Below are 72,089 nucleotides of genomic sequence, written 5' to 3'. Positions count from 1 at the left end.
CCTAGGGTCACATATTTAGATCGAGGATTGAAGTATTCAAAGGTAAGATTTTTGGAACAAAATCAGCCAAACACTTGTAGCCTATTAGCCGAAAATTCTTAGAACCTTAAGGGCGATTCTAGTTGGTCAAGTGATATATGCGTTTTATATAGAGTTTTTTACCCCCGTCCCTTAGTACTTTTATGTATCAAACGTGCTCTTAGGAGCCGTTTCTAGTACTAATGTGTGTTATTGAGTGTGCCTTGAGTTTCAGGTTTGATTATGAGAAATTGGTCGTTTTAGACCCGTTTCATTGTTGATCAAGGCCACTATATGAGTCCGAGAAGTTCGGGACCTCCATCGTCGACTTTCGGGAGCCTTAGATGCTTATGGTTGAGCCCCGGGAGTTAGACTTGATGATACGGGCGAAATACATTGAAGATTGCAAATCGCCCTGGAAGCTGAGGGCGAAATGCAACCATCGGGCGGAATTATAAGCAAGCCAAGTTCATCAACGCGCGCCCGATCGGGCGCAGCTCGCCCGATGCGGATCGGGCGGTCAATCTGGAGGCTTTGTGGAGATTTCGCAATCCGCCCGATCGGGCGGATTTTGGCCCGATCGGGCCGACTATCGAGTGATTCGCCCGATCGGGCGAAGCGTCGCCCGATCGGGCGACGCCAACCTCCAGCAGTTTTTCGCGTTTTTAATTCCGTTTTTAGGCCTTATTTTGGCAAAACTATATAAGCAAACTTGTTTTATTTTTGACGGACATCTTATTTTTCCAGCACAAAACCCTTAGTTTATTTTTCTAAGTTTTATTTTTCTCTCTACATCAATTCAAACACTTAGTTCGATTTATATAAAAACGCAAGCTTTCAATTTCCATTGTTCTTCAAGTCGGTATTGTTTCTTACTTTAATTTATTCTATTGCATTGATCATGTTTTCCATTATGTTAATCGCTTTGTTATTAGTTATCATGAGTGAGTAGTTTAATTTCTAGGGTTTAGGAGATCCATGAATGCATGATTGGGATTATATGTGGACTTGATTATTTGATTGATTGATTATAATTTCTATAGCTTATTATTATTGCTCGTCAATTCTGTTCGGCCGGACTATTTTGATTTGAGTTTGATTAACCTTAGATTATGCGCCGAGAGGTATAAATCTGATGTTTTTGGTCTGTGGCTATTAGATAGGAATTATTTCTAGTACGTAGCGAGAGCCCGCTAGTTGTTATATCCTAAGGAATTCATAAGATTCGAGAGATGCATGTTTTCCTAGTTATGATTGTTAATTAATTGTTATTGTCCGTTGTCCAATCCCGGTCTGCATTTATGGTGAACCGCTGCCCTAGATTCCCTTAATATTGTTATATTCCAGTTTGATTATTTGCCTTAGCTTAATATACAAACCAATCCAATTCTTTGTTACCAGTAGTCTAGATTAGTTAATTAATAGTAGAAAGAACATTGTTTCCCTGTGGATACGATCCCTGCTTCCCTTACTATATTTTTAGTTGGTGAACGTTAGGTTTATCTTTGATAGGAGTGCGATTTAGCCTGTCAAATTTTGGCGCCGTTGCCGGGGAAACGGTTTTATTTTCTGTTATTAATTGTTTTTCTGGATTATTGTTTGTCACTTCTCAAGGGACTCCCGTTCCTTGAGACCGGATCTCACGACTGTTTTCTAGTTCTTGCTTGTTTATGCCCAGGACTGTCCATACCAGCGATCTAACTTCGTTCGATCCTGAACCTGAACGGACCTTTCGTAGACGGCGTAGATTCGTTGAACAGTTGAGAGACTATTCTGACTCTGAATCCGACTATCTGATTAGCAATCTATTCCATACAGATTCAGAGATGGGTGACCAAGCACCACCACCCCCACTTGTGCCAAGGCTTACAGACTATTCTAAACCAAGTCTGTCTATGCTTCCCAAGGCAATCATGCCTTCCATTGCGGTCGAGAATTTCAAGATTGAACCCCGGCTGATAAACATGATCGAGAGACACCAATTCGGTGGGGAAAAGGGTGAAGACCCCAATCTCCACATTCAGTCTTTCATTCAGTATTGTGCCACCATTAAGCAGAAGAATTTAACACCGGAGCAGACTATGGAGATACTCTTTCCATTTTCATTGAGTGGGAAGGCCAAGCTATGGATTAACAGTCTCAACCGCGCAGCTATGAAAATCACCGATTGGAATTCTTTGGCCCTTGCTTTCTATGTTAAATATTTCCCACCTGAGAAGACAGCTCGTCTGAGGGGTCAGATATTAGGTATCTCTCAACAAGTAGATGAGAGTTTGTTCGAAGTTTGGGAGAGATTCAAGGACTTGCAAAGGGAGTGCCCACACCATGGTTTAGATGACTGGTTCCTGGTTCAGCAGTTCTACAATGGTCTGGGTAATGAATCTAGGTGTCTTTTGGATTCAGCTGCCAGTGGAAGATTCATGCAACTGGAGGTGCCTAGAGCTTTGGAGGTGATTGAGGAGATGGCCATCCATAGTGCCCAATATGGGAATCCTAGAGGTTTTGCCGACCGAGGTGTTAAGCATGAGATGAATTCTATTGAACAGCTTACTGCTCAGCTAACTGCCCTACATCACAAGCTCGACAATATACAGATCGCATCTTCCCAATCCACCCAACATGCTAGTGTCGCTGCAATAAGTGCCCAATCTGCTAATGTCTGTAATAGTTGTGGGATGCAGGGCCATTATGCACAGGTATGCCGAAGCTCCATCGAACAATGCAATGCATTCCAGTCCTACAAGCAGAACAATCCGTATTCCAACTCATACAATGAGGGGTATAAAAACAACCCCCTATTATCATATAGGAGTACTAATGTTCAGAACCCCCACCAGATTCAACACCCTCCACCACCACAACAACCCTACCAACCGCGGAGCAACTACAACTCGCAACCTAGTGGATCACCTGGCTTACCACCACAACCTCAACCCACACAACCTGATCCCATGCTTGTAGAGATGAGGAATATGATGTTGGAATTGCAGAGATCTCTAAGCGAAAAGGATGCCAAAATCGATGCCCTCACTGCTCATAACAAGATCATGGATAAACAGTTGGCACAAATGGCTACCGCTCTTGCAGAGAGACCCAAAGGTCAACTCCCTTCACAGCCTGTGACCAGAGAGTCTGTAAATGCTGTCACTCTGCGGAGTGGATATGAGTATGATGGGCCACCTATGACTATAGAGGAAGGGGTTGAAGTATCTGTTAGTGGTGCTGTGCCAAGAGAAAGTGAGAAGGTGGTCAAGGATAAGGAAGCTGACACAGGGGTTGAGAAGAAAGTTGAGATACAAGTTCCACCTATCAAACTTCCCTTCCCTCATCGTCAGCTAAAGAACAAGCTAGACAAGCAGTTTGGTAAGTTCTTAGAAGTGGTAAAGAATCTGCAGGTAACAGTCCCTTTCACTGAATTAATTACTCAAGTACCTGCATATGCTAAATACATGAAAGACATCTTGACTAGGAAGAGAGCATTTAGTGAGGTGGAGACTGTTGCATTTACTGAGGAGTGCAGTGCCTTACTACAAAATAAGTCTCCACCCAAGTTGAAGGACCCCGGGAGTTTCTCTATCCCGTGTAATATTGGCAACCTTTTTATTGACAAAGCCTTATGTGATTTAGGTGCCAGTGTTAGTGTCATGCCCCTGTCTGTATGTACTAAGTTGAACATGGGTGATTTAAAAGTTACCAACATAACTCTGCAAATGGCCGATAGATCTGTAAAATACCCCCTAGGTGTCTTAGAAGATGTGCCTGTTAGAGTAGGTAAATTCTTTATTCCTGTTGATTTTGTTGTATTAGACATGGAAGAGGATAGGCAAATTCCTATTATTTTAGGTCGGCCTTTCCTACACACTGCGGGGGCAATCATAGATGTGAAGAATGGCAAGTTGACGCTAAATGTGGGAGATGATAAGGTTACTTTCAATTTAACCCATGTTGCTAAGAACCCTATGGTAGAGGAGTCATGTTTTGGAGTCAATATTTCTAATGATTATTTTAATACCGAATTGACTCATACTAACTCTAATAACTCCTCGGAAAAAGCACATGTTTCAAATTGTCTTGCAGGTGGAGGTGATCGGAGTATACACTCTTCGGCATGGGTTCGAAAGAAGGGACGGATTGATGATGCCACGACCCAAGGGGCCGAAAATTCTGTAAACGGTGGACATCGTGTTCACGATCGGGGTCGTGATCTGTCACTTCCCGCACCACACAGCTCATCCAAGGTAATCGATGTGACACCAGGTGGCACCATCTTTGGTGCCCCCATTCGATGAGCTGTCATGGCTCTCATCCCTTTCATGTCTATTGTCTGCGCATAAACGGAGATTGTGTAATGGGGACATTACATCAATCTCATAGGGGATGAGTATTTCATTATCCATTTATTGCCTTAGTAGTATAAGCTTGATTGTTGATTCTAATTTTTGTGTGTTTAGTTAGTATTTTCCATTACCTACGTATGTTTAAGTATTTCTATTACCTACGTGTGTTTAAGTATTGTTTTTGGTGTTAGTGAGGCGAGAAGAGGGCATTACGCTGTTTGGGTGTTTCTTAATGTGCAGGCCTAAAGCCCCAAGTTCGAGAAAGTGAAATTAAGCTCAAGGCCAAGCACATTGCAAATCGCCCGATGCGGATCGGGCGAGCTGCGCCCGATCGGGCGCGCACGGATGATTTTCATAAAGCTTATTTCTGCCCGATCGGGCGCAGAATGCCCGATCGGGCGGACTGGCGAGTGGAATGCTCGATCGGTGGATTTTATATTGCCCGATCGGGCTGACTAGCGAGTGGAATGCCCGATCGGGCGAAATTATTTTGCCCGATCGGGCGGTTGAGGAAAATTCGTGGAAAAGTCAAGGAGGAATTCTGGGCAGAAAAAGTCAAGAAAAGAGGCAATCGCAAATCGCCCGATCTGGATCGGGCGAGCTGCGCCCGATCGGGCGCGTACGGATCAGAAGAAAAGGATCGCAAATCGCCCGATCGGGCGGAATGTCGCCCGATCGGGCGAGATGCGATTCCAGCGACAAGTACACGGTTTCTTCTTTCTTTCTTCACTTCTTCTTCATCTTCAACCTAACTCTCTCTCTCTCCCTCCATTAAACCCCAACCTCAAAAAAACTTCCAACCACCATATCTCCCTCAATTCTCCACCAAATTCAACAAAATTTTCATCAAAATCATCTCCTCATCATCCTCTACAACCTACACCTAATCGATTTAAGTTTTCACTCATCCCCACAAAATCCCCAAATTCACCCAAAAAAGCCAAAAAACTCAAAAATTCAGATTTTTCATCAATGGCAAATAGACCACAAAGAAAATGCACGAGGGTACCAAGAAATCAACATGAGGCTTCCACAAGCCGAGCTCGGGAACCGACACCACCACCTCCACCACCGCAATTCGAGCCCGACACGGATTTTCCGGATGTCATCTTTATTACGGAGGAGCAACGAGCACGATTCATGCACCTCAAATTGAGGGAGGTAATCCCTACTCGCTTTATATGTCAAAAATCATTGCATGAAATGGGAATTGAGCGTGATGTAAAACGTGTTTTTGTTGGTGTTGGTATGAGTAGCATGTATGGTATGCTCCGTCTCACATTTAGGCGGTTGACTCTAGAGTTTTTGAGTAGTTTTAATATTCGTAGGGATGGTTATCGAACCGTGTCATCGGTTCAATTTCGTGTCATGAACCGAACCTACACCATGAGCTTATCTGATTTTGGTAGAATTTTTGGATTGTCTACCACATATAGTAGGAAACCCAAGGAGACTCACAATAACTGTACCATGTGGGGAAAGCTTACGGGCAATGATAATCCCGGGAGTATGCAACATTTGCATGCTTCCAAGATTCAACACCCGGTACCCATTGTCTTTTACAGGTTCCTAGGATTTACTATCTTTGGTAGGGATGAGACCCAGAACATTAGAAGTACGGAGCTAGAGATCCTAGGTGGCTACGTTTCCGAAGGAGAGGAGAGCTACAAAATGAACCTTGCACATCACATGGCCTCTCAATTTTACTCCATAGCCACCTCCACACATACTACCAAGATTACCATTGGTGGGTTGATCACCCACATAGCCATGGCCACGGCCAATTTTACTGAGGCTAACCAGATCCCAGTTCTGGGTAGCAACTTGCTTGATTTGGCTTATTTTGCTGGACTCCGTAGGCTGCAGGGGGAGCACGGGTTATTTAGGCCGGGAGCCATGTACTGGATGTTCGAGGGAAACAGGCTTTTCACCTTGCCTGACCCTCAGGGCCGCACTAGTTTCAGACCCGGTCAGGCTCATTATCTATTTGTTGGATTTGAGCGAGAGCCTCAGCCTGACCCCCAGCCTCAGCCTGACCCTCAGCCAGAGCCCCATCAGTACCAGCCAGAGCCTCGCACCTACTTCAGGAGGGGGCGTCGAGACACGGGGAGGCCCCAGAGTGGCCCGGTAGTTCATGAGGATCAGGGGTCCATTGATGAGAGGTTGAGCAGACTTGAGCTCGGGTTCCGGGAGTTCGCAGCTGATCACCAGAGGACCATGTTCCCATTTTATGATCAGTATGCCAGGCAGGGCTATATTGCCCCAGATTACGAGCACCCTACCTGGTTTACCTATCCCGCGGAGGGATATGGAGCTCCGGGTTCTATGGGCACCTTCACACCCACCCAGTACGGAGGGTGGGGAGCGGGTCCTAGGGGGCATGCTGGCCGAGATGATGGTGATGATGCTGGTAATGATGGCCAAGGCCATCAGTGATGCCGAGATGATGTTGATGATGAGGTTCGATACCCTTGAGCCAATGAGGACATTGTCTGATTTGGTTTGGGGGGGGTTTCACACTACTTGTACATTGTAGGTATGTCTTTCTTTTATTTTCGCATTTCTCTATTTTAGTGTGTTTATTTTGGTATGTTTAATGCTTTCTAAATTAGTTTATTGCTTTGAAAAAGAAAAAAAAAAAAAATACAAAAATACAAAAATACGTTCCGATGAATACAATATCATGCTTCCCTGTGCCCCTTTGAATTGAAAATTGTTTTGATTCTTGGTATTTGATGACGAGCAATGTGGATGCGTTAGCCATGATTTGATATTCGATTGCTTTGATGCCTTAACATGAGTCAACTCTGACCAACTATTTGTGGACTTGGTGCTTGACTAGTTGATTTGGTTAGGATGTGTGATAGCTTCCTGGTGTGTCATTGATTTTGAGTATTGATTTGCAACTATTAGTAGTGTTTTATGACTCATATACATGCACATTGTGGAGGACGAAGGCATTTTTCTATTTAGGTAGCCTTCAGATGAAATTAGATACATTTGTCCCCTCCTTTTCTACCCATGTTGTTGCTTGTGCCCCTTTATTCGGTGACTAGCCATATTACAAGCCCATGAAAGCCCCATTGGTTACTAGTCCCAAGCCTAGCTTGGGGGAGCTAATAGTAAGTGAGGTGAGGGAGTTGTAGTGTGCTTAGTTTTGAGCACAAAGTGAGTGTTGAAAAGGAAATAAGGGAGTTCTTCTTATCTTGTTGTTTGAAAAAGAGAAAAAAAAAATAATGAAGAGAGAAAGAGATGAGAAGAATAGAAAATATGAAGGTTTCCAAAAAAAAAAAAAAAAAAAAAAAAAAAAGAAAAAAATTCATTACTCTCAGAAAAATTCAAAACATTGTTACACTCAAGTATTGTAATTTCTTATCTTTATGAGTGATTGATTTTAATTGTGAAAGAAAGGCAAGAAAGTATAGTGTGGTTTGTTTGTTGTTTCATCATGTGTTGAGTGGGAAGTTGTGGTTGTGGTCTTCATTTGTGGTTGACCATGGTTTTGCTAGGATTTATGCTCCCCAAAGCCAAGGCTTTAAGCTCACGTTTTACCCAAATTTACCGCACCTCTACCTAAGCCTATCATTACAAGCTTTGAAGACCTTCCGACCTTTGTGCATAGAGTCATATTAATGTGAAAGTAGTTGTTTATCAATGCAAGTTATGACATGACACATTCCGAGTCGACTACTAGGTTGAGTGCATGTTTTTCTAGACACACGAGTGTTGTGAGTTTGGGAGGGCATTGTACACATATATGTTGGGAGGGGAGCGAACGGGTACATTTTTTTATCCGCCACATAAATGAGTGACGAGTGTGTGAGCACTAGTCTTGAATTCCATTGTACACTTGTGGTTCGCTTTGCGTGACGATTGTTGAGGTGGATTGGCGGTTGAATGAATTTGATTGGTTGACATTGATGCATGCTTGTTGGATTTTGCCTTGAATCGTATCCATTGTTTTTAGATGTATTTGGGGTGAAGTTGATTTATGTATTCATCGATGATTTCTTTGCTTAGGGGCAAGCAAAGATCTAGCTTGGGGGAGTTTGATATATGCGTTTTATATAGAGTTTTTTACCCCCGTCCCTTAGTACTTTTATGTATCAAACGTGCTCTTAGGAGCCGTTTCTAGTACTAATGTGTGTTATTGAGTGTGCCTTGAGTTTCAGGTTTGATTATGAGAAATTGGTCGTTTTAGACCCGTTTCATTGTTGATCAAGGCCACTATATGAGTCCGAGAAGTTCGGGACCTCCATCGTCGACTTTCGGGAGCCTTAGATGCTTATGGTTGAGCCCCGGGAGTTAGACTTGATGATACGGGCGAAATACATTGAAGATTGCAAATCGCCCTGGAAGCTGAGGGCGAAATGCAACCATCGGGCGGAATTATAAGCAAGCCAAGTTCATCAACGCGCGCCCGATCGGGCGCAGCTCGCCCGATGCGGATCGGGCGGTCAATCTGGAGGCTTTGTGGAGATTTCGCAATCCGCCCGATCGGGCGGATTTTGGCCCGATCGGGCCGACTATCGAGTGATTCGCCCGATCGGGCGAAGCGTCGCCCGATCGGGCGACGCCAACCTCCAGCAGTTTTTCGCGTTTTTAATTCCGTTTTTAGGCCTTATTTTGGCAAAACTATATAAGCAAACTTGTTTTATTTTTGACGGACATCTTATTTTTCCAGCACAAAACCCTTAGTTTATTTTTCTAAGTTTTATTTTTCTCTCTACATCAATTCAAACACTTAGTTCGATTTATATAAAAACGCAAGCTTTCAATTTCCATTGTTCTTCAAGTCGGTATTGTTTCTTACTTTAATTTATTCTATTGCATTGATCATGTTTTCCATTATGTTAATCGCTTTGTTATTAGTTATCATGAGTGAGTAGTTTAATTTCTAGGGTTTAGGAGATCCATGAATGCATGATTGGGATTATATGTGGACTTGATTATTTGATTGATTGATTATAATTTCTATAGCTTATTATTATTGCTCGTCAATTCTGTTCGGCCGGACTATTTTGATTTGAGTTTGATTAACCTTAGATTATGCGCCGAGAGGTATAAATCTGATGTTTTTGGTCTGTGGCTATTAGATAGGAATTATTTCTAGTACGTAGCGAGAGCCCGCTAGTTGTTATATCCTAAGGAATTCATAAGATTCGAGAGATGCATGTTTTCCTAGTTATGATTGTTAATTAATTGTTATTGTCCGTTGTCCAATCCCGGTCTGCATTTATGGTGAACCGCTGCCCTAGATTCCCTTAATATTGTTATATTCCAGTTTGATTATTTGCCTTAGCTTAATATACAAACCAATCCAATTCTTTGTTACCAGTAGTCTAGATTAGTTAATTAATAGTAGAAAGAACATTGTTTCCCTGTGGATACGATCCCTGCTTCCCTTACTATATTTTTAGTTGGTGAACGTTAGGTTTATCTTTGATAGGAGTGCGATTTAGCCTGTCATCAAGCTTAAGGCAGATCCGGACGTGCTGTGGACTATCTACGGAGGGACGACACTTGGATTCCTAAAGACTTGTTCTTGTTCGGTTCGGGCGCAGCTAGGGAGGGCACGCTACAAAGTGTATGCATCTGAATTATGCTAAATGATTATGTGTAAATAATATGTTTCCTGGCATTAAGGTTTTCCGCATGATTTATGTTTTGTCATATGTATCATAACCTAACAATCCAGGCTTAGTTTGAGTGTTTATACGGGCAGAGTTCTGCTTAACAAGAGTTAACACGACGGAACTACGAAGTATACGGAACGATTATAGGGACGGATTGGGACTTAGGCTTACACTTAGAATTATATAATAGGAAGATTATATATGCAATTCACACACTCCATTATTTAATTATTGACATATTAATTACATGAAATTAAAAATCATCCTCACATCATAAGACTATTAAAAATATTTCTAAAAGTTCAGCTCCAAGAGCTTTACATAAATAACCATGAAACAAAAAAATTACTCTAGGAAATTCCCAAAGAGTAGTCATTTCATATTGATAAAACATAGAGAAAAAAACCGACATAAATTGATATGCAAATTTTCTCCAAAAAAGTGGAGCTCACGTGTAAAAATAAATACAACGAGAAAATTCAACTATATTCTATCTACTCATGAGCAATTTATTCATAGTGAAGTTAGAGATTCCCATGGAAACTTCGCTTTTTATTTGACTGCCACTTATGGTTTGCACACTATTGAAACAAGGAAGGCCTTATGGTCTGGTTTGCGCACTGTTGCTCATAGTATTGGTCAGATGCCTTGGCTTTTGGCCGGAGATTTGAACTCCATTCTCTCTGATATGGACAGAATAAATGGATCCTCTGTTACCTTAGCGGAGATTCAAGACTTTAATGACTTTCTTTCTTCTCGTAATCTAGTGTTAATTAAAAGTATTGCGCACTATTACTCTTGGCATAAGGGTTCTGGTGTGGGGAAGGTGTCTAGTAGAATTGATTGGGGCCTTGGCAACATAGACTGGATTCAAAAATATGGTGAGGTGGTTGTGGATTACCTCAACCCTTGCCTTTCAGACCATTCTCCCTTGCTCATCAACTGCATTCCCGAGTATTCTGGGAGAGGGAGCCCTTTCAGATTCTTCAACTTCTTAGCTGATCATAGCTAGTTCCAGCAAACTGTCCAGACTTCTTGGCAGGGCTGTAATAGTCAAGGATCATGTATGGATCAGTTATAAAATGAAAGCCGTTAAAGTCAAACTTAAGGCTTTGCATAGAGAGGAATTTAGTGGGATAACTGACAAGATCACCAAGGCTAGAGATGATCTGGAAACTGTTCAGACTCTTCTGCAAACTGATGCGAGTCAACTCCCTTATGTTTGTTTACATGCTTAAGCAAAGCTTATGGAAGAGAAGAAGGAGTGCAGTCAATAAAAGAATAAAAGAAGAAGACACCTGCTTCTATTAGCTGACATAAAAGACTAAGATTCTTCGTTCGGTATAGTATTGAGATTCTGATTTGGTCCCTCTTACTCGGCTGGTTTAAGTCCCTATTTATAGGAAAAAGGTGTCGTGAAAGATTGAGATGTTCGCAGTTTGAGAACTGCTAAAATGCATTTTCTCGCGCGTAACATATGGCATGAAAAATTATTCGCGCACACGGTTGTGCGCCTAATTTCCTTCAGAGTTTGTATTTGGATTTGACTGAAATAAGGGCGTGAGATCATTCTTGCGTGCGGATATTGGCGCGAATATTTAGTTGCGTTGGGCCCTGTGCGCAAGAAAATTCTTACGCATGTTTATTTTCCACGCGTTTTATCCAGTTTAATCCTGTTTTATTTCCAGATTAAAACTCTTCTTTTCACTTTTTAATCTTATTCCAAGTTATTTCTAATAAAAATCTTATTTTGAGTTATTTTCAACTAAAAATCTTTTTAGGAGTTTAGTTGGAATGAAACTAAAAGTTTCTTTATGTTTTTCAATCTCTTAGGGGTTCATTTGGAGTGCAACTCTTCCCTTTGACGCAAATCTATCTTGGAAGGTTTACTATTTTTAGCAGATACTTAGGATGGAAGCTACTATAAATAGCAGTTATTATAAATAGAAATATGAGTTTGGGGAAAGAGTCGGTTAGTCTTAGAACGTACGTTGCTTGGTTAGGAATACGTTTGACAAGTGGATGTTTTGTTTCATAACTGAACTTATCGCTTCTAGCCTTGGGGTCAAACGTAGGCGTCTACAACAGTTAATTGGTGTCATAAGTGAAAAAGCATTTTAGGTTGGCATTCTATACTCGGGTTTGAGTGTTGAGTGTATTCCAATGCTTTAAATACTTTTATTTCAAGTTGAATTTATTTAGTTATTGAATTATTTAAATGGTTTTAAATCATTATGGATTACCAATTGAAGTTTGAATTTTCAAACTTAGTTTTTATAGTTAAGCTCCGCTACAAAGTCCTGATACAAGTCTTAACCACTTGCATGGTGGCGGTAATACTTTAGTAATCCCTTTTATTTAATCAAGAAAATAGTTTTATAAAAGAAAGGAATTACTAGGGTGTTACACTCCCCTTCAGTCTTAACTTCACTGAGCGTTTTCTTATGAGATTCTTCTTGATGTAGGGAAACACAAGTTGCGTCAACACTTGGAAAATGGGAGTTTGCATGAGAATGTTGCTTATTTGGGGACCATATTCTTCATCATGTCCATGTAGAAATTTGAACAAGTATTGTTCTTCAAGTTGCACATTCAATGCACTCACAAAGGCATTGATTTAAAGAGTCATGGCCGTGATAGGTGGATGGAAATCCAGACTCTCAATTTCACTCTAGAAACACTTAATGTTACTGATAAAGCTACTTTATTGTTGTATCTCGTACACATCTCTATCCGGTTTGTACTTTATGGCTCCATTGGTCTGTGTAAATCTTGTTTCCAAGTATTTCCAAATATGTGAAGCAAAGTTGAGAAACGTCACAAACTTTCTGATCCATCCAGCCATGTTATTACCATGTTGTTGCAAGTTTTCCTATTGCTCAACCTTAAATTCATATGCCTTATCCTTCTTCAACAATCCAATAAAAAAACTCAACCTTCTCTTAGAACCCAAAACAATCTCCATTGACCTCCTCCATTCCCTGTAGTTATATGCTCCTTTTAGCTTGTCAACAACAATTGAGTATTGTCCATCAGAAGGGTATATACAAAGGACTTTGCATTTTAGTCAAATTTTCTTTTGACATACAAGGAAAACAAGAAAATGCTTGATTTTTAGAGGTTTTAACAACAGAGATAGAAATCTAAGAACTCAAAATTTTTTGAGAGGTAGTGATAAACTGAAAATATTGAAACTTGCACTAACACTTTCAATCAAAACTTGCAGATCCTGCAACCTAGCTCTAATACCATGTAGATTTAGAAAGTCTCTATATTGTAAGAACACTTTGAATAAGAAAGTGAAGATTGTTGTGCAAGGAGGCTAATATTTTGTGTATCTTTTCTCAATCACAATGTACAAGGTACTGCTTATATATGCAGCTTTAGCAAGCAATCCCTAGGATGATGTTGCCCCATACAGTTGACATAATACATCCAGACTACTAACCAAAAAAAACCGTGTCTCATGATTCCATGTACAATTTACATGACAGTTATATAATACACCTACTACCAATTACAGGAATACTATATATTCTAATCACACATCATATTTCGTCAATAGTTAAATCGATCAAGTCCCTAAAAAGACAAGAAAAGCTCAATAATTTAAGTTCGAGCTAAATGAGTAACAAATTCAAACTTCGCCAGGATCCAAGTGATCTAATAAGAATCTAAGACTTTTTAAACCAACATGCCATGTGACAAGTCCCAAAGAAGGCAAAAAAGACTCCATCATTTATGATCGGGCTAAATGAGTCATCAACTCAAACATCGCCCAAATCCAAGTGATTGGCGCAATGAGGCTCACCATAATTAGCTCGACATAAACTACACACAACAAATTTAGATTTCACATCAAAATCAAATAAAATTACCATTGTCTTGTATCACTACCGACATGGTAGATTGATAATCTGATACGTACTCCATTGGACAAATCCATACAAGGCAAAAACAATTACATCTAAAATTCCCCTAAAAAAAATAAACAAACAAATCCTTCGTAAAACCACCGTCCCAAACCCAAAATCTTCGTCTTCGTCTTCTTCTTCTTCTTCTTCTTCACTCTCACTCTCATTCTACACTCACAAACACTTCCTCTTTGATAAATAATCAAAACCCATATTGTCAATATCGGAATCGGATCCTCCATTGAAAAGGGTATAGTGAGATCTCGGAAGAAGGGCAACAATGGCGGTTGCTGGGAGAGGAGGAAGAGGTGGGTCTGGGTCGGGTTTGTTGGGTATTCGGAGTATAATGTCATACCCGATCTTCATCTCCGTCATCTTCTCTCTCCTCCTCCTCGCTGCTCTTAAACTCTTATTCACTTCTCCTTCTTATCCCTCTTCTTCAGATCCTGTATGTTCTCTTTACTCTTGTATTTTTAACTTTGTATTATTAATTACTGTATTAATGTTATAATTTATGATGATACTGTTATTGAATTGTTTGTATTACCTAATTTAATTTGTTGTTGTTTTCCATTTTTAGAATCAGATCTTTGTTGTTTATAATAACTTTTGGGTTTTTTTTTTATTAATTTAGGCAGTAGTGAGTGATTCTATAGGAATGATATTGATTTTAATTGAGTTTACTTTCTTGCATTTAGTGTGTATGATGGGTTTTTGTTATGAAAGCAATTGTGGGCATTTGCTAAAATTGAACTGACTATTAAAAAGTTAAGACTAAGCCTGTTTTGTAGTCTATAAACTGGTGGGATTTTGCTGTAGAAAGTGTGTTGGGGAAAATTAGGCGAAATTAGTGGGATGGATTTGTTGAAGGAAATGTTAGGGTTTGTTTAATTGTTTCCCCTCCATCAGTTTAGAAGGGATAAACGGAGGGAGTCGATTTGGTGTGAAAACGGTATATAGTTGTGTAGGATAAACATGCAATCTGGCTTGAACTTGTCGTTTGTATGCTTTACCATCGCGGTATGATAAAGTGGCGGGTTTTGGGTAGATTATTATGGAATTTAGACTGAGGTTTTTGCTTATGAATTAGTTGCTGAAACAGGACTTGCCAACAACGGGAAATGCATATATTCAAAGGTCATTTCTAGCTTTGAAGTCAGATCCACTGAAAACCAGGCTTGACTTGATTCATAAGCAAGCCAATGATCATGTAATGCTTGTTAATGCCTATGCTGCCTATGCACGAAAACTGAAACTTGATAATTCACGGCAGCTTAAGCTGTATGATGAGTTGGCCCAGAATTTTACTGACATGTTGTCTAAACCTGCCTACCGTGCTGCTTTGTTTGAGACTGAGGGCAATGTGGATGAGGATGTCTTGAGGCAATTTGAGAAGGAAGTGAAGGATAAAGTGAAGGTTGCTAGGCTGATGATTGCTGAAGCTAAAGAGTCTTATGACAATCAGTTGAAGATTCAGAAGTTAAAGGACACCATATTTGCAGTTCATGAGCAGTTTGTTAAAGCGAAAAAGAATGGTGCAGTTGCAAGCTTTATTGCTGCGAAATCTGTGCCTAAAAGTTTGCATTGTCTAGCTATGAGGCTTGTTGGAGAGAGAATAGCCCATCCTGAGAAGTATAAAGATGAAGAGCCGAAACCTGAGTTTGAGGATCCAACCCTGTATCATTATGCGATATTCTCAGAGAATGTCATTGCTGTATCAGTTGTTGTGAACTCAGTGGTGAAGAATGCAAAAGAGCCATGGAAGCATGTTTTCCATGTGGTAACAGATAGGAAGATTGTTGCAGCAATGAAGGTTTGGTTCAAGATGAGACCTGCCACAGGTGGAGCCCATGTTGAAGTAAAAGCTGTGGAAGATTTCCAGTTTTTGGATCCATCATACGTGCCAGTGCTTAGACAACTTGAATCAGCAAAGTCACAAACTCGTGATTCTGAGAATCAGGCAGAGAATGCTACTAAAGATCTCAACAACTTGAAATTTATAAATCCCAAGTACTCGTCGATGCTGAGTCATCTCCGGTTTTACTTGCCAGAGATGTATCCCGACCTGCACCGTGTTGTGCTCCTGGATGATGACGTTGTGGTTCAGAAGGATTTGACTGATTTATGGAACATCGACCTAGGCGGTAAGGTGAATGGAGCTGTTGAGACATGCTTTGGGTCCTTCCATAGGTACTCACAATACTTGAACTTCTCTCATCCTCTAATTAAGGAAAACTTCAACCCCAAAGCATGTGCATGGGCTTATGGGATGAACATATTTGATCTGGATGCTTGGAGGCGTGAGAAATGCACAGAGCAGTACCATCACTGGCAGAACTTGGTATGATTATGCCTCCCTCCCCTAACTTCCTCTATTTTTATTTTAGTGCTTCGTCTATTTATTATTCAGTGCTAACGTTCAAGCGTATTGAGCTGGATCCTCTTTTGACTTTATTCCTCTATGATGTTTTTCTAGAATGAAGACCATACCTTGTGGCAGTTAGGAACACTACCAGCTGGCCTGGCCACATTTTACTCAAAAACAAAGACGCTGGACAAATCCTGGCACGTACTTGGGCTTGGTTATAATCCAAGTGTTAGCATGGATGAGATTACTAATGCAGCTGTCATTCATTTTAGTGGGAGCATGAAGCCTTGGCTCGATATTGCAATGAATCAATATAAGGAGCTGTGGACCAAGTATGTGGATAATGACATGGAGTTTGTTCAGATGTGCAATTTTGGCCTGTAGATGTTTACAATTCTCCTATTTCAGAAACAAGGTAACTGGAAAGTGTTATATAGTCAAAGATTCATCCGAGTTAGTCGTACATGTCAGTTCTGTTTGCAAGAAAAGTTTAGTTTTGCTAACTCCAAATTTTTCCTCCCATATTGGTCATATATTTGATTTTCTTGAACCTTTTTCATCTTCCATCAGCCACGAAGGTGCTCCTGTTGGATGCAGTGAAACGCCCAGCTTGGGTAGTTCATATACAGAATGTATTTTTTAAACACACTTTGAATGACTGGATTTAGCAGTATGTAGTCAACATTTTTTATAAGTGATCAAGATTACTCACTCACTGTTACTTCTTCTTGACTGTATTTATTGTTGATTAGATATATTGAACTATTGAAGCCTTGAGGGGGGTTTACTATGTGAAGTTTTGGTGACATTCTTCTGTGGTGAAGAAACCAGTTCACTGATCTGAGTAGCTGATAAGTTCCACCCTTCTATCCATTGGCAGAGCTAGGAAATCCGAGTCGTTGACTTGTTTGTGGTTTCTAGATTATTTTCCTCTTTCATGTCAATCCCGATGGAGCCAAAGATTCATTTATTCTTTTGGCTGTGGGGTGTAATGGACTAAATCAAAATAGTTCTTAATACCTCTTCGCTTCCCCTCCATGGAAAATGGTCGTCCGGTTGTCGCTTTTGGGTCAATTGGAAACAACCTTTCTGCAATTGCAGGGGTAAGGTTGCGTACGTCCGACCCCCCCCCCCCCCCACCTTGCTTCTTGCGGGAGCCTCTTTGAGGCAATAATGAATGTCAATGCGGTCAAACTTAGGCTGTCTTCCTGTTTCACTTTTTTGTTAATAGAAAACTTCAAGTGCCCTCATTCCAGTTTCTGAAGCTTATACACTTCCCCTTGGAAGATTTTTGGTATTAGAAAACATAGAAACGCAGCTAGCCAAATGGAGGATGAGAGTATTATCAGCCTGTTGAGTGTTGATAGTCGGTATTTTCAGTATAGTCTGTAGTCCACTCTTATACTTGGTCGATTTATGAATCGATGTCTTCTCTTGGCGTTGTACGAGTTGACCTTTATCCAGTGTTTCTTTTGTTTGTTTGGATGAGAGGATTTAAGAGAAACGAAAGGGAGAAAAAGTGATAGGCTATTTTCCTTAATGTGAGGGAAAACACAAACCCACTTATCATTTCCCTCCATTTGCCTCCACCACTGCTATCTTGTTAGAGATAGTGACATTACTAGTCCCTCTGAACTACCCTTTGTTTCATTAATCGCTCGAGGTTCTGCATGTCTGATGATAAGCTTTCGTGTCCTGAAACTAAACATCAGGAAGGAAGGAGGAATGCATCTGATTCGCATTCCCTGCATTTGTTCTCCTTTTGCTGAAACCTCCTTTATCAAATTAGATGAGCTTTTAGCAGTTGTCCATCTTACAAAGTGATTTGCATGTGGATTGACATGTTTAACTTTACTCAAGAATATGAGAATATACTTAAAGAGGCATTGGAATCAAAATCTCTGGCTCTGATGATCTGTTTGATCTATAAGCAGTAGCTTCAAGAATGCAATACTAAAAGTATTCTCGAAATGAGGGGCTTCAACTGCTATCATTTTAAATAATATACATCTGATTCTGATATCAATATATCAATATATCAATATATCAATATATCATAGTCTACTGAGTAGTGACTAGTGACTAGTGACTAGTGACTTGCTTTTTTCAAGTTCATTCTCCTAATGTTGTTAGTGGTTTGTACTACTTGTATTTAGATTTACGGATTTTTCATGAAATACCCCTGAATTTTTGCAAAATTCACCAAATGCCCCTCGACTTTCAGAAATTCACCAAATGCCCTCCACTTTTTAACAAATACACAAGATACCCTTAATGAGCATTTTCTGTCAATTCTGTTAGATTACCGTCAACTTTACCCCTAATTAACTCTATTATTCCTAACTTATCTAATTATCCTAATTAAATTAAAAATAGAAAATAAAAAATCCCTTGTGTTTTTCTCTCTCTACCGTTCATTCTCTTTCCCAAATGAAAACCATGGCAGCCATGGCAGTCACCACCATGGTCATCCCCTTTCTCTCTCCTCATCCCCTTCACTACCCCTATTCCTATTCCTCTCCCCTTCACCAACCTATGAAAATAAACAGACCCAATTCGCAGAGCCTTATATACGGGATTTGATCTGGTGCATCACAACTCCATCAAACAAGGTCTTCATCCCTCTGATTGTATCATCACCATCGTTAATCGTGAATTTCCATATGTTGTTGTTTTCATGGTTGTTGCTTATAAGTTTGCGGTGGTGAATATGTTGCCAGAAACTGTAACAGTGATACTAAAATTGGAGGTGGGGCTGCATTGAAGACCCGCTTGCCGCGGCTGTTACGGCTGTGCTCCGATCGATTTTCGTCTTCCCCTGCTTTTTCCGCCGATGCACCTCCTCTCCTTCTCAATTTTTCGGCACCGCCGCAGCAGGTTGGTTGTCGGTATGAGTTGTTGTTGCTTCAATCACCTCTTCATTAATTTCAAGAAATCAAAATCAATTATTGTGAAGGTATATCTTGGAAGATTAATTTGGAGATGAAATTCTCGAATGTCTGTGGAATTGATGAGAGGGATTTTGTCAGTGTTATTGAAAGGGACTAAGGGTAAATTAATTAGTTGAAGTAACCCAATTGCACTCCTCCTCTCCAATTGTATTTATGGTTGATTTAATTTCCAGAATTTTAGTTCTCTCTCCATATGTTCCCTGAACTTGTGAGGGTTTGTTTGATTTTTTTTCCCCAAAATTTGTAAGGGAAAGAGGAGAGGAAGCTCAGAAAATCAGAGAAGTTGCAGAGGCAGGCACATGCGAGGTAGGAGACGACAGTAGACATATCGATGGTGTGGCAGGGATTAGACATCCATGGAAGAAGGAGAAAGGGAAGATCCATGGAAGAAAGAGAAAGGGAAGATAAAAGGGGCGAGGAGGAAGGTTAGTGGTGGGTTGGCAGTTGATTTTTTTAATAGTAAATTAGATTAATTAGGAGTTAATTAGTTTAGTTAAGAAAAAAGTTAACGGAAAAGTTAACGGAGCTGACGGAAAATCTTCATTAATGGCATATTGTGTATTAAGTTTATGAATAAGGGTATCTTGTGCATTTGTTAAAAAGTGGAGGGCATTTGGTGAATTTCTGAAAGTCGGGGGGCATTTGGTGAATTTTGCAAAAATTCAGGGGTATTTCATGAAAAATCCGTTAGATTTAAGTTTCTTTAGGGCTCAAAGAATATCTTCTCAAAAATTTTCTCTCTCCTCTTCATCTACTCTTCCATTACTTATCCTAATCTCTACAGTCATATTGTAGTACAGACTACCTCCATACTTAGGGCTCCTCTTACAGTGCATCAAGTTTCTATTGTGTTTGAAACTTTCAAAGACGCTTATGATTGGTATTAGCGTAGCAATATTGAGTACATGATCCATGTATAGGATGTGAGTAGGGTTGTCAAAACCTAACCTAATCCAACTCATTTCTGACAAAAATCGAATAACCGACTTGTAACCGACCGATGACCCGATTTGATAGCCTTAGATGTGAGCGCCACGAGTTTTTGTGCATGGACTAGGGCCCGCACAAATCTGGACCTTATGCTGAATCATCTATACCAAGCCTCAACATCGAGGGCATAGGCAAGGTTCAATTTGCCCCAATTGCGAATTCCATTTTTTTATTTTGCCAAGTACTAAACATATTTTCCAACGTGGCACAGAAGTTGGAAAATTTTGACAAAATTACAAAAAAAATTGCACGAATTAGGGATAAAATATACTTTTACACTATACTAAGATAACTTTTAAACATCTTTATTTAAATTTTACTTCAATGTACCATATTTGTTATAAAAAATCTGTGCTAATTTTATAGTTCGTACTTCTTGTTTATCAGTGGCGCGGTATTACAAGTGTGCGTGTCTAGAATGGTTCAAAATGGCAACTTCTTTTTGCAATTTGTGCCGCTGCTAACCTCCAATACCTTTTCTACTGCAATTTATTTCTAGTAGTGTTAGTGTAGACTACTATTCTGGTCATCAAGTTGGTTTTTTACAGTTGTACTGCAATCTATATTTATGTTTCATGATATTGTACGAACATTTGTACTGCATTTGATTTTGAATAATGCATTAATTCCTATATTATTTTCACTAGTGCATATCTCAATAAATATCAAATGGGTCAAGTTTAGAAATGTACTAGTATAATACCCGTGCGATACACGATTTATAATCTAAATCTAAATATAAATTTATATGAAATCTAAACTATTATGATAGACAATTATTATCAAAATAGAGCTTATATATGTGTATTCTCCTAATTAAAATTAATGATCGATAAATTTGTTATTGCTTCATACGATGTATTATTTATTTATTTTTTTAAAAACAAAAGAGGGTACCAAAACAAAACTATTTCATCCACATTTCATGACTTGTGGCAAGCATAAAGTTATTATCATCCAACCTTAACTTCGATAGTCATACTCATTTAATACTTGCCCTTATACCTCATTACCCGACCACCTAACACTTACTCTAATCATTTACTTTATTCAGTTATATATGACTTTGAGGCGGGGCGGGGCGTGGCCTCCAAACTCCTACCTTCTAAAATGCTCATTTTTATCCCCGCCACCCACAATTAGAACAACACCCCCACTCTTCCTAATCCCCTTCTCATGGGGTAAAAAATAAATTCATCTCCGCTTCACCACCCATTCGTGTTCCAAATCCACCTCAAATTAACTCCCTTTTAGGCTCAACATTTTCTTTTGGTAAGAGAGTTTTGAATTTTAGTATAGAGTCATCGATAATTCGGTTGTTTGATTAGAGTAATTGTGTGAATTAACAAAACATAGTAATGCGTAGGTTAGTAGTAAAAGAAATGTTGATAAGTTCATAATCAATTAGATGAATGATAAGCGAGGCAGGCATGTCCAATCTAAAATTCATCTTCGCCCCGTCACCCGTGACGAATACGTTTTGTAACCCTATCACCTAGGGGTGAAAGTTCGGTTTTCGGTTTGGATTAAGGCCCAAACCGAATCCAAACCGAACTAATTCGGTTTTCATTTTTTGAAACCGAATCCAAACCAAATAACCTTTTAATCCAAACTAAATCAAACCGGATTTTTAATTTTCAGTCCAATCCAAACCATAAAACCGAATTTTCATGGGCCTTTCATTTAGGCCTATTTTGGGCCTATATTATACATGGATTTAGCCAATTTTCAAGCCCTTATTATACTTTTTAGCCGAGTTCGATTTATTCGATTTTAGTTCCGTTTATTCGGTTTCAAACTTTTCAGTCCAATCCAAACCATAAAACCTTTTTAAAAAAAATCCCAGTCCAAACCGAACCGAATAGAAAAAAAAAACCGAACCGAACTTCTTAACCGGTTTGGTTCGGTTCGGTTCGGTTCAGTTCGATTTTCGGTTTTTTGCTACCAAACTTTCACACCTACTATCACCCACCAAATTTTCCTCCATCCCCGCCCACTTCAAGCGGATGAGCGGGGTTTCTCCCAAAAATACAGCCCCACTGACAATCTATATTCAATAAATAATTCACTTTGCCTTTCAGCTAACTTTTGAATATTTTAGACAATCATTGTCATATGGTTGTGAATATTTTTATATTGAAGTAGATTCTCGATCATTTAAAAGATTAAGAAACTATTAAATGGAACGATAAGGAGAAAGTTATAATTGTGAGAAATCAAAGATGCTAAGTAATTAAACAATTTCTTTTAATAATCATGTTTAGACAACCTTGTTAGAGACTACTTTGTATATTGAAGCAAAGGGCAAACATTTATTATACATATCCGCAATGACACAAATTCTAAATAAAAAATAATCGTACATACAGTTAGTCATTAGGAAAAAAAAAGTAAACTATTTTAATACATGCTAAAAGATGTTTACGAATTTTTATTAATATTTTGGACAAATCATTGTCGTACGGTTGTGAATATTGTGATTGAATCGAGTTTAGTAAAGACCTGTTATAGTAATATTAATCTCTTATATCAGTTGTACATAAACAATAATGACAAAACTGATGCATAATAATTTGACCAAATTGTCTCAAATAAAATAAATATTTCGTACCAATAGAGAAATAAAAAATAACGACATAAATTAGGTGCAAAATAATTTTTACAAATCAACTCAAACAAAATAAATACTCCGTATCGAGATTTTATTTGTAAAATTAAAAGTATATTCTACTTTTTATAAGATATCCATATTGTATATTTATTTGTTATACATCTTATACTTATTTGTTTTACAACCTTCACGTGATAAGTTACTTACACGTATATCAAATAGATTCTTTCACGTTGTATATCTATAATGTATAAATGGTCTTACACGTACTCTATATGCTTATCTTAATTTTAGTATAGTATAATAGTTCTTTACTAACATAATAGGTCTTATATTAGGATAAGAAATATAAATAATCATTGAACTTAACATAATTATATCATTTTGTTTTTGGATAGTTATATACTACGTATCTTGTAAGAGTATAATTATAGCATATAGATTCATGAGATCACATTGATTTGATTAACTAATGTGTAAATAGAAAGAATAATTATTAATGTAAATAAATAATTTATAAGGATTAATTATTTATATTATATATTTAATTTTTTTTATATTAAAAGAGAGGCGAATCAATAAGTGACATTTGTCATCACTACATTGATTTCCTCTCTTTTAGTATAATATATAGATAGATTGAGTGTCTAGAGGTCAATCATATGAAAAACATAATCCTTTGTGAACTAGTCAATTAAAACACATATTATGACTTATCTCATTCACAATGCTCGAGCGGCCGATGGTAGGGACCTAGGGGCGAGGATTTCGCCTTTTCTGTATATAATTATTACTTTTAATTTAATTTTCGTTATTTTTAAGGTGATAATGGTTATGTTACTTTTTAATACAAGAATATCCGATAGCATATAAAAAACCTGTGGGAGCCCGATGAATTACTTCCCACAGATGTCTCCCATCATTAACAGTTCTCTTTATGTTTTTTGTTTTGTCCTTCTCAAGTCTCAACTTACTTTTCTTCTTCCTCATCATCGCCTTCGGTTTTGAGTCGCCGCTTCCCACTACTTAAAGAAAATAGATAACACTTGTACGGGAAGGAATATGATACCTAAACAAACTAATAATTAGACGGAATTAATTACAATAATTTATTATAAGTCGTGAGCCCTTATTTATCAAAAAGTCGCCCTTAATCAGTCGTTTTAGAAGTAGAACTAGTTAGTGATCCGGGCGATGCACCGAATTTTATTGTTTTTGTTATTTGTTCTTTGTCCGATTAATGATTGTTTTCTTGCAAAACTTTCTGTATTTGTTTTATTTAATTTTGTTGCAATATTACATTATTTCCTTTAAATATATGAGAGTCTTCAGAATAGTTCATATGTTTAGATACTTTGTTTTTTTTTCAAGTCTTACTTGATTAGTTCTCCGTATAAAACGTTGTTTTTTCTAATTCACTTATAAACATAAGAAATTTATTAAAGTATCAATTATTATAAATTGATTAACAAAAAATGAATTTGCGTATGATCTGAGTAACTAAGAAAGATTAAGTAAAAAATTTATAATATGTGGTCACTCAAATTCGAAGTATATATATTTGGTATTAAAGTTTTAATATTTATAAGAATGACTTTTGTCTTTTTTCATTACTTTAGAGTCATACATTATACTCCCTCCGTCTCTTTTTGTTTTTTACGTTTGATGTTTTTCACGCGATTTAACGACTATTTAATGTGCATTGAGATTCCTCTACTTTTTTTATTTAAATAAGAAAAATTACGTTTATTTATAATATTTTCACTTTTATCAAAAATCTGACATTGGGAAAATGAGAAATATTTAATGTCCAATGGATTTAATTGGTTAAAATAATATTTGGGCACAAATTTTGATAGATGCATTATGTGACAATATAAAAGGAAATGTAAAGAACAAAATGAAACACCCAAAATGGAATACGTAAAAAAACAAAAAGAGACGGAGGGAGTATCATTGTAGAGATGGTTATAACTTTACATTATGAATAAGAGGTCATGGGTTCGAACATTGATCATAACATTTTTTGTGATAATAAAATTGAATAATGCATGTGTGCGCGCGCATGACATGACACATCGTCATTTCACTTGCCAAATCACAGTGACATGTGGCAACGTGACATTCTTTGCCTTGGAGATTTAATAATAGTATAGATAAGTTATAATACGGAGTAAGTTTAATTCGTTGAAAACTAATTAGCTCCCGTGTAATGCACTTCTTTACTATTTTTTTGACCATTTTGTTTATTTGATAGTGGAAGTTAATTAAAAGTTACTAATTGAAAATTTTGATTTTCATTTCAAACAATTTATAAAAAAGGGTTGTATTTAGATGCCATTAAAACAATAACAAACGAGTAATAAACGAACATGGACGAACTTATAAACAAACATGAACGAGCACGAATGAACTTATAAACAAACATGAACAATAACAATAACAATAATAAACGAACACATATGAGCTTGTAAACAAACATGAAGGAGTTGTTCGTGAGCATAAACGAATCGAACATCAAGTTGTTCGAGCTAGTATAATTTATTAAACGATCTTATAAATTTTGCTCTTACTCGTTTATTTATTAATGACCGAGTTTTGACCGAGCTTGTTCACGAGTTATTCACGGAGGTATCAGCTCATTGACGTCTCTATTTATGCCACAATAAGTATTTTAAAATCATTTTTATTTCCAAGAAAAAAATATTAAAGGTTGTACAACTTAACTTATAAGAAGAAAAAAACAACGGCAACTTTTGTGTAAGACCATCTTACCGGAAAACCACTTTTATTGTTTAACTAATTGGTTATATTGCTTAACTAATTGATTCCATTGTTTAACTAGTTGGTTTCATCGTTTAACTTACATGACACAAACGTGGTCTTTTGTGTAAAACCGCCTTATATAAAAGTTTTAAAAAAAACAAATAAGAACATTTGTAGTTTAGGAGGAGGAAAAAATTGTGCCTTTAGTATATATACTCCGTAGATAGATTTTTCTTATATTTAGCACAAAAAAATAACATTTTGTTCTTATTTTTTTTATGTCCCTACTTATCTTATGCATTTCTCTTATAAATTACTCTTGTAATTGATTTTTTTTTTTGGTTGTTGTATTTTGTTTAATAATGTTATAAAAAAATGTAGGGCTAGAATTTAGTCTCTAAGTAAGAATTGAACCTTTCTCTAAAAAAGAATGATCAGGAATAACAGTCTAAAGCAAGTTAACATGCTAATTGTTTAATAATGTTATTTCTACAGAATGATGACACAATGTTGAAAGGATTCCATTTAATAGATGTTAAAGCAAACTATAAAATGTGTCCCAATTAAACTTTTTTATTTTCTTTGGACCTTTTTTCAGGTTTAAGTAAAGAAATTTAAAATACTTCCTCGACACTATGCATCACGTCATTTGTGGTCCCGACCAAACAAGTACTCCGTAATTAATTAGGCCGAGAATTGGGGTTGGGTACTTCAACTTGGGGTTAGTGGTTGCCGGGTGATTGCCCGGTGCTTGGACCGGAATTGACATGTTAAATGTCAGAGCTCAGTGTGTGTGTTTCATATTATCATGTTTCGTATTCTTGACATATATAGTTCGGGACATAAGATGGATGTTTTGCTAATCATGTTATGTTGTACTTGCGTCTTTATCTGCAAGTTCTGTTTAGGGTGCATACCTTTAGCCTTATATCATTCTATTTTTAGAACAATACATCTTAACATTGAACAAGTAACGTGACAACTCAATAAGAGTAATTACGTAACAAAGTTTTCCTAGAAATAGAAGTTTTACCAAAAAAAAAAAAAAAATAATAAATATTTCATCCGTCTCATTTTAGTTGCTTTATTTGAATAAAAAATTAAGCTCTCTAAAAAAGTCAAAAAAAAAACAAGTAAAACGAGACAGAAAGAGTAACAAAAATGTATGATAATTAGTCCTAGTAGCATACTCCGTAACGTATATAATTAGACTGGAGAACCACATGTACAAATGTGGTTAGAAGAAACAGGTTGTATTTGAGTTGGTGCAGCTAAAAAAGTGGGTTTCTCATCTCCAGCCATGATAACAACAAACTTTGGTTTCGTGTCGAGCTCGGTGCTCGTCGGAATCCGGGACGTTTCGCAGCCGATTGGCTCCCCATCGAACGAGTTGGAGGGCCGCTTTCGGTAGGAACAAGCAAGCATAAGCAATGCAGTTGCAATAAGGCCCATGAGTAGTACCACTGCACAAAAGAGGTACGGTGTTGGAGAGTTCCATCTCCACACTGCCAATTTTGTTTCTCTCATTTTAATTCTATTATTATATGTTTCTTCTGTTTTGAGATGTGAAACTCACAAAAGGGTGAAATGTATTTATAGCTGCAAAACATGTCCAAAATAAATGTTATGTTTTGACTATAATGCCCTTATTGAACGAAGATTCCTTGTTAAGCTTCTTAGATACTTGGTGTATTCTATGGCTTTGGGAATGGAGGGCACTAAGGAAAGTTCCCTGAAAGCATGAACCCTGGTGCTCATTAAAGAATTTATTCAATAACGAAAAACACTAAGCAATTGTCGTCAATCCCCTTTGTTGACGAGATACATCGATTGAGGGGCATTTTTGTGATTAAATCGAAAAATATACAGGCGGGATATTTGGTACTAGTATTATCTGTATGCGATGTGTGCCGATAAACAAAGCAAAATTATGTTATGTACCAAAAATCCAATATTGTCGCCAAAATTTCTAAAAAAGTATTGACATCAAAATAATTGGAGGATGGATTTTTATTGATTGAATTTTGTGTAAAAATAAATAAATCAAAGTATGATTTATTTGTGACAATGTTAAAATATGCCAATATGGCATAATAAAGTACGGAGTAGTTGAAAGAGGTAAAAAATTTATGTGATTTACATGGAGTATATTTGGTTATGATTTAGTACTTTATTGTGACTTTACTTCTTTATTTTTGACTTTTTTTAGGCAGTAATTAAATTTGATTGACTAATTTTCCTTTATATCTTTTTATTTTACAATCAATGTTACTTCCTTCATATTTAACTAGTCTTATATGCACGTGATACGTGCGGGAGTATATATATATATATATATATAAGTCTTATATATAACCAACTGTTGTAATATTTTTGGTCTTTACTTTGTATCTTCTCATCCTAGCAACTTATAACATGCAGAGTCATTCAATCATAGCAGAAATTATAACTTATATAAGTTCAACCAAACTTATAACATGCTAGTTTAATGCAGAGTCATAGCAGAAATTATAACTATTTTTAAAGAGAAAAGGAGAACTACATTCATTCAATCATAGGCCCTCGAATGGGAAAAACGGGACATCAGTCCAGCAAAGTACGATGGAGTTTTTTAGAAAATAAACAAAGTAAAAACATGAAAAGGAAATGAGCAGTTGGCTCGCAGGCCTGACATAGTAAGATGATGTAGCTAGGAAAGGGCAAACATGAAATCTACTGTTTGAAACCATTGAGATCGAACTGGTACACATTGAACCTGATGATCGATTTTTAGCTCGAAGGCTAGAGCAGCAATGTTATGGGCAAGTTCATTGGCTTCCCTACTTGTGACTTAGAATTTTACTTCCCAATTTCTTCACAGTAGCTCGATAATATCTTGAGCAATCAGACCAAGTTCAAGATTAGCCATAATTCCAGTTTTGTCCAGCGTGGCTTAAAACCAGGTGGTTTGCTCATGTATAACACCAAAACATTTCCTTTATAAACGACAGCCTGCAAATACCAACAGAAACCAATTGAATGAAACACCCAATTGAATGATAGCATGATTAACATGAAGCATGGCATGATAGATGTATAATCAGTATGATATCATAGCAACAGAAACCAATTAAGCATAGCAGTGATATTAGTTTCTACAATCTCAAGCTAAAGAAGACCGCTAAATCGATTCTTCTCTTCACATAATGAAGACTTTGAGAACTTTAAAAAAGACACATATAAGAGACTCATTGAAGTAAGAACAAATAATCTGCAAACATTAAGTGTGTGATTTGAAACTTTTCACACCTAGGGTTAAAATCGAAAATCATCTCAGGATATCCAGAGAATCAGTAACGACATTGTAGTCCTCATCTATGTCGATTCATATGCCCTTTTCCACCAGCTCCTATTCCCATTCCCAGTAATCAATGAACTTTACCAAGATTCAAGACCTTAATTCAGTGCTTCTCCATTTTTTCTAACCCATTTACACCAGAAAAACTACATACGAATGTGGAATAAGAACAACAAAATTTGAAGAAACTTAATCAAAGGATTGCGTATTGGTTTAAGAAAAGAGGGGAAATGTGAAAAAACACATGAGTATTGATCTACTCCCATAAGAAGACATATTTAGATTTGTATAGATCTACTCCCATTCCATAGAAACAAAATAAACTTTCTGATTTGTAATCAACATTTCAAAACAGGTTCAAAACTCATCAAAAATACCCAATTCCCAAAATCGATTTTAGTGCAAAGATTCTTGACAAATAAGAAATACCCAATTTCTAGAATTGGTTATTATGCACATTCAGCTGTGTTCAAATTAAAATAACATCCTTTAATTTTTCTTGCAGATTAAGCTACCAATAAATATACCAAATTATCTAAATCGATTTATTTGTCCAAATTAAGCTCAAATTCTCGACCAAAAACACAAACTAAAAATAGAGTAATTGTTTTCAATTTCAATTTATAATTTACCAACTCCCATATTTCTTTTCTCTTAATCTCAAATTAAAGGGTTCCTGTTCATCTTTAATCTTTATAGCGCACAAATTCAATATGAATGTAGAAAAACATCCAAAAATAGACATATAGAGTACAAAAAAAGGATACAAAACAAATTACACTTTCCTATTTGAACATCCCAACAAAACCCTTTAATACCATCTCATATTTGTACTCAAAATGATCTAATTTTCTGATCATTTACCACTTGTGTATTACGGTTATGTTTCAAAGAGGCCATGATCTCAAGTTCTCAACTATCCTAAAAGACCTTATTCGTTTTTTTTTTTTTAATTGACGGGCTCAACACTCTAATTATTCCACCATGGAAACTGTTAAAAATGGTAGAAAAATATCATTAATTAGTCATAAAGAAAGCTGCAAAAACCCGCATTAGAGAGCATGAAAGCACATTGATAGAAATGGCATTTGCTAAGGAATTGCATAAGCATCCATTCCCTACTTACCAACTACCATATTTCTTTTCTCTTAATCTCAAATTAAAGGGTTCCTGTTCATCTTTAATCTTTATAGCGCACAAATTCAAAATTTGAAGGTAGAAAAACACCCCAAAATAGACAAATAAAGTACAAAAAAAAGGATACAAAACACAATTACACTTTCGTATTTGAACATCCCAACAAAACCCTTTGACACCCATCTCGTATGAACATATGAATCTTCATCTAAAGAGAGAGAAAAAACGCAGAAAAAAGTACCTTTCTCTCCTTCATTTTCAGGCCTGTTCAAATATAAATCTGTGATTTCTTTCTCTCCTTCATTTTGCTCCTTCCTCCCACTCCAGCTCCTTAAACTGAACCACATATTTCACCCCTCCCAATTTGTTGGAATTTTAATCAAACATCTGCCAGAAAAAAATCAGGAAAATGGGACATAATTACCAAAAATCAAGAAATTACCTCCGATTTTCGGGAATTGAAGTTTAAGGCGAAATAATTGATGAGAGGAAATGATGCGAAGGAAGATGAGTAGATCGAGCAAGAAACCCTAGAAATCGAAGACAGGTATAGAAGCTCAGATAATTGGGGGCGGCCTGGCGGGAGGGTGGCCGAAGATCGGAGAGAAGGTGGAGAAATGTAGATAGATTTTTCTACTTGCAAAATTTTGTCTTGGTCGCGCCGTCTTGATTTGGAACCCTAATTTGCAATCCGTACTTTGTGCGCCTGCATCGTTGTTTTTCCACCATGAGGAATCTAGATCTTCGAAATTTGTTAGGATTCTTCATTGTAAGGGATAAAAATTTGTTAGGGTTCTTCATTTCAGAGTTTAAATTTCTAGGATTTCGACGAGGACCGGGGAAGAAGACAGGGAGGTTTTGGAGTTACAGAATTACCCTGGAGTTAGGAGGGAGAGATTGTGCGGTCAGTGAAACTCTAGGGTTGGGAAGGAAGGATGGGTTTGTGAGGGTATTAACGTCTATTCATAAGGGGACACGAAAAGTGTATTTACTTTTTTGCCCTCAGCTGTTCCTTTATATAATAGAGATTAAAAGATACATTTTCCATAATCGGTCATATTTAATTAAAATATACACTTCCTATTTTGGGCATATTATGGTCCCCACTTCCAATTATACTTCGTATTAATCTTTCTCTCTCTTGTGGTCTACACACTTACTCACATACTCCCTCCGTTCCAAAATGTTTGTTACATATTCCTTTTAGGTTGTTTCAAAATGTTTGTTACATGGGGGAATCTTTCCTTTTATAAACTTATTATAATATTATTTTTGTGTCAACTTTTAATTTTAATTGGTCCAATTTTTTCAACTCATTAAATTTCTTTACAATTTCCCAAGTATGTTAAGTTAGCAATCTTTGTGCTTTTCCATTATTGGTTCATTTTGATAAATAAAACAATCTTATTGGTTGTTGTAATTATTAGTGGATTGAGGTTTTACTTGGTTTATTTTTTTAATAAAAAATCAAAAGAATCTTTATTATACGTTAATAAACGTGCAAAAGTCCAAACGTAACAAACATTTTGGAACGGAGGGAGTACTTTTTTACTACAATAAATAATTCATTCACTATTTAATTTCTTACAATAAATAATAACTCAATACCGCACTTTCATCTTATCTTAATACATTTAACCCACCATCCTAAAATTAACTACGTGCCAATTAAACTGTATCTTTTAATTAAATACGGAGGGAGTAATATAGTTTGTAGGTAATAAGAGCAATTTTTGACTATTTTATAAGGGATACCAAAAGGTCATTTACGATAATGACCTCAAAATTTTTCTTATAAAATAGAGATAAAGATACAATATGTATACAATGTATTAAATATTTTCTTTTATCTGCTTTACCAATTTAGATTGTATATGTACGGAATAATGTTTTAGATGGGAGAGATTGAAGTGTTATCATTCTTCGATCGGTAATTTGTATAATGTTGGACGGTTGGAGTAGAATCGGGGCTGGGAAGTATGAGTTACAGGTATAGTTTTATTACTCTCTGTAATACTTCCTCCGTCTTTTAATACTCGTAACGTTTGGACTTTTGCCACTAATCATATAATCTACTTTGAATTTTCCTAGTGTTTTTTGTATAAGATAAAACATAGTCATGTGGGATCTTGTTAGATTCGTCTCAATGTGTATTTTCAAAATATCAACTTTTTTATAATTTTTGCGTAAAGAGAATTTAAGATATAAATGATCAAAGTTGTGCTTGCCATGCGTGAAACTAACAAACGTTGCGAGTATTAAAAGACGGAGGAAGTATCTTTTTGTTGTCTTGCAGTCATTTTACTTCATTCAAAAGGACGAATTAGGCAATCTGTCTGATTTTCTTTCCTTATCAACAACAACAACAAAAAACATATATAGTGCCATTGATTGTATTAAAGCTCCAAAAATACTTCATCCATTTAGAATAATTAATCACATTGATAGTGTAATTTGACTGCATTAGTATTATCAGTAACTAAATTCGGCGAAACAGAAACTCAATAATGTGCTGAAGAAATAGAAAATTACTCCGTACATACTAACATCAACTGTTTTCAGGACAAAAGAGGGCAAGTGAAATTTCTCATTTGTGAAGCTTAAATTGATGGGACAATTCATTCATGCAAAATACTCCGTACATATATTATATAGTGGAGCAATGTTAATAATACGCACATTGACTTGGACCTCCATCTACTTTTTTTGCCACATAAAGTCTTCCCTTTGAGGACAAACAATGTTTCAGGTGAAATATTTTCTGTCCCTAGCTATTTCTTCTTGATACAACTCTAAATGGTTAATACTTAATACACATGTCAAAATTAATGCAAAAAAAGAAGTGAACGTTTTTATCATTATGACCGTGTGTACTGTGTCTGTGTTCGTGTGTGGATCTTCTCTAAGTCACCCATTTCGCTTATAATGTAAGGATTGTAAGAATTTGGGAAATAATCATATGTATGAAAATAGTTCAACGCATGCAATGTGAGATTTAAAAGTTCATATGTAGTTCATTTATTTTCTAATGTCGCACAAAGTGTAGTGTGTATGACCGCTTTTAAACATACTCTTTATTGCATGCACGTATACCACTTACTGTATAGTTTTAGGTTTAGATTATACATAGTACGAAGTAATTGCAAAGTTTGTTTGTCGTTACTCTTATTTGACATTTCAAGCAACATCACATGATTTGTACTTATGGACGCAAAACTATTGTCATAATTGATTCGGTTAGAAGGCCTAATTTTTAGGTTGTTACGTTGCAAGTCCAAAACTAATTTACTTCATACGGAGTAGTTGTTAAATTTCATAACTTTTACTATGAGGATATACCTTAAATTAATTACATATTATTCTTACTATAACGAGAAAATTATGAATTATTATTCTAAATATTATCGAATTTTTATCATGTGAAAGTTATTTTAAACGTGTAAAGTAAGAACATGTATATTGAAGCTCTTGAAAGGTTTTTTTCAAGTAGCTTTCCAACAAGAGTTATCACTTTGTCAACATTGGGGCTCTTGATTGGTTCTTGAGGGGCTCTTGAGTAGCTCTTCATGGAGAGTTACTTTAATGTAACTCTTGCACAAGAGTCCTTTAAGAGTTGATTCTTGTTGAAAAGTGGGGAGTAACTTTGAAAAGTGAATAATAACTTTGGTTTAAAAGACAATTAATTATGGACCACCAAATGGTTAAAAGGATATTGGAGAGCTTACTTGAGGAACAAACCAATGTTGATGTGTTTTTATAATGAATTTTTGAGTGCGTCTTGTAGAGAAATAGTGGTAGAAAGAAAGTGGAGAGTCGTCAAAAAATTCTTTTGAAGAGTAAATCAATGTACATGCTCTAATAATTATAAAGAAAGACCGATTCAATTAGAAATTTTATAAGGTGCTCTAGTGATATGTAAATATGAGAATTGAAAACTGTATGTAAATATGAGAATTGAAAACTGTGTAAAAAGACAAATAAGACAAACAAAAGAAACAAAAACTATACCTGCAATCAAAATTTAATGGGCCGAAATTAATTATTTAAAAAAGGACTCTAAGTTAAATGGCTAATTAGAGTGCCCAATAAACACGACACGTTAGTCCACATTAAGCATCAACTTTCCGCTTAGTACTATTCGTTAGGGAGCTGATACAGTTACACTGGGTGTAACTGGGGTCCAGGTACACTGCAAGCTTGTTGGTCCAAGTAGACAAAGAGGAATTCAGTTTTAGGGGGAAAAGCAATTGGTTTTAGGGGGAAAATTTTTCACTGATTGCGCCATTTAGGGATGCTAAGCGGGAAATAATGCGCCCTTTGCTTCCCCTAATTTTATCCCGCCCATATATCAAAGTAATTAAAAAAAAAAAAAAACCATAATATACCAATTTCAAAAACCCAACGGTAAGATTTTAATACCCTAAATCACTCTTAAAAAAAATTAGGCAAAGCTGGACTCATGTTATCTAGCTTGCCACAAATAAAAACACAAAGGAGACACTAGTGGAAAAAATACCTGTTGAGGGGGGCATTTTGGGTTTATTGAGGCGAACAAGGCCCGCTGCGACAGACGTAGCTTCAACAGCTCAGTGATCTGTTGAGGCGGGCTTTGTTCGCCTCAACAGGTGATCTGTTGTGGGGGGCTTTCAAAAGCCCGCCTCAAAAACCTCTACAGAAAGCGCGAAAATAAGGACCTGTTGAGGGGGGCATTTAAGAAGCCCGCCTCAACAGCCTCCTCTGTTGAGGCTCACTTCTTAAATGCCCCCCTCAACAGGTCCTTATTTTTGCGCCAAAAGTTCATATGTTGTTGAGGCGTACATTAAAAGCCCCCTTCAACAACATTAATTTTTTTTTTTTCCAAATTCTTTTAAAATATAAAATAGGCGGCAATAACCACAACTAGATATATACTCCATTGAGTATTGAAACCTGTACCCAATCAACACCAAAATAGCAAAGGTATGAATCTGCTTATCTTTGATAAATAAATCATTACATTAACTTCATTTATATTAACCCAACAGAGCAAAGCGTATATATAGTACGTATGTTTACAATTTTTAAACACCTAGCTAGTCTAACAAATTACAACTAATATTAACAACTAAAGACAAAAGGCTAGAGAGCTAATCTAACAAATGTCTCTAATCCAGCCACTTAGGTCCCTTTAGATCATGCATTACAAACCTTAAGTAAGGTCGTGTTGACTTTCTTCCAATCGACTCGATCCCTAGCCTGCAAGTTGCATGGAAGGAAAATATATATGAGTACCAAAGTTTACACTCACGATATTGTCTTTACATTCCATTGAAGCATAAAATTAAAAGATATAGTTGCAGACTATAGAGATAATTAAGTACGTTGTTGACCTATAACGACCCAATGAGCCTTAAATGTGCATACGTAGATTAGAATGAGTTTTAGAAAGTTAAAGCTATGTATATTAGTAATGTAATAAGAATCAAATGAGTCCTTAGGTTCTTTAGTTCAAAGTTGGGAGCGGAAATGTCATTTTAGCTCTAAACATGACCTATAACGACATAATGAGCCTTAAATGTGCATAAATAGATTCGAATGAGTTTTAGAAAGTTAAAACTATGTATATTAGTCATGTAATAAGAATCAAATGAGTCCTTAGGTTTTTTAGTTCAAAGTTGGGAGCGGAAATGTCATTTTAGCTCTAAACATGACCTATAACGACCTAATGAGCCTTAAATGTGCATAAATAGATTCGAATGAGTTTTAGAAAGTTAAAACTATGTATATTAGTCATGTAATAAGAATCAAATGAGTCCTTAGGTTCTTTAGTTCAAAGTTGGGAGCGGAAATGTCATTTTAGCTCTAAACATGACCTATAACGACCTAATGAGCCTTAAATGTGCATAAATAGATTCGAATGAGTTTTAGAAAGTTAAAACTATGTATATTAGTCATGTAATAAGAATCAAATGAGTCCTTAGGTTCTTTAGTTCAAAGTTGGGAGCGGAAATGTCATTTTAGCTCTAAACATGACCTATAACGACCTAATGAGCCTTAAATGTGCATAAATAGATTCGAATGAGTTTTAGAAAGTTTTAACTATGCATATTAGACATGTAATAAGAATCAAATGAGTCCTTAGGTTTTTTAGTTCAAAGTTGGGAGCGGAAATGTCATTTTAGCTCTAAACATGACCTATAACGACCTAATGAGCCTTAAATGTGCATAAATAGATTCGAATGAGTTTTAGAAAGTTTTAACTATGCATATTAATCATGTAATAAGAATCAAATGAGTCCTTAGGTTCTTTAGTTCAAAGTTGGGAGCGAAATGTCATTTTAGCTCTAAACATGACCTATAACGACCTAATGAGCCTTAAATGTGCATAAATAGATTCGAATGAGTTTTAGAAAGTTTTAACTATGCATATTAGACATGTAATAAGAATCAAATGAGTCCTTAGGTTCTTTAGTTCAAAGTTGGGAGCGGAAATGTCATTTTAGCTCTAAACATGACCTATAACGACCTAATGAGCCTTAAATGTGCATAAATAGATTCGAATGAGTTTTAGAAAGTTTTAACTATGCATATTAGACATGTAATAAGAATCAAATGAGTCCTTAGGTTCTTTAGTTCAAAGTTGGGAGCGGAAATGTCATTTTAGCTCTAAACATGACCTATAACGACCTAATGAGCCTTAAATGTGCATAAATAGATTCGAATGAGTTTTAGAAAGTTAAAACTATGCATATTAATCATGTAATAAGAATCAAATGAGTCCTTAGGTTTTTTAGTTCAAAGTTGGGAGCGGAAATGTCATTTTAGCTCTAAACATGACCTATAACGACCTAATGAGCCTTAAATGTGCATAAATAGATTCGAATGAGTTTTAGAAAGTTAAAACTATGCATATTAGACATGTAATAAGAATCAAATGAGTCCTTAGGTTCTTTAGTTCAAAGTTGGGAGCGGAAATGTCATTTTAACTCTAAACATGACCTATAACGACCTAATGAGCCTTAAATGTGCATAAATAGATTCGAATGAGTCTTAGAAAGTTAAAACTATGCATATTAATCATGTAATAAGAATCAAATGAGTCCTTAGGTTTTTTAGTTCAAAGTTGGGAGCGGAAATGTCATTTTAGCTCTAAACATGACCTATAACGACCTAATGAGCCTTAAATGTGCATAAATAGATTCGAATGAGTTTTAGAAAGTTAAAACTATGTATATTAGTCATGTAATAAGAATCAAATGAGTCCTTAGGTTCTTTAGTTCAAAGTTGGGAGCGGAAATGTCATTTTAGCTCTAAACATGACCTATAACGACCTAATGAGCCTTAAATGTGCATAAATAGATTCGAATGAGTTTTAGAAAGTTTTAACTATGCATATTAGACATGTAATAAGAATCAAATGAGTCCTTAGGTTCTTTAGTTCAAAGTTGGGAGCGGAAATGTCATTTTAGCTCTAAACATGACCTATAACGACCTAATGAGCCTTAAATGTGCATAAATAGATTCGAATGAGTTTTAGAAAGTTTTAACTATGCATATTAGACATGTAATAAGAATCAAATGAGTCCTTAGGTTCTTTAGTTCAAAGTTGGGAGCGAAATGTCATTTTAGCTCTAAACATGACCTATAACGACCTAATGAGCCTTAAATGTGCATAAATAGATTCGAATGAGTTTTAGAAAGTTTTAACTATGCATATTAGACATGTAATAAGAATCAAATGAGTCCTTAGGTTCTTTAGTTCAAAGTTGGGAGCGGAAATGTCATTTTAGCTCTAAACATGACCTATAACGACCTAATGAGCCTTAAATGTGCATAAATAGATTCGAATGAGTTTTAGAAAGTTAAAACTATGTATATTAGTCATGTAATAAGAATCAAATGAGTCCTTAGGTTCTTTAGTTCAAAGTTGGGAGCGGAAATGTCATTTTAGCTCTAAACATGACCTATAACGACCTAATGAGCCTTAAATGTGCATAAATAGATACGAATGAGTTTTAGAAAGTTAAAACTATGTATATTAGTCATGTAATAAGAATCAAATGAGTCCTTAGGTTCTTTAGTTCAAAGTTGGGAGCGGAAATGTCATTTTAGCTCTAAACATGACCTATAACGACCTAATGAGCCTTAAATGTGCATAAATAGATTCGAATGAGTTTTAGAAAGTTTTAACTATGCATATTAGACATGTAATAAGAATCAAATGAGTCCTTAGGTTTTTTAGTTCAAAGTTGGGAGCGGAAATGTCATTTTAGCTCTAAACATGACCTATAACGACCTAATGAGCCTTAAATGTGCATAAATAGATTCGAATGAGTTTTAGAAAGTTTTAACTATGCATATTAATCATGTAATAAGAATCAAATGAGTCCTTAGGTTCTTTAGTTCAAAGTTGGGAGCGAAATGTCATTTTAGCTCTAAACATGACCTATAACGACCTAATGAGCCTTAAATGTGCATAAATAGATTCGAATGAGTTTTAGAAAGTTTTAACTATGCATATTAGACATGTAATAAGAATCAAATGAGTCCTTAGGTTCTTTAGTTCAAAGTTGGGAGCGGAAATGTCATTTTAGCTCTAAACATGACCTATAACGACCTAATGAGCCTTAAATGTGCATAAATAGATTCGAATGAGTTTTAGAAAGTTTTAACTATGCATATTAGACATGTAATAAGAATCAAATGAGTCCTTAGGTTCTTTAGTTCAAAGTTGGGAGCGGAAATGTCATTTTAGCTCTAAACATGACCTATAACGACCTAATGAGCCTTAAATGTGCATAAATAGATTCGAATGAGTTTTAGAAAGTTAAAACTATGCATATTAATCATGTAATAAGAATCAAATGAGTCCTTAGGTTTTTTAGTTCAAAGTTGGGAGCGGAAATGTCATTTTAGCTCTAAACATGACCTATAACGACCTAATGAGCCTTAAATGTGCATAAATAGATTCGAATGAGTTTTAGAAAGTTAAAACTATGCATATTAGACATGTAATAAGAATCAAATGAGTCCTTAGGTTCTTTAGTTCAAAGTTGGGAGCGGAAATGTCATTTTAACTCTAAACATGACCTATAACGACCTAATGAGCCTTAAATGTGCATAAATAGATTCGAATGAGTCTTAGAAAGTTAAAACTATGCATATTAATCATGTAATAAGAATCAAATGAGTCCTTAGGTTTTTTAGTTCAAAGTTGGGAGCGGAAATGTCATTTTAGCTCTAAACATGACCTATAACGACCTAATGAGCCTTAAATGTGCATAAATAGATTCGAATGAGTTTTAGAAAGTTAAAACTATGTATATTAGTCATGTAATAAGAATCAAATGAGTCCTTAGGTTCTTTAGTTCAAAGTTGGGAGCGGAAATGTCATTTTAGCTCTAAACATGACCTATAACGACCTAATGAGCCTTAAATGTGCATAAATAGATTCGAATGAGTTTTAGAAAGTTTTAACTATGCATATTAGACATGTAATAAGAATCAAATGAGTCCTTAGGTTCTTTAGTTCAAAGTTGGGAGCGGAAATGTCATTTTAGCTCTAAACATGACCTATAACGACCTAATGAGCCTTAAATGTGCATAAATAGATTCGAATGAGTTTTAGAAAGTTTTAACTATGCATATTAGACATGTAATAAGAATCAAATGAGTCCTTAGGTTCTTTAGTTCAAAGTTGGGAGCGAAATGTCATTTTAGCTCTAAACATGACCTATAACGACCTAATGAGCCTTAAATGTGCATAAATAGATTCGAATGAGTTTTAGAAAGTTTTAACTATGCATATTAGACATGTAATAAGAATCAAATGAGTCCTTAGGTTCTTTAGTTCAAAGTTGGGAGCGGAAATGTCATTTTAGCTCTAAACATGACCTATAACGACCTAATGAGCCTTAAATGTGCATAAATAGATTCGAATGAGTTTTAGAAAGTTAAAACTATGCATATTAGACATGTAATAAGAATCAAATGAGTCCTTAGGTTCTTTAGTTCAAAGTTGGGAGCGGAAATGTCATTTTAGCTCTAAACATGACCTATAACGACCTAATGAGCCTTAAATGTGCATAAATAGATTCGAATGAGTTTTAGAAAGTTAAAACTATGCATATTAATCATGTAATAAGAATCAAATGAGTCCTTAGGTTTTTTAGTTCAAAGTTGGGAGCGGAAATGTCATTTTAGCTCTAAACATGACCTATAACGACCTAATGAGCCTTAAATGTGCATAAATAGATTCGAATGAGTTTTAGAAAGTTAAAACTATGCATATTAGACATGTAATAAGAATCAAATGAGTCCTTAGGTTCTTTAGTTCAAAGTTGGGAGCGGAAATGTCATTTTAACTCTAAACATGACCTATAACGACCTAATGAGCCTTAAATGTGCATAAATAGATTCGAATGAGTCTTAGAAAGTTAAAACTATGCATATTAATCATGTAATAAGAATCAAATGAGTCCTTAGGTTTTTTAGTTCAAAGTTGGGAGCGGAAATGTCATTTTAGCTCTAAACATGACCTATAACGACCTAATGAGCCTTAAATGTGCATAAATAGATTCGAATGAGTTTTAGAAAGTTTTAACTATGCATATTAGACATGTAATAAGAATCAAATGAGTCCTTAGGTTCTTTAGTTCAAAGTTGGGAGCGGAAATGTCATTTTAGCTCTAAACATGACCTATAACGACCTAATGAGCCTTAAATGTGCATAAATAGATTCGAATGAGTTTTAGAAAGTTTTAACTATGCATATTAGACATGTAATAAGAATCAAATGAGTCCTTAGGTTCTTTAGTTCAAAGTTGGGAGCGGAAATGTCATTTTAGCTCTAAACATGACCTATAACGACCTAATGAGCCTTAAATGTGCATAAATAGATTCGAATGAGTTTTAGAAAGTTTTAACTATGCATATTAGACATGTAATAAGAATCAAATGAGTCCTTAGGTTCTTTAGTTCAGAGTTGGGAGCGGAAATGTCATTTTAGCTCTAAACATGACCTATAACGACCTAATGAGCCTTAAATGTGCATAAATAGATTCGAATGAGTTTTAGAAAGTTAAAACTATGCATATTAGACATGTAATAAGAATCAAATGAGTCCTTAGGTTTTTTAGTTCAAAGTTGGGAGCGGAAATGTCATTTTAGCTCTAAACAGAAGCAAACAGAGGAGAAACACACAGATGGAAGTGAAATTCTAAAGACCACCAGATCAGAATTCACATGCAACAGCAGCAAGACCAGCAGATTAGTATTCAAAGCAATAAATTAGCAAATCCAGCAGACTTGTAATTATGGAAAAATTAAAGAACTTTACCAAATCCATGAAGATATAAACGCTTCCATCTTTGTGTCTAAACAACCTAAGTAAATAAATACTCGGTTGTAAAAAACTTAGCCCATTGCTCACGAACCACATCTATTTCCTCATCGGTATAAGGCGCATTTCTTGGAGTGTAAGCCTGAAATAAGTAACATGATAAGTAATGCTACTTGTAAATTAAGAATTCTACTACGTAAAAGTACTAGTATTAGTAGTTCAACTAACATATGGTAAAAGAACGAACATTGTCTAACCGCTCATCAGTGTTATGGTGTAACGTGACTATTTCATGCATGAACTTCATAACGTAATAGCCACACTCGTGGGCGCCGACTTGTTGAGCACACTGATTTGGAGATAAATCATAAATTATATATCCAAGTAGTTACCCAAAAAAAAAAGTAAAGCTAATTAGTAAGCATGATATACCTTTACATGGAAGCCTTTCAACCCCTGCATAGTCGCTCTATTCGGACAAATCCCATCATTAAACTTGTACACTTGGTATGCCCTGGAAGTTGAGTAAAACTTCATGAATCTGATTCGGCACGAAAAGAAATAACTTAAAAAGAATTGAAAGTAACTTACAAACACAAGATTCCCCATGCACTATTTTCTCGGTTGGAACCTATCGCAGAGTCGAAAATATACGCACAACCTCTACGTAGGTCTAACACGTACAAAATCCAATGATTTCTGCATTATATATAAATGTTATTGCAACCTTATGCATGAAAATAACAATAACATAGCTATTTACCAAATATCGATCAATCTCTAACACTTACTCTTGATGGTATGGGATCAAAAACCACTTGGTAATGTTAGGATCACCCTTCTTCTCCTTTTCAATTTCAGCATTGAAAACTACTTTCAAATACATTGATGCAGCCTGAGGGTTGGCCTTGATTCTAGAGCTTGACATTGCCTCGGGACAAACAAACCCAATCTGAGAGTTGTCAAATGCAAAGGTGTGTTCGTGGAATAAACACCTACAAAGTAAATGTATAATGCAAAAATTTCAAAAACTATTATAGTTGACAAAACCAAAAACAAAAATATCGATGGAAAAGTTTACATCATATAGACTTGGATCACTGAAATGTTGAGGCACGCCCCTCTAAGGAACTCTTCAACGTCAACCTCATTTACATAAGTTTGTCGATCTTCGTCATAATGCCAAACCGAAGCGGGCAATGGGATTGAAGTATTTTTATATACATCACCGGGCGCCGTATTGATGATAAACTTCAAATAATTGCATGATGGGCCAAGACCTTGAATTGTGTCGTCTGCCAAATTTTGCTTCTTACTTTTGGCGGCTGATTCTTCAGTTTTACGATCACAACTACCTACCATCTCTTTGGCCGTCTTAGAGTTCTTCGACTTCGATTTCGACTCCAACTTATTTGAGCATGAATTTCCCTGTAACAATAATGTTAAGCTAGCATGAAAAGTTCAGTTTTGATTTCAGTGTTGAAGCACAGGGGAGTGGGAAGCATATGGTTTACCTTGGCCGTTAACTTCAGTGTTGTCTTCTCTTTGGACCCTAAATCAAGTGTTGCCTTCTCTTTGACAATTAATTCTGTTGTCTTATCTTTGACAACTAATTCTGTTGTCTTCTCTTTGACAATTAATTCGTTTTTCTTCCCTTTGGAGCTACCAACCACCTCTTCAAAAATCTGACTCCTGGACTTCTTTGTTGGGCGTGGAGTAGAGTACTCCTAAACAGAGGTAGAAACCAAAGGAGTTCAAGGCTCTGAATCTAATTCTAAACAGATGCATAACGCAATGAATGACAATTAATAATAAAAAAGTTATACCTCGTCTTCTTCGAAAATCACCAAGTGAATTGGCCATTGCACAAAACTAGCAAGAGCCCTGCCTAAGTTATTGAATCCATCTCCAGTAGGTACCGGAAGAGTGTCATCATCATGTCCGTCGTAAATACAATCAACTTGGACCTTATAATGACTAGGCTTCATCGATCTAAAGTGTTGGTGCAACGAACCATCCAATGGGTACGCCATACCATATGCCACTATCACTTTGTTACCCAAAACTTTATCCTCAAGGGCAAGACGACATGGAGTTATGGCCTTCACAAATAAATTTACAAAATTTCAGAAATCACTACAAAGTACAATATTAAAAACCTAGCTAGGGGTGTTTTGAGTGTATGCACTATAGAGAATATATACCTTCAGCTCGCGTGGTTGCTGCGATGAACTCGGACAACAGGTTACGAGTGCACGGTTAACATCAAACTCATCACTTACAAGAGCAGAATCAAGTGCGGGGGTAGAGAGGGTGTGTAGTTGACCGGTTGCTTTCAATGTGGCTAGTTGGTTTTGGAGGGCCTCCGCCACCTTTCTCTCTAATTGATCTTCAAACTCCCTTCTCACCGAAGCTCTGATTGATTCGATAGCCTCCGGTGATGGTTCAATATGGCCACATCTACTACTTCGGTCTATTGGACCGAAAGCAACTTTGTAACCGACATTAACTCCACCTGTTGCCTTGACACGCCCACGGTGATCCTTTTTTCCCATAGCCTTGGTGAGGGCATCTTCTCCCTGGGTGAATGAAATATTTCCTTTTCCCTCTTCTTCTATGTACTCCAACTATAAGAATTAGGAAAGTAAAAATTAGATGGTATACATGATGGAAAGGAGAAGCAATCTTAGCAATAGAACTAGGAATTAGGAAAGAAAAGGATATAGAACGTAAAATTTCATATGCACTTACAGCCATCTTAGCAATATTTACGGCTTCTTTATCATTCGGGTCAACTTCCCACTTTCCCTCTTTGTTTTTAACTTGATGAGCCAAGATCCACTCTACTGATCTAAACTTCTTAAATCTATCTGGCGCTGTGGTGAGTGATGAGGTCACTGAGGAGGAGCCACTTGAGAGGGTTAAAGCTGCCTCTGGCGGTAGTCGCCCATCATTTATCCACTCTGGTCTCTTTCTAACATAACCCTTTTGGCCTGTGCGATGTGGGTGCTTGTTTTGTAATGCACTTTTACTTGCTTTTTCTCTACGAACCTGTCAAAAAACACATAAAGAACATGTCGAACATTTAAAGATGGCAACAACAAACTAATCATATAATTATATAAAAAAATATCTAGCAAAGTAAATTCATTATTACCAACATCTCCGGCTTGTTTCGTTCTATCACAAATGTTTTCCAATCATCCTCTGTGATTTGATGGTAGATGTCCCAAGGCATGTCATTTGTCTGATGTTTCGGCATTTTTTCTTTCTTAGTTATCCAACGCCGCGTTAACCTGGACTTGAAAGCTCCAAAGCGTTTCGCCACACACATATGAAAATATTTTTCTCTCCTTTTAGCCGGATCATCAATAATGTGGAACAGAAGCTGTTAATTTTATGGATAAGAGATTGTTAGAAACGTATGCTACACAAATAGATAATCTAGGAGAATACAAATCAAGTTTTTATTCAATGTTTACCTTGGTCTCCTCCCAAAACCCCTTCTTTGTGTGTTCATCTAACGTTGAATATTCTTTCACATTAATGTTAATTCTAGCAGCACAAGACCCAACTTGCTTCCCGTATTCTCCTGACCATTCTCCATCGGGGATTCCATATTGATTATACTGAAGATGCATAGGCTTTTTGGCTTGAACTCCTTTTGACGGACCACGGAATTTGGTCTTTTTACTAGTGTTGGTACCTTGTGATTCCCCCGTAGGATGACTAGCTCCATCAATTCCCTGTATTTCATTATCACGATGATCATCCATGGTAGCTACGGTCCTGCAACAAAGAAAAGAGAGCAATACTTAGTAAAGGGAGCAATACTTAGAAAAGAGAGCAAAATGCTACAATTGGCCATTTACAAAGCTATACCTAAAATAATGGCCTTATGGTATTACACCTAACATGCAAAACAATCCCAAATCAAACCTCACCTAAAAAAACAACCCAAAAAAAATCATAACTCACCAGTTCTACGAGATCAATGCACAGAACTGATCAGAACTGACCAGTTCTGTGCACTGATCTGCACAGTTCTGATCTGAGCTGTGCAGATCAGTGCACAGAACTGATCAGAACCTGACCAGTTTTGTGCACTGATCTGCACAGTTCTGATCTGAGCTGTGCAGATCAATGCACAGAACTGATCAGAACTGACCAGTTCTGTGCACTGATCTGCACAGTTCTGATCTGAGCTGTGCAGATCAGTGCACAGAACTGATCAGAACTGACCAGTTCTGTGCACTGATCTGCACAGTTCTGATCTGAGCTGTGCAGATCAGTGCACATAACTGCACAGTTCTGGGCAAAATGCTACAATTGGCCATTTACAAAGCTATACCTAAAATAATGGCCTTATGGTATTACACCTAACATGCAAAACAATCCCAAATCAAACCTCACCTAAAAAAACAACCCAAAAAAAAAATCATAACTCACCAGTTCTACGCACTGATCTGCACAGCTCAGATCAGAACTGTGCAGATCAATGCATAGAACTGATCAGAACTGACCAGTTCTGTGCACTGATCTGCACAGTTCTGATCTGAACTGTGCAGATCAATGCACAGAACTGATCAGAACTGACCAGTTCTGTGCACTGATCTGCACAGTTCTGAACTGAGCTGTGCAGATCAGTGCACAGAACTGATCAGAACTGACCAGTTCTGTGCACTGATCTGCACAGTTCTGATCTGAGCTGTGCAGATCAGTGCACAGAACTGATCATAACTGACCAGTTCTGTGCACTGATCTGCACAGTTCTGATCTGAGTTGTGCAGATCAGTGCACATAACTGCACAGTTCTGATCAGTGCATATTCCTTGTGCTACTTGCAGTTCTCGTGGATTGATAAAATGCAATATATGTCAAATTTGATTCCTGGTCTAATTTGATGATTCTGGAGTTCAAATCTTCACCTTCAAACATGTAAATTACACCATACTGTAAGCAAAGTATCAAATTGTAAACAAAGTCATCTTCAAAACGGTTTTTATGTACTTATCCATCATCAACCACCAGAAAGCAAACATCAGAAACTAAGTTACCAATCACAAAGCCATGCAAACAAGAACAGGTAATTGATATTATTAGACAAAATGTACTGAAAACTAACCTAGGAAAATTCAACTGCAATTTCTGCAACCTGTGCTTGGAACCTGGCTCACATAAGAGGATACGACATTCACCAAGTTTACACCTGTGTGAAAAAACCAGATAAAGTTAGTCAAGTTATTAGAAGTATCAGACTCTCAGTAACTTAAATAGGAGGGATAAAGTAGGAGACTATCACTGCAATTCCTCTTCACAATACAAGTGGCAATTGATTGGGGTTGAATTTTTAGAAAAAAAATATGAATTAATATCCACAAGTATCCTTCACTATTCAAATTTAAGTAGTCAAGATAACAAAAATTCCAAGGCGCACAGGCTTTCAGATATGAATAGAAAGAACAAAGTCAAAAACTTCAACAATGCATCAGAAGTGAAGCCCGAACTTACACATGTATGTTTCAATTACGATTCGTAACCCATATTCCTTCCGTATGATCTGTACGCATATGATTAGTATTATTTGCATCCTCCTCTTCTGGCAATGGTTGAACAACCATTGGTAACGGAGGTGTGTCATCATACTCATCATACTCATCTTCATCTACAACATCATCAATACCCAAAATATGTCTTTTTCCTTGGGCAACAACACGCCATCTAGGATCAATATTGTCAACCACATAAAAAACTTGCTTAGCTAGTGATGCTAGAATGAATGGCTCGTCACTGTCACTTAGTCGATCAAAATTCACCAAGGTTAAACCCGGGAAAATTTCATCTCGCTTCACACCATTTTGGTTGTTAGCCCACTGACACCGAAAAACAGGGATCACAAAATAGGTATAATCAAGCTCCCATATTTCTTCGATAACACCATAATATGATTGTGTTGAATCAACCGGCCTTTTATCCTTAGCGCTTGCATAGACCCTAGATGATGCAACAACCTTTACTCCACTATTTTGCACTACACTCTTTTCATCTTGCCTTCTAGTGTAGAATGTGAACCCATTGATATCATATCCTTCAAAAGATCGAACACATAGTCGAGGACCTCGAGATAACCACTTGATCGTATCAGAAACATCATGGTCTTGTTTCTTTCCAACTTCCTTCTTAAACCATTCAATAAATGTGCGATTATGTTCCCGCATCAACGCTCTTTCCTTCAACTTAGGATTACAATGTTGCAATTCAAGCAGATGCTTTTCTAAATAAGGATGAACCTCTGTAAGATGCTGCAACACACAAAGATGTGCCTTCTTCTTCCTCTCCGATGGAGGAGATATCACATTTTTACCAATTACTCCCTCCCCTGCGAGCCTACCAACATGTCGAGATTTTGGAAGTCCTATTGGTTCAAGGCTTGACAAAAACTCAGCTAGATATCCAGAAATCTCTTCTTTAAGGACTCCCCGAATGATACTACCCTCTGGATTAGCCGGATTCCTTGCTTTGTCCTTTAAAGTCTTAAAAAATCTCTCAAAAGGATACATCCATCTTAAGAACACCGGACCACATAACTTGACTTCGCGAACTAAATGGACAATCAAATGCACCATTATATCAAAGAAAGAAGGCGGAAAATACATTTCAAATCGACATAGAGTTTCAACAACATCATTGTGCAAAGCATCCAAAGTCTCCGGATCAATCACCTTAGCACATATGGAATTGAAAAACAAACAAAGTTTTGTTATAACATGTCTCACGTGTTTCGGCAATATCCCACGAAGTGCAATTGGCAAAAATACATTAATCAGTGCATGACAATCATGAGACTTCATACCAATCAACCTAAGGTCCGAGAGAGACACTAGGCGCTTAACATTCGACGAATATCCCGAGGGAACCTTAATGCCATGTAAGCACTCACAAAACTTCTTCTTCTCCTTTCTCGACATTGTGTAACACGCTGGAGGCAGAAAGGTCTTTGTACCATCCTTTTTTTTAACAGGCCACAAATCTGGTCGAATATTCTTCTTTTTCATATCTTTCCGCACATTCTCATTGTCCTTGGTCTTTCCTGGTATGTTTAGCAAAGTCCCGATGATAGCATCGCACACATTTTTCTCAATGTGCATTACATCGAGACAATGCCTAACCGACAAATCTTTCCAGTAGGGAAGATCCCATAATGGAGACACTTTCTTCCATAAAACACCCTTTTTAGACTTGGACTTGAAGCACTTACCGTATTTGGTTTCAACATTTTTGATACGTTCATAAACTTGTGATCCTATCAAAGGTGTACGAGCTACTCCTTCCTCGGTGAACCCATTGAATTCCTTCTTCTTCTTACGATAAGGATGATATCGACTAAGGTGCTTCCTGAAATCTGGGTAGATATTTTTCTTGAAATGATCCAACCGTGTGGGCTTCATGTCCTCTTCACATATAGGGCATGCTTGTTCTCCTTTGGTTTTGTACCCAGACAAGTTTCCATAGGCCGGAAAATCATTTATGGTACAGAAAACCATTGCCCGCAATGTAAAGTTTGAGTTGGTGTGAGCATCGAACATTGGAACACCTTCATTCCACAACAATTTCAAATCATCTATGAGTGGAGCGAGATACACATCTATATCATGTCCTGGCTGCTTAGGCCCTGAGATGAGGAGTGACAACATGATATACTTGCGTTTCATACACAACCATGGAGGAAGATTGTAAATTGCAAGAAGAACCGGCCAAGTGCTATGCTGACTACTCAGAGAGCCGTATGGATTCATCCCATCTGTACATAGAGCAAGTCTCAGATTTCTAACCTCCTTGCCAAATTCAGGATACTTCTTATCAATAGTTCTCCATTGAGGAGAATCAGCCGGATGTCTAAGGAATTCATCTTTCTTCCTCCCTTCCGCATGCCACCTCAGATACTTAGCATTCTTCTTTACGGAGAACAAGCGCTCAAACCTAGGTATGATCGGAAGATACCACAATACCTTGGCGGGCGGTCCCCTCTTAGCTGAATTGGCCCCTTTACGCTTGTAACGCGACATAGAACACGTTGGACACTTATCCAAATTTTCATACTCTTTTCTGTAAAGAATACAATCATTTGGGCAAGCATCTATCTTGACGGCCTCTAAGCCTAAGGGATTCGTCAATTTGTTGGCATAATAGGCAGAGGTGGGAATGTCATTGCCATCGGGAAACCAAAGACCTAGTCGTTTCAATAATTTCGTGAAACTTTCTTCGGTCCAACCACTCTCCGCTTTCAAGTTGGAAAGTGATGCCACACATTCTAACAATTTGAATTTTGTACACCCAGGGTACAAAGGCGTCTCAGCAGCCTTTAATACCTGCTCGAGTATGTGAGGTCGTTCATTCAAGTGATCTTTCACCGCATCCATCATTTCATTTATTTCATTATCTTCTTGCTCATCATCATCCATCTCATTATTCTCAGAAATATCAGAATCACTCTCATCACTCTCATCACTCTCTGCCAGAACATCAAATTCATTCACACTAGAACTTGGACGATCAAGTATTTTCTCACCATGCCAAAACCAGACATGGTAATCTTGCTTAAACCCACGACGAAATAAATGATCCTCAATTTCATCAATATCAGCTAACCGCCTTACATTGTTACAATCACGGCAAGGACAATAGATCTTTGCGGCTTTCGTATTCCGTTGGTGTGCTAAAGCACATCTAAGGAACTCCTCAACCCCACTCAAGTATTCCACCGTAGTATGGTCACCGTACATCCAACGACGACTCATTTCTAATAACACAAGGTTTTACACAGAATTAGATAAATCAAGCCACAAATTCTTAATTTTGACACAAGAACTATACTAGCTTGGCATAAGATCTTTGTTCTCTAATGATGCAATCTTAATTTTGACACACGAACTATACTAGCTTAGTTTCTGATGTTTGCTTTCTGGTGGTTGATGATGGATAAGTACATAAAAACCGTTTTGAAGATGACTTTGTTTACAATTTGATACTTTGCTTACAGTATGGTGTAATTTACATGTTTGAAGGTGTAATTTACATGCATGAAGTACTGTTTTAGCTTCTCAGTGCACTGATCAGTTCTGTTCTGTGCACTGATCTGCACTGCCCAGATCAGAACTGTGCAGATCAGTGGACAAAACTGATCAGAACTGTGCAGTTATGTGCACTGATCTGCACAGCTCAGATCAGAACTGTGCAGATCAGTGCACAGAACTGGTCAGTTCTGATCAGTTCTGTGCACTGATCTGCACAGCTCAGATCAGAACTGTGCAGATCAGTGCACAGAACTGGTCAGTTCTGATCAGTTCTGTGCACTGATCTGCACAGCTCAGATCAGAACTGTGCAGATCAGTGCACAAAACTGGTCAGTTCTGATCAGTTCTGTGCATTGATCTGCACAGCTCAGATCAGAACTGTGCAGATCAGTGCACAGAACTGGTCAGTTCTGATCAGTTCTGTGCATTGATCTGCACAGTTCTGATCTGAGCTGTGCAGATCAGTGCGTAGAACTGGTGAGTTAAAAAAAACTAAGATTTGGTTTTAAGTCCAAACCTTGGTCTGATGGCTGATTCTTCTATTGCAAAATGAGGAATAGATGGATATAAGGAAGACAGGGTTGAATAGCTTGGTCTGAAGTTCCTCGAGAACTGGCACCAAGAAGCATAAAACAGAACATCTACACAGTCCTGATTGAGGTTGTACACCAAATGCAGCGCTTTTTGCAATGATGCTTCATCTCCCTTGAAAATTAGAAGTAAGCAAATGCTATTAGATTTAGTTGAAAAGTAACAGAAAGGAAAAAGCTCCACATAAAATAACATAGCTATAGAATCTCCTAATTTGGTTATTAAAGTCCTTTCTTAAGTTAAATATCAAACCACAGTTTGTTTCCATGCAACAGGATGGATAACTGAATGAGCCCCTATGCATGCAACTATGCAAGAGTTAAGCTACAAGCACCTGGCACTACTCATACTCAGCCATAGTCAAAAGCCTTGTAAGTAGAACTAGTTAATATGAGACTGGTCCTCGGCAAAGGAAGAGGCACGGAGGTTTGCTGCGGACTGTGCATACATTTTCAAATTTTGACAGGTGCTCGACGACCTGGCTTGATTAAATTTTTAACCAAGAAACAAAAAAAGACTAAAAAAATCTCTAGGGGGGCAGACTAGTTTTTTTCACACCGTTAACATAATACTTGCAATAAAGAAGTGTTTACAATCTGCGTTATTATCAGATACTGTAGCAGGCTATATCAGGTACACCAGCTGGTTGCATCAGGTACACCAGCTGGTTGAGCTGCTGCGAGCCCAAACCACAGACCGATAAATCCAACCTTGACCGAAAATGCCATAACAACTAGTACAGGCAATGCAACCAAGTAGAAGGTGACAAAGTTTATTGTTGCACCTATTTTAGTCCTTGTTGAACCTGTCAAAGCCCCACAGGCAGTTGTCTATGGACAGTTTCCGATCTCACAAAACCCCAGAATAGGAACTCAACAATAGCAAGAGCAATATTGTAGCATAATAAAAATGGAACTAAAAGAACTTGAAAATCAAAGCAGCAGCAACAACAGTCTCCACTGTCATACATCAGAATATTGTAGATAAGCGTGTACAAAAAACATCACAATATACTATAGTGAATACATCAAGCTATGGTAATTTTAGAGCCTATAAAGCTACAATCCAATATCAACGATTAGTTTACATCATTAATAAACTATCAATATTACAATGAACACATGAGTATATTTTATGCAGACATATTTTCAACAGATTCATATCGATTCGCTCCACTTAAAAGTTCAAACACTTCATTTCATCTGCATACTTTGGATCGAGCTACTCACATAGCTTACATAAACCATCACCATAAAAGAGACCTTCATCATTTAGACACAAAACCCATATCACTAACTTCTATTTTGTAACTGAACTAGAAAAATTTAACCTAACATCTATTTTGTAACTGAACTAGAAAAACCACAAATATCAAACCCTAATTTGTAAATTCATCCAATATTGAAACATTAGCCTAAATTCTCTGCATAATCAACTCATTATGCTCAACTAATTGAAGAGAAACTGAATTTTAAGACCAAGCAAAACAAGAATCAATTATAACCTAACCTTGATATATTGCGGCACTGTGTGAAACAGAGTCAACCGAGATAGGGAAGACGACGGTGGGGAAACTCTCCTTCAGATGGTGGTGGTGGAGCCGCGCGGTGAGGAAGGTGGTGGTGGTGGTTATGGTGGTGGTGGAGTCGCGCGGTGAAGAGAAGAGATGTGAAGAGAAGAGAAGTGAAGAGAAGAGAAGCTTATCGATCTGTACGTTTGGCGGTGGTTTTATTTTTTTAAAATTTAATGTAGCCTATTGAGGCGGGCAATTAAAAGCCCCCTTCAACAGATAGACCCTATTGAGGCGGGCAATTAAAAGCCCCCTTCAACAGCTTCTATCTATTGAGGCGGGCAAGTAAAGCCCCCTTCAACAGCTTCTGTAGAAGCGAACACTAAAAAAGCCCGCCTCAACAGAATAGTAAAATATTTGACCCGCGTTGACTAAGTAGCTATTGAGGCGCGCTTATGTATGCCCCCCTCAACAAGGGGGCTACAACAGGGGTTTTTTCCACTAGTGAGAGTTTTTAGCAGAACTGTAGAACTGCTACATGGTGATTCAGCTTCGAAATTCAGCTTCGAGATCCCGCATCGAAGATAATGTAAGTTTTTAGTTCAAGTGATTTTGTCAAATCTAGCTCATAAATTCCTGAAAAAAACAATGGTATATGAATGTGTTTTTAATGGTAATTAAATTTGTTTGAATTGATGATAAGTTGTAGTTGCTTGATATTGATGAATCATACTTTGTTGTTGGTGAGAACGTAGATCTGAACGACGGAGATAACTAGGCGTTTTTCTTTGATAATTTCAACAAATTCTATATTTACGTAGTATTAAGAACGTTATAAGTTGTATGCTACCCCATATGGTTAAACAATAAATTGTTAGTTTATTATAAATTTCCTTGTATATATTATGTTTGTATGTTTTATATATAAATACCGTGCCAGATAATTCGGTGTATGGCAGCATTGTATAAAACCCTAAACGTTTTTCGTATTTTGTACAACAGTGATATACGTGGGAGTTCTGTATGGCTTGGGTAGACCTAAACGAAAGTGTCCCTGATCTGAATGAAAATGTTCCTGAAAGCTCACAATATAGATTAATAACTGATGGACAAGAAGTTATCGTTAACCCCCCTAGTGTAGGGATGTGTTTTACAACGGGCCATGAGTTTTTCGAATTTTGTCAGTTGTATGCCTTCAAAGAAGGATTTGAGATGTTTATCAAAAGTAATAAGCTGAAAAAAGAGTACAAAGAAAAGGGAGTATCTAAGTCTGGTGTGGGAAAGTATGAGGCAAAGCCTCATATGATGGAACTTATTAGATTAAAATGCAAGAAGGGAGGGGTGAAAAAAGGTGTTGGGTCTAATGTGACCGGTTGTAAGATGAATATTTACGGTGTAAGTAGAGATGGGCTATTTACTATATTGACTTGTGACTTGCAACACAATCATCCTTTAAATCCTGACTGTAGTAGACTGATGGTTAATTATAGATGTATAGACGGTACTACATTTAAGAGGGCGATGATCAATGACATGGGTGGTGTTAGCATAAGTAAGAACTTTGGTACGCATCTAATTGAAAAGGGAGGTTATGAAAATATTACATTTAATAATAGAGACTTGAGGAACGCAATCAACGTCGAACGTCGTTCATCAAGATTTAGTGCTGCGGATGCCGCAGGACTCGATGCTTACTTTAAGGCACAACGTGATTTGCATCCCGAGTTTTATAGCTCAATACAAGTAGATGATGATGGTGTTTTTACGAATGCATTTTGGTCGGATGCACGTAGTAGGGGTACATGCAAATATTTTGGGGATGTTATTACTTTTGATACTACTTTCGCATGCAACCGGTACGTGTTTTAATTAAGTTTTTATTGATTAAAATTCTTTGTAATTGTACTTTGGTCCATTTGTTTGAAAAAGTAATATCCAATACATTTATATTTTTTTAGGTATCGGATTCCATTTGCTCCATTCATTGGTGTAAACCATCATGGCAAATCAATTATATTTGCTGCGGCCTTAATTTCCCATGAAAATACTCCCTCATTTGTCTGGGTATTTGAAGAATTCCTGAAGTGTATGGGGAAGGCACCACTAGGCATCTTAACCGACCAAGACAAAGCAATTTGTAGAGCAATTGAGCTAGTCTTCCCGGGCGTCCGTCACAGACTATGTTTGTGGCACATGCTCCAGAATGCTAGTAAGAACCTAGGTAGTCTCAGTGATTGGAAGAAAATAGACACCCTGATCAGAACTGCAATACATGATCTGATTGATCCAGATGAGTTCGATGAAGCTTGGTGTCATGTGATGGATGAGTACGGTTTAAGGGGTCCTGGGTGGATGAAGGACGCGTATGATAACAGGCGTCAGTGGGCTCCGGCATATAATAGAGGAAAGTTTTGGGCAGGTATGTCTTCTACACAAAGGAGTGAGGGTATGAATAGATTTTTTAAAACTCACGTGAACTTAGATTGTGGTTTAGTTTTGTTCATTCATAATTATGAATATTGTATGAGGATAAAAGCTGAGGAAGAGAAACAGGATAATTTTGATAACATTGATAAGCCTGCTAAGATTGATGTTGATAAGAGTGTTTTAGTTGAGTATGTATTGGTTAAGACGTACACTAGTGAGAAGTTTGCTGAGGTTGTTAAAGAGCGTAGAGGATTGACACACACAAATGTCACGAAAACCTCATGTCATGGATCAGTGGTGTTGTATAGAGCTGATGAAAAACTAACCTCACCGTTTTGGCGGAAAAGGTTTAAAAGTTATGATGTTAGGGTGGATAAGGAAAATGGTGATTTACATTGCTCTTGTAACTTGTTTGAATTTACGGGAATACTTTGTAGACATATAATGCGTGCAATGGATGTAGAGGATTTTCAATTTGTTCCAGAAAAGTACATACTACAACGGTGGATGAAGTGTGTTAGGTCGTACGAGAGCATTCGAGTATCTTACTTCGACCCTCTTGAATCTATCAGATTGGGCAAAGCCAAAGAGCTTTCACAACGGCATAATTACTTGTCTGAATTAGCTATGCGTAATGATGATGCACTTCGGTTGTACAAGGAGGCTATGGATGTTGTGCGGCTAAAAATGGAGGATGTAGTCGGAATACGAAAGACTGGGGAAAAAGGGGACGACCTTATATGTTGGTGGGACCCAGATGCGAGAAATGTATTTGGTCGTCGAAGGCTACGTCCACGAGAATTTGGTGAGAGAGCCAGATTAAGGGATGTAGAACCGGTCGTGGACGAGAACAGGATCAAAACACCGGTTGACAAACGGCATACTGGTAGGGAAAAGACAAAAAGGAATGCTCCTTTTGGTGGAAAGGCCGGTGGGAATTCTAAGAACAAAAAAGTGGTTACTGAAGAGGAAGTTATTGCTAATGAGGTAAAATTTATATTTTATTTGTTTGGTGATTCGTATCGTATATGCAAGTCCTCATTAGGAAATATAACTTTACTTTTCTACTTAAATGTTGTTTGTGCAATGTAGGAACTTATTTGCAACGCATTTGGAAATCTTCCAAGTTACCGTGCTAGGCAACAACACGCGAATCACGTTGGGGGTACATATGCGGAGAACGTCCCACAAAGTTCTAATGTACATCCTTCTCAAAGTTCTCAAGCACACCCGTCCCAATTACATTTGTCTCAGGATTATTCACAGTCATTTGAATTTGATATTAACGATTGGCGCACCAGATTGTGAATGTTTTGTGTAAATGTAATTTAATTTGATTTCTTCAAAGATATATTTTCGTTTAAACGGTATTTTAAGAATTGAATTTTTTAATCCAATCCTCCCTTTTTGCTATGTACTTTACGTTATGTCTATATATGTAATTGATGTAACCTCAATTACTTTGTCAGTGTAAAAAAAAAAAATACAAAATGAGTTGTATTAGGCGTCGAACCCACAACCAACGGGTAGACAATATGGGAAATGAGGAGGAAAGAGTAACCATTGTGACAGTGAGGCTAAGCCAGTGCTATTTGTGGGCAACAATACTATTTATTGTATACTTTATATTACTTAATAATGTACATACAACGAATCTATTACACTGGGAAACAATTATTAAAACAACGACTTCATTATACTAGTCTTACCAAATGTAAACATGATGTGTTTGGTCATTGTAGTCAAAATATGCATTCCCATGTCATGCTAAACTCAGCCCCTTATTTTTTGTAATATATGAATATTATTTATTGGAAACAACATGATCCATCAATGACATGTTAGAACTAGGTGAATATAAGGGTGTGTTCAATCCCTCCATTTCAAAGTAAAAGTAATTATAAGAGATTACTACATCACAAAGAATGGCTACTAGTGTAAACAAAATCACAACGAGATGCAGTGAAATCGATTCGATGTTGAGTGGGGGAATAACAATCGGTGAAGTGACTGAGGTGTGTGGCGAAAATGCATCAGGTAAGACTCAATTTTGCCTTCAAATTAGTCTCTCTTGTCAATTGCCGCCTTCAAGGGGTGGTATTTGTTCCTCGGCTATATATATCCATTCACTTGGTCCCTTTCCCATACGTCGTTTAAGTAGATTAGTTCCATATGTTTTAGGGGACCTTGAAACATTAAATGGAAATCCTTTGGATTACATAACTACAAAGCAAGTTGACACTCCTCATGAAATACCGGATGTGCTAGAATGGACTGTAAAACTTATTAAAATGTCTCAAAATTCATCAATGCCAATCCGCGTTGTTGCTATTGATTCAATAGGTAGTATGTTCACTGGTCATTTTGAAAACAATGTTGTTGGCTCAACCGAAAGAAAGGATCTTATACAAGCTATTGGTTATGGGTTACGTAAAATTGCCGCATCCAATCATGTTGCCGTTGTTGTGGCTAACAATGTGATTGACGTATTTCCATCTGATCACGATACAACGCAAAATTTCATTATATCGTCCGGGAGAAAGGTCCGTCCGGCTTTGGGCGCCTCATGGACACGCAATGTACGCACTCGTCTAATGTTGTCCAAAAGATTTAATTCGTTTACCCAACAAATTGACAGATTTATAAACATTGCATTTTCACCATCATTAGAGGTAGATGCATGTATGTTCAACATCACTGAAGAGGGGATTGTCGGTGTTTGTAGTTAAAAGATACTAAGAAATTGTGCCAATAAGACCAATGAACATTAGAAAATGTTTAACATGTTTAAAAGACGCAGTTATGCTGCGAGTAATACGCTACTAAATTTTTTGTTAATGAAATCCTACCATACAACCAAATCAATAACCATCATTGTCCGTCAGTCAATTTCCTTATTAGCTCGTCCACTTTGATTTCATTGTGTGGGTTTGTAACTAGCCGTCCGAGCATGTAATTCCGGACGTCCCTCACCTCCTCTACGTAGCCCTATTCATAATTAATGAACACACGGTTAGTGTAGTGATTAATAAAAAAAAATTAAAACAACTTATTTCCACATGTAAATTAAATAGTCTTACCTCCAACCACTCTGCCACGTTCTCAACGGATGACAAGAGGTAGATCATACACAGTACACCCCCGTCCTGGCGACATTTCTCTTTTGGTCCATTTGACCATAGATCAAAAGAGGCAGTATTTAAGGTCAATTCATCATTTTTTAATCCCAAGTGCGATTGAAAACCCAAAAACATACGTTCCTGTTACAATTGGGTTATATCGAATTAATACGAGATTAAGGCGGAAGTATGTTTCCCGAAAATAGCAGTACGTACCAGTTTGTATACGAATTTATCCGTAGCATTTAAACCCATAACCTTTTGCCTTGGTGCAAAAATAGTCATTTTCAACATATTTGAGTTAAGATCCTCCTTATGCGCAACACGGTCCACTTTAACAACCACCCACCGTCCTCGGCGTTTAATCGGGACATAAAGCTGATTGCACAACATAGAGTTAATAGCCGTAAACCACCATTTCTGTGCGAAAATAAGACTACTTACCTTTTGTATTGCACCCAAATCAATCTGGTAGTAGTTGATGTCCTCAAGTAGTTGCTTTGATTTCATTAACAAAGCTTCTGTGTAGTTCTCACTTGATTCTTCAAGGTCTAACAATTCACCCTACGTTTTAAACATCCATAGCATTACTTCGTATATAAGGTTAATGGGTGTCTACTACTATGTATTTGCATAATAAGCTTACCATGAGATCTGGCATAAGCACGTAAGACCTTATGCCAACTCCGGAGGTCGTATCAGCATTCAAACACGCGCACCATGCAGACATCACCTAACCAATAAGACAATGTTAGTATGAGAAAACTAATCCAGAGACCTATTAACTAATTACAAAATGCAACCCCCATACATTATCATGTACTTCGCCTTTGGACTTAAAGGACGTTTGAAGCATGATCCGATCAATCGTGATATCACCAGCTTTAAACACCATTTGGTTTGGAAACTTGTTCACGGTCAAAATCATAGTTGAAATCTTTAACGTTCTTGGTTCAATGACAGTTTTATGCTGTAAAGCATCTGGCATGGAAAGTCCATCATCGCTGCCAGTTGTGTAATCATCAACAACTCCAACACTGTCAATGTCATCAACCGTGTTGTTTTGAGGTTCCTCAACACCATCATCCTCATTCAGGTTTCTGTTTTCAGGCCCCGTAGCGTATTCCTCGTCCTGATGAGGACCATCAAGGTCATCAATGTTTTTATTGGCAGCTCTATAACTTCGTCCACGCCTTGTATCATAAGCATTTTGTTGTACGGAGCCTTCAAGTGTGGCCTGTGTAGTTTAGTGATAATTATCACGGTGAAGTAGGTTGTAACAAAAACCAGTTACAACAAACAATAATATAATAAAGACTCGTACCTTCCTCTTCCTCTTGCCCCGGCATCTATAATCCACGTTCCTTGATCGACTATCCGCTTTGGTTGACGCTTTAGAGGGTAACATTGGTGTACCAGTCCTCTTACTAAGAAGTGTTCGTTCAGCAAGGGCATCCCATGGGGTCCGCTCTAACGGCTTGCCAATGGGGTATGGTTTCCCATACTCAACATTCAGTACAACCTAAATAGGCGTATAAATGATCACTACTGAATAACATATATTGTTCAATACAACAAAAAAGTTAGATATTGGTTTTTACCTCTGCATGGCCATATTCGCCATCCGTTCCCAAATCTTGTGCAATAGCGTTTGTGACATCATCTTGTAGCCATGCCCCTAATCTAGGTGTATCAGTTTTCCAAGCCAACGGAGTAACACCATACTTTAACCTGTCCAGGTAAGCAATCTGCCAAAAGATGGAGTAGTTATCATTCGCGGGGAGGAATAACTAATTACAAAAAAAAAAAAAAACACGGACGATGCGCACAACGTCTATCCTCACTAACCATTAAAATAATCGAAGATGGTCTTCCCTTCTCCTTCTCATGACCTGCAATCCAGTCGTAAAGAAACCCACACCAATTCCAGTCTCGGGGTGTTGTAAAGTATGTTGATTTCAGTAGTGCCAATAATTTGATGGATATGAAGTTGTATTTGGTCATGCAAAACAAGCAACCAAATGACAGTAGTATGAAATCGCGAAGAAAAACCATCTCATCCTGAACCTCCCATAAACACTTGTTATACAACCAGACATAGTCTATTCCTCCATCCTTTTCCCTGACGTACTCCTTAAACAATTTTCCAAGTTCCTTATCGGTCTTATTTAAAAAGGGGATTCTATAAACCCCTACAGGAATTCCAGTGATCCAAGAAACCATTCTCTCATCAATCACTATCTCATAATCATCGCGTATGCGAAGCACTCGTCTTTTCCAATCCCACCTACTCTCTAACCAGGTAATGAAATATCTATCTACCTTACTTATTTTTAGGTTCAAAATAGACCCAAAACCAGCAGCTATGACCCAATCCTTCCTTATAGGACACAACTCGGTTAGGATGTCACAAACAAGGCCAGGGTACGTCCGCAGGGCAGTGTGCTGAAATATTTCAAGAATTACAACACAATGTCAATCAAAATAGTTTAAATGAGTTAGGATAATGTCAATCAAAAATTTACACAAAGTACAGATAATGTTGTACGACCAATACCTTAGTTCGTGGCCCCTGTTCCTTTGGTGGTCTACCTGGTCCGCCCTTTACCCATTTACCACCCGTTTTTTTTTTTTGAACTGTTGCTGTTTTAACCGTTCGTGGACGACCATGCTTGTTTTGAACCTTACCCTCTTCAACCGGCAGATCATTGTTTACTCCAGAAGCAGCATTACCCGCATTGGGTAATATTGGATCGCTTTCAATTGTATTATTAGTTTGTTGACCCTCGATATCCTACAACAAAAAGTTTGGTTAAAGATAATCATCTTTGTACCCACAAACAATGGCAACGAATATATGAAAAGTTGCCTACCCCTCTGTTCGTGCCCGTGGGAGCCTCATAAGGTATGTCACATTGGTTGTCAGGATTGGAATAGTTAATGTCGTTCCATATGTTGTCCTACAAAACATAAAATGTGTTGTCAAGCGGTGTTGTGATTATTTCTTAATAAGTGATTTAAATATTTCGTATGGATAAATCAAACCAAATCAATATAGGGATGCAGTCATTACCTGTGAGAAATCTTCGAAAGTTAAATTATCATCAAAATTGAAATTTAATGGTTGACTATTGTTCACCGCAAATGCGGGGTTTTCAAATTCACCGCGAACATCAGTGACACTATTAATTGTGTTTGACTCCTATAACAGAAAAAAACAAGAGTTTTTTTTTTTGGTAAAGAAGGTATAACTATACAACGAAAAACAAAAGTTAACCAATAAATAATTTTTAGTCACCAGTTCAACACAATCTTACCCCCAACAAGGGCTGCATACAAATTGGTTCATTGCTAGTGAAATCATCACCGGACTTGTTAATTCCACTACTTTTCTGGGTGTTCTTATCAATGAAATTAGAATCCTACAAATTAAAATCAATCCACATAGTGAATAAAAAAATTCAAAAAAGATAAACATGTAATTCATACTCAAGGCTCACTGGTTTTACAAACAATACCTCAGTTTCATTGCCCACGAACTGTCCAATTGGATCGACAGTTTCTTGTTCGAGCTAACAAAGGTTTTTATAGGAACACTAATTAGAGAAGCGCTACTAACAATAATTAGTTACGATAAATCTAAAATTACAAGTTAAGTGATACTGTACCTCTGAGAGTTGAGAAGGTTGGGTGGATTGGGACTTGTGCGGCTGGCCGGAGTTAGAGTCATCGTCGTCGGAGTCATCCCTGTAGCACGCCGCTAGTTTAAGAATGCAATCGTAGTGCGTATGCGCCGGATCTGCCTCCCTGGGGGTTTTATTACACACAATTCAAACATTAACAACGGAGCAACACGAACAAATCAATAAATTCCGGGTTTTTAATGTGGAATAGCTACATGCAACACTCAAACATAGCTTCAACACTTCACTTTTTGGCGAAATTAATACTTCGGTTACACAATTATGTAATGGTTGAAACAAATTAAGAACTTACATTTCAATTGGCTCAAAGAAACTCTTGACGAATTTTCCTATGTTTCCGGCGAACGAATATCGGATGTTCACCTTGTTGGGGTGGGTTTTGGAGTGTGAACAGAGATGAGAAGATTGAGTGCTACTTTTTTTTTTGGCAGATTTTCAAAACGGAGACACTTTTTGAAGGAAATAATGCCCTTGGTCCAAGTATGCATTCTATGTTAAGTCTAATAAATGCGGTTCAGTATTAATTAACAAGTTAATAATTCAGTGAGATCAAGTGAGCTGAATGCCTAGCTAGAGGCCGCTTCAGTTCAAGTGGAATTAATGATATTAATCCACAGCTTACTCTTGACTGAACCCGTAGGGTCACACAAATAGCACGTAAACGGATCAAGTATTTAATGGCATTAAATACTCCATCTATGAATATTCGGAACCGACGGATCTTGGTTTCAGTGGGAGCTAAGATCGTCACAGGCAAGAAATGAATACTCCGGAAACGATGATATTGCCGGAAACGGAAATATGGATCGTATCGGAAATATGAATATTATCCAAGTCGTAGATGTTGCCGGAAACGGAAACATGGTACGTATCGGAAAATATTATTGGAAATGGAAATATTACCAGAATCGGAAATATTACCGGAAACGGAAATATTGTCAGAATCGGAAATATTGCCGGAATCGGAAAATAATTCCGGAAACGGAAATATTAAATATTTGTTCGAAACGGAAATTAATTCCGGAATCGGAAATATTAAATATTGTTCGTATCGGAAATAGATTCCGGAAATGGAAATTTAATCGGAAGCATATCGTACGAATTAGCATCGGACGAGGCTTGCCGGACGAAGGCCCAGCACGAAGCCGGGGCCATCGCCCAGCAAGCATGCGCGCCACAAGCCCAGCCAAGGCAGCGGCCAGGCCTACCGCAAGGCAGGCCCAGCGCGCGCCAAGGGCCACGGCTGCGTGGGCCGTGCTGCGCGGGCTGCTGCTCGCACGCGCATGGGCAGCCCTTGTGGCTGCCGTGTGTGTGTGAGTTTGTGCTCATGCGTGATTCCTGAATCTACAAGAGTCAGTGTATGATTAAATTTCTATTCCTAATTGGATAAATTAATTAAATAGAATTCATGTAGGATTCTAATTCCAATTAATTCGCATCCTACTAGGATTACGATTCCTTTTCCATAACTCTATAAATAAAGGCCTAGGGGTCATAATTTATACACAAGTTTCAAAGTATTCAAAAGTGAGTTTTTGAGAGAAAATCAAACACACATCTTGCTCAAAAGTGCCGAAATTTTCTAGTACCTTAAGGGCGATTCTAGTTGGTCAATCTTAAGGCGGATCCGGACGTGCTGTGGACTATCTACGGAGGGACGACACTTGGAGTCCTAAAAGACTTGTTCTTGTTCGGTTCGGGCGCAGCTAGGGAGGGCACGCAACAAAGAGTATGCATCTAAATTATGCTATATGATTATGTGTAAATAATATGTTGTCCTGGGTTAATGGTTGTTTCCGCATGATCTATGTAGTGTCATATGTATCATAACCTAACAGTGGTATCACGAGCCCCTTATTATTTTCATAATCTAAATTGCATGAACATGGTTAAATATTACAAATTTGCAAGAATTAAAAGGGGTGATTAATTTTCGTAATTGTTAATTAATTGCAAATTGCGTTTATTTAATTATATGTACGCAGTTTTTCGGCAGTTTCTTCATTACTCATCCGAATTGAGTGATTTTTGTGTCAATTCCGCATGTAAAAGGCATTCTAAAATTTTGACAAAAATAGTATTTTTCTGCCGAACCCAGAATTCTCAAATTCGAAGCCTAACTATGACTTTTCGAAGGTTTTAGTTTTTCGAATGCAAAATTTCGTAAATTTAAGATGTTAAATTAAATATTTGCGATTCCTGTTGATAAATCTTGAATTTTTGATTGACCTACTGCATATGTTTAACAAGTTTGAATGCCTAGTCTTGTTAATTATGCAATCTAATTTGTAATTATGATTAATTTGTTGAAAATTAGAATAATTTAGAATTAATTTGATTTTCATAATTAATTGTAATTTAATTAGAAACCTATGATTAAAAACCACCATAAAAATTGTAAATTTACGATAAATTTTAAATTTTTATGACCTAGACTTGAATCCATATCAATCGGAAATCAATTGGATAATAAATTTTCGATTTTTCGCCCTAAAATTATGAAATTAATAATATTTATTAATTTGTCATTAATTTTAAATATAAATTTTAAATTTTTATGCGATTCGTTCAAATAACTTGCACGCACGAAGCAATGGACGCTTCGTGTTACCCTTAAGGGGTGTTGTATAATGCGGGCATGCGACGACGAGCAAGGGAGCTCGTCGCCCGTGCGGCACGAATGCAATGAGCAAGGGCGTAGTGCACGAGCACAAGGCAGCAGCCCTGCCTTGTGTCGTGTGCCACGAGCAATGAACGAATGGGCATGGGCGAAGGGCGAGCCAAGGCAGTCGCGTGTGGGCAGCAAGCGAGCTGCGCCACAACGCGCGCTGCCTCGCACAAGTGCGCGCAGCCTCGCGGCAGCGAGCGCAAGCTCGCGTGCCACGAGCGCTGCGCCCAGCACTGCTCGCGCGCGCAGCGCGCGATGTCGCTCGCCCAGCGAGCGATGTCGCTCGCCCAGCGAGCGATGTCGCGCCCCAGCGAGCGATGGCTCGCGCGCACAGCGAGCGAGCCAGCGCGCCCAGCGAGCGATCTCGCGCGCGCGCACTGCGAGCGATAGCTCGCGTACGATGGGCGCTGTGCGGAGGCTTGCGATAGGACAGCAGCAGCTATGCGACGAGCGCATGGGCTGCGCGCACATGGCCAGCAATGGCTGTGTGCGTGCGGCCCATGGGCGTGCAACGCGTAGGGTGTTTGCGTTACGATTAGATCGTTTTGAATGTTTAATTTGAAAATTTCAGTTCACGTAATTTTAATTAATTTTAAAATTAATAATTTGAATTAATTTCTTGGATTTTAATTTTGAATATTATAATTATAATAAATGGAATTTATTCTAATTATTTTACTAAAATTAAAATCATGAATTAATTTAAATGCGACTGAAATTAAATTAAATTTTTGGATTCAATTATAAATTTATATGAGCTTTAAATTTTAATTAAATTTGTATGTTTCCGGTTAGACTAGAAATACAATTTTATGTTTAAAATTAGTAAAGCATATGAATTTATTGGTTTGAGTGGGAGCGCTTTTTAGTCATAAACTCTTGATTAGGTCTACAAATCCTTAAGGTTAAAACAACTCGATTAGAATTAATAAGGACTGAATAATTGGTAGATTATTGGTGCCCTTGATTAATTGCTGCAAATGTTTACGTGATGCATAATGTGTTTTACTAACCAGCTATGTGGGCCATTCATGATAATGAATGGGTGAATGGTATATATTGTATATGTACTGTTTTGCAGGTTATGAAGTGACTAGTATGGCCCAAATAGGATAGAAAACATGGTCTGCGTACCATTAATTTGAATGTAATTGGTCTAAAGCACCAAAGTTATTTTTCAATTCAAAATGGTCTGCGTACCATCAAATAGTTGTAATTAGTTATAGCTTATCCTATTTGAAGAAAATGGTGCCTCCCACGGAGATTTTCAAGACGGACTTTGAAGTCAAAGCTTCAAGATGAAGTCGGGCCATACTAGATCACAAATATCTTATGCATGTTTTAAGTTATTTATTGTTTTAAATATGTCTTAAAATGCATGAGATCATAAGCTTGATTATGTTGCATGATTAAGGATTTTAGTTCACTTAAAATCTAACCAACATAGTAAGAGCCTTAAGTTCCAAACTTAAAAATTGAGTTAAAAGGTGCCATGCCAAAATATACACTTGCTTGGATATCCTTTACATCAATCTAGTAATAGTTTTCGCTCAGCGAGGTGTTACTTATTGGTCCTAAAGGGGCAAGGTACACAAATAATTGTGAGTACATGTTAGTTTTGGTGAAACTCAACGATATAAGTAAGGAGTCCTTTTATGTCGTGGCAAATTCGATAGGTTTACCTAATAAGTTCTTAGACGTACCTATCAACCAAGAATAGTTTCTAGACTATTAGCAAAAGGCTTTTGCTTACCTAAGATGTTCTAGGATTAAGTCGACAAACTGTGCTTAGTTCTTCAATGATTTTAGGATCTTGGAATCATTTTATTCACACCTGCCGGAACAATAAACTCGAATAAAATGCTAATGACTTGTTTGAATTGCATGGTTGCTTTAATTTCAAGTTATTATTCATGATAAATGTTTAGACTTTGCATGCTTCAATGTATATTTTAATTATTGTTTAAAATTAAATATCTTGCACTGCAGTAAATCCTTTTAGAAAGGTAACAGTAAATTTCCTCGATTGGTAGTGAATCCAAGAACGATTCACGGAAATGAGAGAAAGTGAGCAATTTAAAATGTACGTTTCTTTTAGCGACTTTTATGGTTGTTTTCGAAGATCAAAATCGAATGGCAAACCAATTGGTGCTTGTGAATTCAAAATACAATGTAGTTTTGAGATCATAAAGCATTGAGTTTAATACGCTCAGCTTTACCAATGGTTAACAACCTAATATCTTTGTCCATTTAATTCTCGAATGAGTCTAGTCCCTAGACATTCGAATAGATCGATGCTTAGAGAACTTTAGAAGCTTCTGGTAAGATCATCTAGTTGAAACAAAATATTCAACATAAATTAAAATGGTAAAGAACCTTGTTGGTGACATTGGACATGTCTAACAAAGTATAAAAGTCAACACTAAAGAATTCAATTCTTAAGACTATAAGAAAAGGTACAAGAAATAGGAAAACGAGGAACAAATGAAAGGAATTTACGATTTCGTTTCTACCTATAAGTTTATGTTTAAAGAGAAGTGACCTAGCAATCAAACTTCCTTGGTATCATATACCGCTTGAGGTTCTTACTTCGATAATAACTCAAACAATGGAAGCTAGGATACACTAATGACCTACAAGTGGGAAATGAAGCATGGCAATGCTACATTAGTTGTAGGGTCATCTAGTTTGTTTTAAGTCCTTTCAAAGGCTGGAACTTAATGGCTATTTTGTTCCATAATCAGCATACCTAAATTTCTGTTTTCAAACACAGAAAGACTCACATTCAAGAAAAAACAAAGACAATGTTTGTTTGTTTATTTGAATGAAATGGTCAATTACAGGTTGAGTCAATATGCTTGATTAAAACAAACAACTCTTTAAAGAACTTTACTAGGTTCAAATCAACCCCTTGATTTGAGTTCCACTAATCTTTGGCATTGTTGCTTAGACCATATCAACAAGTTAACATTCAAAAAGCTCTATTTTGATAAACTTTTGAAAGTTGATTGATTTCTAGATCATTTTAAGACAACTAGTCTTACTTGTTGAAAGTAACAAAAGATATGAACTATTGTTAGAACGCCTAGACAATAGAGTTCAAAGCTAAAGAAAGATTTTATGACTTTATTATTTCACATGGATTTGAGTGAATATAGGTTTATTTACTCAATGTGATATAAGTTTGAATCTGTTTGGCTAGTTCAAAGATTCAGAAGTATAAAATCCACTTGGCAAGAAATCATAAAGATCTAGGTTAGATCATGTTCATGATTACTTGAGACCAAATATGATCATCAATGATTGTGTGTTCACAATCTAGGTCCATAAGATATGGCATATCTACGTTGGAATGATCGAAGTCAATTAGTACTTGATTCGATCAATGATGAATCATAAAGACTTTTCCTATAATTTCTAAAACAAAATGCTCAACTACCACCAAACTAAACCAAATTCGTCAAAGCTATTGAAAAGTAATTTCAGAATATCTTTTCATAATATATCTAAAGAGTTCCTAAACTCAGTGGGAGCTTAGTGTTTGTTATTCAACAAACTAAGGCCCAAGCATAGATATATGTTTCATTGTGATTTATTCAAATGAGACACAAGGGTATTGTTTCTACCACGAATTTTTGAGAACATAATGTTTGTTTGCTCGAAATAATGTCCTTTTGGAGATTCGTTTCCAAAATGACAAGTGGGAGAAAATAGACCTCGAAAGTTTTCGAGGCGAACAACAAACATAAACGGACATTCCAGAGGCTTTTCGAAGTGCTTCAGAAAATCCGAACTTATTCTTTAAGGACGTTAGAAGTGGCTTTAAAGAATAGATATCTCTTAGAAGACTTTACAAGTGCTTCAAGGAGAACAGAATATTCAAAGGACTTTCAAGTGGCTATTGATATTCTATTGTTTGATGTTATATACCCAAAGAAACATAGAGATCAGGTCAATGAAGCTATGAGATTCTTCTATTAAATAGTGAAGAAACCTACAACTTGCAGTCAAACTATTATCGTGTAGATTAATGAGTTTGTGACTTGTAAGAAAGCTATGACGAAACCCAGATTCCCTAAAATGGTTAGAGGCCATATATAGACTCAAATGTTTTTAAATGGTTAGAGGCCATAAAACATACTCAATGTTTTGATGACAAAATTGAAATTTTGTTGATTTGCAAGAATAGTTTCACACCTATTGGTTGCAAGTTTGTTTTAAGGATAAAAACCATCAAACATGGAATTGTGTTCACACACAAAGCTAGATTAGTTGCTAAAAGTTACAAGCAAATTCACAATGTGGATTGTGTTGAAACCTCATGCAAAATCGTAATGCTTCAAGTCTATAATTCAAGCAATGATTGCATATTGGTAAATATGGCAATTGGATGACAAAAGTATTCCTCAATCAAATGTTGGAATAAACTATGTACATGGCATGTCATAGGATTTGTGGATCCAAATAGATGCTTGAAAAGGAAAGCTAGCTTATAAAATCTAAGTACAGATTTAAGCAAGCAATTGGGAATTGGAACTGTATTTTAAGTGAAGCTAATAAGCATTTTAGTTTCATAAAATATACATGATTCTTATAGATGTGTAAGAGGTTTAGTGGGAGTACATAAAACTTAATTGGTCCTATGTGTATCACACACATATCTCTCTATTGTGAAATAACATTCAAATGCTAATGACTTAGATTTGAAATTATTCATCAATGATGGACCATGGCGAAACTTAGTACATACTGGGTATTAAGATCTATTTACAAAGATCTTATGATATTGTTTTGGATTAAGTAATGGCATTTACTAAATCAAACACGAAAATCTCCATTGGAGATATTCGACCCATGTGAATAAATCTAAGTAAAGGATGTTTGAACTATGTATAAGCATTTACTAAGTTAAACATCAAAGGATCTAAATAAGATTCTTAACCTATATTATATGTCAAAGAATTTAGCTGAATTTAGTATCTACTGAAACTAGATAAGCTAAAGTTACATGAATAGAATTCAATTGGGAATTATTCTGCAAAAGAATTTATCATGTATGATATAATATGAGGATCGCCAAAAACGTATCGTATGACTTTAGCCATGACGAACATATACCAATCTCTATTGATCTAAGTAAAGATCAACTAGATTGAGATCAAGAATACTTATGGTACTTGAAAAGGTACATAGGAATAGTTCTTGATTCAAGGAAATAAAGATATGCTAAATATTGATGCTACACGCATAAACACTGGCAAAGGATCAAGCAAGACCCTTTGGAGTTAACCATTGATAAGGACGAGCTATAGAGCATCGTGTTTTGAAATGGCAACATGGATTGGAGACCATGAGTTGTTGCGTGGGAAATTAAAATAATAATTTCTATGTTCTAAGATATTGTTGGAGAGTCTTCCACATATCTATGAACTGCTTGGATAGGTAAATCCAAACAAAGCATCACTAGCAACCTATACAGTTGAAGTAAAAGTAATTATTGCCTAAGAAGCAATAAAACAGGGTTGTTTAAAGTTCTTCACTGAACTTGGGTAGATCACCTATCTGCTGGCTTGATGGTTCTTCATTGAAAAATGCGTAGAACCACTCTTGAAGCAAGAAAAACGTCTGCTAACTTGATGGTTCTTCATTGCAAAGTGAGTAAAACCACCATCGAAGTAAGAAAGACTAGATCACATAATAAACAAACTCGAAAAGATCTTATCATCATATCTCGAAGAACATTCGATGAAAAGGATATTAAGATTGGCAAAGCATGATAACTAAACCTATGCAACAAGTGAGAAGCAACACTCACATTGTAGCACTGGAAATCAAGCATAGCTTTGAATTCCATGAATTGTTTTAGAAGATGGGTTTGAGGCCCATGGTTATAAAACATTGGGGTTGAACATTTATCATATATGAAATGTATTTTCATATTCCATTTAATCTTGGTTTAGTATTAAATGATGAGTCCCTTCAAATTTGACGATATATTCAAGATAGACTGTCAGGACCAGTCCTGTGACTAAGAAATGTCTATCAAGTGAACTTGAATGTCAAAGGTTGAAAATGGTCCCTAATCGGAGTTTTCTATAAAATTGGACGCATAGAAAACGTTAGACGATTAGAATGCAAGATGACTAGTAGTTCTGTTTCTTGAACTATGTGGACATGGCAATGTCATAATCATTTGCATAGATACTTACTTTGGGAAGACTAGTATCGGACAAGACCTATGAAACTTTACTGTAAGAGATGAAAGTCTGTCATAAGTAAATTTCATTAAATTATTAGACACTAAATCCTCAATACCTGAGTGATTTGAGATTACTTGTTTGAGAACTGGTTGCTTTGACGTTGACCAACCGTCGCACCGTAAAAGGAGGCTATAAAGGCAACGCTCAGGTAATCACCTATCAAACGAAGTCTAATCTCAAGATCGCAAGATTGGGATTGTCCTCCCATAAATCGGGATGAGATGCTTAAAAGTTGTACAAGGCCACTCGGAGAGCTAGAAACTGTGAAATGCATGGCCGTGCTCGGATGAATCATAGGCTATGATTATCTGTTTATTTGATCAGTTGAACTCTGAAACCGAGGAACACCTCTGGACATAATAAGGATGACAACTCTTACCTTATGTTCAAGAGCAAGCATCGAGCGACAAAGGAATTAGGAAATGCACACTTGTCCCTAAGGACAAGTGGGAGACTGAAGGAAATAATGCCCTTGGTCCAAGTATGCATTCTATGTTAAGTCTAATAAATGCGGTTCAGTATTAATTAACAAGTTAATAATTCAGTGAGATCAAGTGAGCTGAATGCCTAGCTAGAGGCCGCTTCAGTTCAAGTGGAATTAATGATATTAATCCACAGCTTACTCTTGACTGAACCCGTAGGGTCACACAAATAGCACGTAAACGGATCAAGTATTTAATGGCATTAAATACTCCATCTATGAATATTCGGAACCGACGGATCTTGGTTTCAGTGGGAGCTAAGATCGTCACAGGCAAGAAATGAATACTCCGGAAACGATGATATTGCCGGAAACGGAAATATGGATCGTATCGGAAATATGAATATTATCCAAGTCGTAGATGTTGCCGGAAACGGAAACATGGTACGTATCGGAAAATATTATTGGAAATGGAAATATTACCAGAATCGGAAATATTACCGGAAACGGAAATATTGTCAGAATCGGAAATATTGCCGGAATCGGAAAATAATTCCGGAAACGGAAATATTAAATATTTGTTCGAAACGGAAATTAATTCCGGAATCGGAAATATTAAATATTGTTCGTATCGGAAATAGATTCCGGAAATGGAAATTTAATCGGAAGCATATCGTACGAATTAGCATCGGACGAGGCTTGCCGGACGAAGGCCCAGCACGAAGCCGGGGCCATCGCCCAGCAAGCATGCGCGCCACAAGCCCAGCCAAGGCAGCGGCCAGGCCTACCGCAAGGCAGGCCCAGCGCGCGCCAAGGGCCACGGCTGCGTGGGCCGTGCTGCGCGGGCTGCTGCTCGCACGCGCATGGGCAGCCCTTGTGGCTGCCGTGTGTGTGTGAGTTTGTGCTCATGCGTGATTCCTGAATCTACAA

At 37.0% G+C, this 72,089-nt stretch overlaps 4 protein-coding genes, 1 long non-coding RNA gene and 1 other non-coding gene across 7 annotated transcripts; 4 read left to right on the top strand and 2 right to left on the bottom strand.

Annotated features, from left to right (window-relative positions):
• Positions 1 to 2,243: 2,243 nt before the first annotated feature.
• LOC130466504 (small nucleolar RNA R71) lies at positions 2,244 to 2,350 on the bottom strand. Its single transcript, XR_008926727.1, has one exon. It is a non-coding gene; the product is annotated as a small nucleolar RNA R71 (small nucleolar RNA).
• An 11,393-nt stretch (positions 2,351 to 13,743) lies between these two features.
• LOC110793518 (probable galacturonosyltransferase 9) lies at positions 13,744 to 16,988 on the top strand. Of its 2 annotated transcripts, none has more exons than XM_056836357.1 (3): positions 13,744 to 14,353; positions 14,996 to 16,246; positions 16,382 to 16,988. In XM_056836357.1, exons 1-3 carry the CDS (start codon positions 14,186 to 14,188, stop codon positions 16,655 to 16,657), a joined length of 1,695 nt encoding a protein of 564 aa, XP_056692335.1. In that variant the 5' UTR covers positions 13,744 to 14,185; the 3' UTR covers positions 16,658 to 16,988. The 2 variants fall into 2 exon arrangements, with proteins under 2 accessions (XP_056692335.1, XP_021854093.1); XM_021998401.2 differs by having other exon boundaries at positions 13,753 to 14,353; positions 15,008 to 16,246.
• A 1,416-nt stretch (positions 16,989 to 18,404) lies between these two features.
• On the top strand, positions 18,405 to 20,857 carry LOC110793512 (uncharacterized). The gene is made up of 2 exons (XR_002534696.2): positions 18,405 to 19,150; positions 19,473 to 20,857. It is a non-coding gene; the product is annotated as an uncharacterized lncRNA (long non-coding RNA).
• A 14,212-nt stretch (positions 20,858 to 35,069) lies between these two features.
• Positions 35,070 to 43,416, bottom strand: LOC130467717 (uncharacterized). Its single transcript, XM_056836349.1, has 9 exons — positions 43,212 to 43,416; positions 42,900 to 43,112; positions 42,467 to 42,813; positions 42,177 to 42,380; positions 41,977 to 42,084; positions 41,818 to 41,899; positions 41,633 to 41,734; positions 41,383 to 41,527; positions 35,070 to 35,300 (listed from the first exon to the last, which is right to left on the bottom strand). Exons 1-8 carry the CDS (start codon positions 43,371 to 43,373, stop codon positions 41,429 to 41,431), a joined length of 1,317 nt encoding a protein of 438 aa, XP_056692327.1. The 5' UTR covers positions 43,374 to 43,416; the 3' UTR covers positions 35,070 to 35,300; positions 41,383 to 41,428.
• A 9,662-nt stretch (positions 43,417 to 53,078) lies between these two features.
• LOC130467716 (protein FAR1-RELATED SEQUENCE 5-like) lies at positions 53,079 to 56,405 on the top strand. Its single transcript, XM_056836339.1, has 3 exons — positions 53,079 to 54,416; positions 54,519 to 55,974; positions 56,080 to 56,405. The coding sequence occupies exons 1-3, from the start codon at positions 53,584 to 53,586 to the stop codon at positions 56,293 to 56,295; spliced, it is 2,505 nt and encodes an 834-aa protein (XP_056692317.1). The 5' UTR covers positions 53,079 to 53,583; the 3' UTR covers positions 56,296 to 56,405.
• A 507-nt stretch (positions 56,406 to 56,912) lies between these two features.
• LOC130465518 (DNA repair protein XRCC3 homolog) lies at positions 56,913 to 57,716 on the top strand. Its single transcript, XM_056834309.1, has 2 exons — positions 56,913 to 57,024; positions 57,169 to 57,716. The coding sequence occupies exons 1-2, from the start codon at positions 56,913 to 56,915 to the stop codon at positions 57,714 to 57,716; spliced, it is 660 nt and encodes a 219-aa protein (XP_056690287.1).
• The last annotated feature ends 14,373 nt before the right edge of the window (positions 57,717 to 72,089 follow it).

This window comes from Spinacia oleracea, chromosome 1, assembly GCF_020520425.1.
Source record: "Spinacia oleracea cultivar Varoflay chromosome 1, BTI_SOV_V1, whole genome shotgun sequence".
NCBI lineage: Eukaryota > Viridiplantae > Streptophyta > Magnoliopsida > Caryophyllales > Amaranthaceae > Spinacia > Spinacia oleracea.
This window is presented reverse-complemented; position numbering and strand designations above follow the sequence as displayed.

Coding starts and splice junctions, on each gene's coding strand:
- LOC130467717 (XM_056836349.1), bottom strand. CDS start 43,373: ATGAAGCCTAGTCATTATAAGGTCCAAGTTGATTGTATTTACGACGGA. Junction 43,113..43,211: donor TGATTTTCGAAGAAGACGAG/GTATAACTTTTT, acceptor ACCTCTGTTTAG/GAGTACTCTACTCCACGCCC. Junction 42,814..42,899: donor CACTGAAGTTAACGGCCAAG/GTAAACCATATG, acceptor TTATTGTTACAG/GGAAATTCATGCTCAAATAA.
- LOC130467716 (XM_056836339.1), top strand. CDS start 53,584: ATGGCTTGGGTAGACCTAAACGAAAGTGTCCCTGATCTGAATGAAAAT. Junction 54,417..54,518: donor ACTACTTTCGCATGCAACCG/GTACGTGTTTTA, acceptor ATATTTTTTTAG/GTATCGGATTCCATTTGCTC. Junction 55,975..56,079: donor AGGAAGTTATTGCTAATGAG/GTAAAATTTATA, acceptor TGTGCAATGTAG/GAACTTATTTGCAACGCATT.
- LOC110793518 (XM_056836357.1), top strand. CDS start 14,186: ATGGCGGTTGCTGGGAGAGGAGGAAGAGGTGGGTCTGGGTCGGGTTTG. Junction 14,354..14,995: donor ATCCCTCTTCTTCAGATCCT/GTATGTTCTCTT, acceptor CTTATGAATTAG/TTGCTGAAACAGGACTTGCC. Junction 16,247..16,381: donor ACCATCACTGGCAGAACTTG/GTATGATTATGC, acceptor ATGTTTTTCTAG/AATGAAGACCATACCTTGTG.
- LOC130465518 (XM_056834309.1), top strand. CDS start 56,913: ATGGCTACTAGTGTAAACAAAATCACAACGAGATGCAGTGAAATCGAT. Junction 57,025..57,168: donor GTGTGGCGAAAATGCATCAG/GTAAGACTCAAT, acceptor CATATGTTTTAG/GGGACCTTGAAACATTAAAT.